The sequence below is a fragment of the Archocentrus centrarchus genome, chromosome 24 (assembly GCF_007364275.1).
Source record: "Archocentrus centrarchus isolate MPI-CPG fArcCen1 chromosome 24, fArcCen1, whole genome shotgun sequence".
Taxonomy (NCBI): domain Eukaryota; kingdom Metazoa; phylum Chordata; class Actinopteri; order Cichliformes; family Cichlidae; genus Archocentrus; species Archocentrus centrarchus.
In genome coordinates, this window is record NC_044369.1 from 3,837,387 (window position 1) to 3,909,019 (window position 71,633).

General features: G+C 41.4%; 4 protein-coding genes and 1 long non-coding RNA gene across 5 annotated transcripts; 2 read left to right on the plus strand and 3 right to left on the minus strand.

The window, feature by feature from the left end:
* Positions 1-1,363: 1,363 nt before the first annotated feature.
* On the minus strand, positions 1,364-4,471 carry LOC115774662 (uncharacterized). Its single transcript, XM_030722020.1, has 9 exons — positions 4,333-4,471; positions 3,858-4,199; positions 3,468-3,722; positions 3,264-3,368; positions 3,053-3,148; positions 2,259-2,345; positions 2,149-2,174; positions 1,762-1,879; positions 1,364-1,618 (listed from the first exon to the last, which is right to left on the minus strand). Exons 1-8 carry the CDS (start codon positions 4,388-4,390, stop codon positions 1,802-1,804), a joined length of 1,047 nt encoding a protein of 348 aa, XP_030577880.1. The 5' UTR covers positions 4,391-4,471; the 3' UTR covers positions 1,364-1,618; positions 1,762-1,801.
* A 7,126-nt stretch (positions 4,472-11,597) lies between these two features.
* LOC115774709 (proline-rich nuclear receptor coactivator 1-like) lies at positions 11,598-15,505 on the minus strand. Its single transcript, XM_030722094.1, has 2 exons — positions 14,870-15,505; positions 11,598-12,885 (listed from the first exon to the last, which is right to left on the minus strand). Exons 1-2 carry the CDS (start codon positions 15,197-15,199, stop codon positions 12,415-12,417), a joined length of 801 nt encoding a protein of 266 aa, XP_030577954.1. The 5' UTR covers positions 15,200-15,505; the 3' UTR covers positions 11,598-12,414.
* A 2,346-nt stretch (positions 15,506-17,851) lies between these two features.
* On the minus strand, positions 17,852-27,497 carry LOC115774933 (cysteine-rich protein 2-like). The gene is made up of 8 exons (XM_030722409.1): positions 27,323-27,497; positions 22,765-22,859; positions 21,010-21,067; positions 20,774-20,905; positions 20,096-20,164; positions 19,858-19,952; positions 19,062-19,119; positions 17,852-18,505 (listed from the first exon to the last, which is right to left on the minus strand). Exons 1-8 carry the CDS (start codon positions 27,363-27,365, stop codon positions 18,441-18,443), a joined length of 615 nt encoding a protein of 204 aa, XP_030578269.1. The 5' UTR covers positions 27,366-27,497; the 3' UTR covers positions 17,852-18,440.
* A 3,854-nt stretch (positions 27,498-31,351) lies between these two features.
* On the plus strand, positions 31,352-35,217 carry LOC115774593 (uncharacterized). The gene is made up of 9 exons (XM_030721947.1): positions 31,352-31,376; positions 31,418-31,679; positions 33,383-33,588; positions 33,721-34,002; positions 34,115-34,219; positions 34,400-34,489; positions 34,586-34,614; positions 34,924-34,992; positions 35,089-35,217. Exons 1-9 carry the CDS (start codon positions 31,352-31,354, stop codon positions 35,215-35,217), a joined length of 1,197 nt encoding a protein of 398 aa, XP_030577807.1.
* Positions 35,218-42,801: 7,584 nt separating this feature from the next.
* On the plus strand, positions 42,802-43,377 carry LOC115774019 (uncharacterized). The gene is made up of 3 exons (XR_004019158.1): positions 42,802-42,840; positions 42,930-42,958; positions 43,231-43,377. It is a non-coding gene; the product is annotated as an uncharacterized LOC115774019 (long non-coding RNA).
* Positions 43,378-71,633: the final 28,256 nt, after the last annotated feature.

Here is a 71,633-nt window from a genome sequence, read left to right on the forward strand (position 1 = left end):
CCAAAATGGACCCCTGAGGCACACCACAACAAATATTGGCTGAGGAAGAGGAATATCCCCCCGGGCTACAGAAAAAGAGGTTAGTTTGTTTGCTGTGAGCTCTCGTTCCCTTTGTTCATTCATTTCCTGTTTTAGTTTTGGTTGGGGATTTTTCTTTTGAAGATTTTTGCTCCATGTGGACTTTGGCTTCCCGCCATAAAAGGTCAGCTTTATATTTCCCTGGTTTACCTTTGAACCTCTCTCACACTTAGACAGTACAGAGAAACAGTGTATGGTTCTAATGCAAATACTCTTGAGAAGGAAGAAGGCAAATGTTAAAAATAATCATGGTCATATAATACAATTTTACTCACTTTAATTAATCACACAGAAATGAGAGAAGCTTTGGGAGAAACTTCAGTTATTTCAGGTCATCTGTGTCTCCCTCTTGTGTTGACGTTCCTTTTATATTAAATTTGGAAAAAATAAATGATCTGCTTTTGAGTTCAGAGCAGTTCTTGCACTGCCTTATTAGTTTATTGATGCATCATTGATTATTGGTATGTTTGGTTTTGTGTCACCTGGTGGAGAGACAGAGAGAGAAAAGTTCAAAGCAAAAGTTTATGTTTTCTTATCTTCTGTCGTCTTCTTTGAGCTGCTCCCTTTAGGGGGTGATACTGTGGATCATCTGTCTCCATCTCACTCGATCATCTGTCACACTAACCCTCTCCCTGTCTTCCTTCAGTACTTGAACCAACTCTGTGGTCTTCCTCATTTCCTCCTGCCTGGCCGCTTCATATTGAACATCCTTTGTCCAATATATCCACTCTTCCTGCTCTGCAAATCTTCAGACCATCTCAGCCTTCCCTGTGTCTCCAATCCACTCAACCTCAGCTGTCCTGATGCACTCATTTCTATCTTGTCCATCCTGGTCACTCCCACTGAAGAGCTCTGCCACCTCCACCTCCTGTCTTTTTGTCAGTACCACCATCTCCAAACCACACATCACAGCTGGTCACAAAATAGGTGTCCCTATATTGTTTCAGGAAGTTGGAGCTTCCCTGGTCATTGATTTGATTCTGTTCATGTAGTGGGACGTCATGCCTGCTCCAAGGCGCCGACTTATTCACCACTCTGAGTGGATGTCTACACAGTCTGAACCAGAGCTTCTGTCTTCTCACTGGAAGCAATTTATATATTCATAATTACATGATAATTTGAACAACCCATGAATTACTGCATCTTTAAGCCTTCTTTGATGCTTTGACAGTGTCTAAAATGCTGTGACTTCAGGTGAAATCTAAAGAAGAGAGAAGCTGCAGTGGACATTTCAACCTTTAATCATATTTTTTTTTTAAAAAGGTACAATAAGGTTTTCTTTTACCATAAAATGATTCATTTAATCATCAGCTCGAACACGAGCTGCTACCAATAAAAAACATGCAAGTACTTAACAAACCGAATAACATTAAGTCTCTTATAATCATTTACAGAGAAATAAAATATAAATGTCAGAGATATTGAAAGGTTGGTTGGTAGACTTAAAAAAAAAAAAAAGAGAAGTTGCACTAAACAACCAGGCAGAGGACGGAAGTGGAGACCCGACGGCTGACTCACACAGACCGACTCATCGGGGAGTCTGAGGGAACAAAACAAAATATGAAAAACTGCTCAGATACACTTATACACAGATTCAAGTGTTAATCATAAAATGATGTGATGTTCATAATTTGTTTTATATGTCAAGGATTATAAATGAACTCCTGATGGGATCATACTGACAATACAACTGACGACTTGTCTGGTGAGTTGATGTTATTTATCAGCTGAGTCTGATAGAAAATAAGCCTCTGGGATTTTCATAATTCACTGCATCATCTTCGTTTTCATCATGGTGGATCTGTGAAGAAAAGACACACAGTACTCATGAAAATCTGAGTTACATAAATAAAAATAAATGAATGCACCTTCAGTGACGATATCGAAGAGTGCATCATTGATCTGCTTTTTCAATATTTTAATCTCTGCTGAATCAGATTCAGCACAAGAAATCCTAAATATTCTCAGACTGTACATATCACCCACAGATAATAACAATAATAAAAAAACAAAAAAAACAAAACCAAATGACAGAAATACAACTTTAACTTTATTCGGTTTTGTACTCACTACATAATTCATCTGGTGCGTGTTCCCTTAAAACAGAGAAGAAAGTCAGTTTCAGTTTAAATTAACAGTAAAAATGTAAAATCATTAAAAACAAAAACAAATATTAGAACCTTTAGTTCGAATCCATATCACAACTGTGACAACGGTTATTAGAAGAGCTGCACAGACAACACAGACGACAGTGAGCCTCCCCGATCCTGCAAAGAGAACAAATAATTAAAACCAGTCAAATAACCTGATGCTTTAAAATTATATTCACTACTACTTGTTTGCTTTCTGTGCAATTTGATTTAAATTTCCATGTCTCTAAATCTCAATCCAGTCTATAAACAACCATCTCAAACTCAAGTTAGAGGCAAAATTCATAATTAAAACTCATCACACTGCCTCAGAACAAACTCTGTTTTCATGTCTTCGTTTCTATCAGCAGATTTACTGCCCGACACCTGACGGCTATTTTACTTGTTTCCCGCTAATGATCAGTTACAGGAACAGCATGAAAAATATGTCAGAACATAAAAGCATGATGAACAATTTTGTTTATGGCAAATTTAAACAAATCACAAAACTGAAAATTAGAGCTTTAATTTATGATTTTATGGTAAATCACTCCTCACAGCTCACCAGGTCTGCATGAAGTATGATTTTATTTATTTGTATTTACTTTTTGATACTGTATATAGTGTAAAATTGATGCAAATAGGTAGCAGTGTTTGGAAACAAATCAATAGTTATCATATAGATCACTTTCATGTTTGGTTTCCTACAAAGATATGCAGTCAGTTTTGTCTCAGCACAAAGTAATTACCTATTAAAACAAATCCCATAAAAAAAACAAGGCAAAAATGAAAGCTAAAAACATATTACAGACACATAAAATACAGACCCAGTGTTGAGTAACTACCTCTTAAGTCAACATCAGTCAGTGGGTTTGACCTGGCTGATGCTGTGCTGGTTTCCGTGTATCCGGTTGGGTTGTGTGTTGTTGATTTTGTCTCACCTGGAAAAATCAGTTGAACCAAAAGTGCTCGAATTCACGTTTTTCATCAGCAGTGAATATAAAGATGAAGTACATCAGCTGCACCATCTTAAACAGGATCTCATCGTGATCTCACCTGTTTTATCACCTGAAGCTTCAGCGGCTGCTGTCGAGGCTGAGACTGATTCTGTGGGGCCTTCAGCCGTGCTCGTTGATCTAGTCGTTTCAATTTTTGTGTCATCTGAATAAATGAAAAAAGCCCAAAAATACCTCATGATTTTTTAGGATATATTTCCTTTTGGGTCACCTTGAACAGCTCATCATGATCACAGTGTCTCACCTGAAAGGTGGGGGCTGAAGGTGAACCGATGCTCTTCACCTGTGTTGGTATTGTTTGCTTTACACGTCACTGAGTGATCCCTTGATGAGAAAGCAGACGCCAGAAAATTCACAGAAGCAAAACAACGGCCGATTCTTAGCATAAATGCTGGAGTCACAGTATGATTCCACTCCCACATCACTGAGTAATGACACATTCCCAGTGACACCACAGAGCATATCAGCTTCACCCCATCAGCCCTCTTCAGTTCAGTAACTGAAGAAAGAGAAAATGTAAGACGACACAAATTAGACTCATCATCTTCATCGCTTTTCTCATCATTATTGTCATGTTTCCATGTTTAGTGTTAAAAACAGTTTGAGCTGAGATTGTTTTGACAGGAATACTCACTGTTAACAACAGACAGATCAAACACAGTCCGATGAACCAAATCAATGTGACCTTGCTTTCCTGATTTGTATTGTTTACAGTCATAATAACCGGCATCCTCAGCTGTGACCTGCTTAATAACCAGAGAACAGTTGGCTGTCATGCTCAGTCTGTCTGAATACTTTTGGCCGATTTCACCTGTTGCCCCAGGTGTGATCGTTACTACTTCCCTACCAAAGATCATCCACTCAACACCGCTACAGTTCTCCGGAATGTTTTCCATGTTTGGAAAAGGCAAAGTGACGTCTTCTCCGGCTCTGTTTAAAATGTATTTTTCAGGTGTCGGTGCGATGTAACATAAATCTGAAAAATAAATAACAGCACAGACAAATTTTACAGTCAGAGTGAAGATCCACTAAAGCAGTCACAGTTATCGTGTTTGCTCTAAAAGAGGGTTAATGAGCAGAAAACGATGTTTTCTTGTCTGTATCTTCACCTGCAGAAGGAATCATCAGCATCAGGCAGGATATTTGAATCCATCTGCGTTCGGCCATCGTGCTTCTCGGTCTCGGTCTCCTTCTGAAGCTCAAATGTCAAAGTGTCAGAGCTCGTCTGTTTTTGAGACGATTTCTAGTCTGCAGCATTTAACAGATCAGAGTTTTTTAGGAATCAGTCTATTTATATTTGTACTTCCTTGTCTGAGTGATGTCATTTCATCATCTTAACTTTTCACTTCTTCATTGTAACTTCACTTATTTAGTTTTATTCACTCTAACTTTATGTACATGGAAAGTAAATTCATGAAGCTCTTTTAAACAAGTAAAAAACAAAAGTTATATCGAGACTCAAGAGCTGCACATTTTCTTCCAGCTGCGCGGTGCCTTTGTGATGTTTGTGGGGCTCTAAACAGAAGCAGATGTGTGTCTGTAAGATGATTGTGATCTTGCAATAATGCAGCTTGTTTTTTATAAGAACAGAGAGGTGGACGGTCAAACTCCCTGCCCAGGACAGTGGGACTCTCTGAAGTAACAGATACAGCTGCCGACATTGTTACAGTCTTTTTCATCATTTTTACACTTGATTAAATGAAGGGGAAACATTTTGATGAGAGTGTAATGAGAGCAACAGAGACAAACATCAGAGGAATGAAGATTTAACTCACTGATGAGCTGATTTAAATCTAATTGTTTCAGTCGTTATTATTAATAACATGCTGTTTAATGATCAAATGAAATGTTTTCTGACCTTGTGTTGCATTTCTTATTATAGCTTTTATTCAGCGGAGTATTGAGTTCTTTTGTATTCAATAACATCTGTGCTTACAGATTTTTTTGAGTTGTGCTGCCTAAAAGAGTGAAAGTTTCCAGCCTGAGTAGAGAGGACATGGAGTAGTGAGGACAGAGAGGCTGTTGTTCAATTTAATTCAATCAGTTCAATTTTATTTATATAGCGCCAAATCACAACAATCAGTCACTTCAAGGTGCTTGTAGAGGTTTTATTTAGAAACAGTGTGCATCACTGAATCACTCAGACAAACATAAATCATCATGAGCGTTGCATACTTGAGACCTGAAGTTATGTAAACCACCCAAAAGGAGCACATTCTGTCTCGGTGAGTTTGTAAAATGTTTGGCACCCTAAAGAAGAGAAGATGAGACAGGAAGCTGAACAGGTGATGGTTTATTAGAGCAGAAACAGCACTGAAACTCTTTGCCCATGACAGCTCGACTGTCTGTGGCTGATCAGTGACAAATGCATTTGCAGAAGTGAGACCTAGTTTAGTCTTATTCCCCATTTTAAGGACTTCTGAGAAAGGAAGAGGAAGCATTTTAATGAAAATGGCAGCAGAGACAAACATCACATGAACCTGAGATAAACTTAAAAACACAAATATTTAAGAGGAAGTGATTGGATAACATCTGTTTCAACGATTAACAGCAAGTATCCTCAGATTTGTTTAGAACATGGGGTGCCATGTTGCCCTCCTTTAAGAGGAAAGGTTTTTAAATCAATTCTTTTTCACTAAAATAAATTAATACATTTCTGTGATATAACTAGAAACTTTTATTGAGCCGGATCAGCAGCTGTTGTATCACCACTCCTGCTGTGTAGTAGGAAGTCACATCACTGCTTTTGCTGTGTTAGGGGGGGGGGGTTTGTCCTGCTGATGGTTATTTGATGTTGTCTAACATGCATTTGAATTTATACTTGAGTTTTGATTGTATTAAAGCTGTGCTTCAGTGTTCATTTCTGACTGCAGCGTTCATTCATTGAATTTTCAGTTCTTTTCCTTCATTAAAGTCTGTGTTCACTGTTGTGAGGAGAGAGAGGCTGCAGTGGAGGATTTAATCAGCAGTATTGTTTTAAAATCAATAAAGAAAACATTAAAGGTTACAAATATCACAAAAATATTGTTACTTAATGTCAGTTCATTAAAATAACTGGCTGGTTGAACACAGTCTGTCAGTCATAGGCCTGTTGTTTACGTCACTCATGAACATCATTAGAGATTCATGTGATAAGAATAACAGAAAATGTACCAAAAAATAAGGAACACTGTATGTTTCAAACCTGAATATGTGCAGCTGCAGAACCACTGAGCAGGTACACACAGTCCCATCCTAAAGTCCGTCTGTGATGGATGCTGGGACGAGACTCAGAGGAGAAGACGAGTGATGAAGGTGAATATACAAACACCGTAAAGTTAACATAAATGTTTACATTAATCAGTGCAATAACAGGCGAACACTTAAACTCTTTTCCTGCTACAGTTTGACCCTGTGGCCCAGATTCCCATAAAGGGATTATGTCAAATCCTGGACTAAATACTTTTTCCTATTGTGGTCTTCATTGACTTTTTTCCTTTTAGTCTAGGACCATGCTTAATCCATGACTGGGAAACTGGCTGTGTACGTCTAACATGGTTACAGCTGCAGAAGGAAGCTAAGATCATTTTAAGATGTTTGTTCCTCATTTTTGGCTTATTCCAGAGAACTGATGAGGAAGTGTTTTGATGAAGAGAAGACAGAAAACAGGAAGTCATGGAGAGAGAAACCACTCTTGGTGAAAACATCACAATTCTTAGAAACTCACAATCTAGTTACAAAAACAATATACAAAACTTCCAAGTAATGCAGAAAATGCAAATGTCATTAGTGTGCTTTCTATTTCATACAATCACATGCTCATACGTCTTATAATTAATAATAATTTAGGAGCTACATTATAATGACCTAAGTGAATTTCAGGTGCATCATAACTCAGTTTGCATTAGTTATCAGTTTAAATGTTGCTGTTGGCAGCCTTTAGAGGAAAATATGACAGAATCAGCAACTAATTTCAGTATAACAAGAAATTACTCTGTTTATATTAATTTAGAAAAATCCAACTTTGATCATTAATTTATATTTTCCACATGTAGTTTTAATTATGTGTGTAACATCTCATTTTTCTAATATTTGTGATACTGTAGTTTAATAATATTTATGAAAAAAATGCAGCATCACTGCCAGTGCTCCCTCGTGAGCACGTTCAAAGCCAGACTGGGAAACCCACGGTTAATTTATTGAGTTGAAATCAGCTTCATATGACCAGTTAACCCAGCGAATCATCCTAGAGTAAGCGAAGCCATAAAAAGGAGCGTTTTAAAAAAAGCCATGACCTCAGTGTGTTTTACTTTCTTTGCAGTGCGTGACACATACAAAAAAATTAGGAACTGGGTGCATGCTTACAGACTGAGGACCTCTAGTGGCTGGAAGAGGATATGCAAGGAAAAAAATTAAAAAAAAAAAAAAACAGGTTTGTTCTCCACGCTTTCAGCTTAAAAAGACAAGAAAACACACAGAAAAGTAAAACTGAATGTACATTTTAATTGCAGATTACTTACAATAAAAACTGATAAAGGATTTTGATTTTACTTAAAGCTCAATAAAGACATTTTATAAAAGCCAAAGTGGTCTGTCTTCTATGACGGAGTATTAGTGACACATTAAAAACATTTTAATTGTGCATTTTGAGAATAAAGTCAAAATTTTGAGAACATAGTCAAAATACTACCTTCAACAAAATACCTTGTATAGATGAATAAGTGACATCATACTTCAGAATCGGTTTTAGTAACAAGGAAATTATTTCTCTTTCAGCACATAAACATAATGTGCTGATAAATATGAGGATTTTAAAGAGATGGTGCAGAAAGCTTCATCTGCTCACACACACACACACAAAAACACACAAACTTGGAAGAGCTGGCTGGATTGGTGCAAAATTAAATAGCTGGCAAAGGACAGATGAAAGGATGCTGATGGTTACACCTCTGTGCAGTACAGAGGGGACATGTTGACAGCTGATCAAGTTGTTTCACTAACTCATCAACCCAAAGCATTTTGTAGAGGGTAAAGCAGCCACAACTTGAACTGACAACTTCAACCTTATTTTGGACTTTTTTCTCAAAATTAAATTTAAAAAATTAAAAGAAAATCTTAATGTGACCGTAATGTGCCTTTGTATTCTTTAAATGAGATGCGATTAAGATTATAAAACAAATATTCACTCAGACTAAAAGGAAAATATCTTGAAACACAAAAACAGAATTCATCCTAAAGTTATCTCAATCTCAATGTGTATTGCAACTTCTTTCATTAACCTATAATGAAGAAATAGCAAGAGGCAAGAGATGCAGTACCAAGACATGGAGTGAAAAAAATCTGGAGGTGCAAACAATACATGGTAGATAAGATATGATATGATAATGCATGGTGAAGTCCTGCAAGAAGAGAAGGCACAACAGCAGAAACTACACCAAGAGCTGCAGTGCAAACTCCACAAACTGGAGAGAAAGAAATATGGAGAAAGATGCAGAATATCCTCCAAGATTTTGAGAAGAAATATACAGAATTGCAAATACTTTATAGATGTAAAAGAGAAAAAAAATACAACAGAGGACAAGAAGAAAGAACTGAAGAAATTATGCATAGAGATGCAGTAAAGGAATCAAAAAATGGTGAACACATGTGCAAGGATTGTATAATGAAGTACAGAAATGCAGGAGAAGTGATGCCTGGATAAACACAGATAAATGTACGTTTCAAGAAATGCAGAGGAGAAATCAGGACTTATAACCCATGCATGACAAAGTACAACAAAGGAAAACAGTCTTTCTGTTGCTTCAGCACGGCTGAATCTGCTGTGGGCCGGTGAAAGTTTGTAGCATAAGCTTAGAGAAATGTGCCTGTTCCCAGGCCCTCTGACTGCAGGTGCTGTCCATGGTGCTGATCAAAAGCTGGAATGATGCTATTGAAATTACTGATTATTGCTATACGCAATTATTTTTGCACTTACACTGTGTGTGTGTGTGTGTGTGTGTGAGAGAGAGAGAGTTGTGAGGCCCCCCCCCACCATCAAAATTTCACCTGTATCCTCATATATTAAAAAACTATGAAAACCAAAATGTGTATGTGCAGAATTTGCACAGTAAAGAAGCTCAGTGGCTTTTTTGTCCATAAATTCTTCTTTAATTATAAATTCTTTAATTCTCCATGAGTGAATAAAACATTAAATCCAATCTGAATTTAATTTAAATCTTTTCTAAGTGCTTTATGATTTCTAAATAGGCCAGGTCAAATTAGAATAAGACTCAGCAGGCGGTCACTGTGTCCAGTCCCAGAGCACATTTATGGCAATGATGTAGCTGCCAGAAACTCTGCTCCTTTCAATTTTTCAGGGTTTTTCTCACAATATAAATTTGTACACTGTGACTAATCAGTGGATTTAATTCCGTGTCAGACTCAATATTCCCAACACCTTCAGTTAGTCACAGGATCGAGAGGGATTTGCAACATTTTACCGCGGGTAGGACGTGGTCCATCTTAGAAATGGATTGAGGAATATTTGGAAGAATTCTTTACTATTGGTAAAACTAGACGTTTTGCATCACATCTTCAACAACACATCAACCTGAATCTTGAGGTTTTAATCCAGATCCAGGTGAATTAATAAGAGGTGTGAACAGCGGTCCGCAGTTTTTCACGGCTCTGCATATAATACGATATATACTGAAATAACACAGCCTATTTCTTTCAGTCAAAGCAATTTGCTAGAACGAGATAAGCACTGTAGTTAAACGAGCTATTTTTTAAATGATGGCGTGACGCTGTAATAGAAAACTGCAAGTTCCTTATTCTGGTAAAAGTATTTCCTTATGTGATTTTCACAGAAATAACTGCAGCTGTAATGAACACTCAAACACCACCACTGTAGGGGTAATCAATATTTTAATAGAGTTTTAAATTTAGATATGAAAGACTTCATAAAATAAAATGTCTTTGATTCTCAAATTGTGGCATGGACATGTATTTTAAGCTTATTCTTATAAATGGAATGGAATGATTTTAAAAACACTGCAATAAAATGGGCAGTTTTTTTTTTTTTGCTACATTAATACAATTTTCCATTCAAGTGGCGTCACAGAGGTCAAGGAAAAAAAAAAAAAAAAAAAGATCCAGCAGCTGCCTGCATCCATGAAAAACAAGTAAAAAGAAAAAAAAGAAAACCTGTGGTACATAATCACAAAATGATCTGTCAAATCAACACATACTGCACTCCTGGTAAACATTCATGTAAGTAAGAAATGAGAGTATAGGTAAGAGGTACGTGGCATGAGCAGGTGAGTCAAAATTAAGTCCCCTTTAAAGAGGGGGGAAAAAAAAACAAAAAAACAAAAAAAAAAACTGTACGTCCACACGAAGCTGACACGATTTCTAACAAGTTGACATGTGGGAACGATGCGGGTCTACAACAGTGTTTTTGTCCTTTTGTTTACTCGCCATCATCACTGAAAAAGCTAAACTTTAAAAATTAATCTCTTTACAACTTACTTTAATCTTTTTTTCATTCAGCAAATAAACAGCTCACAAACGCTCTCCCGAGACTCTGTTCTTTCCTCGTTTAGACATCCTCCCTTTACTGCATGTTCACTCACTTTTACTGCCACACAACAGCACAAATCAGCACGAGGCTGCTGGACTGCCTGATTCATATCTACATAAAATGTCTGAGATCAGCTCAAAATTTAGACGATTTCCAGATTCAAAAGCAACACAATGAAATGTTTTTAGAAGATTTGAGAAGCTGGAAGCAGCAAATGTTCGGGGCTCTTTTTTTTTTTTTTTTCTGTTTAATCAACTCACTCCAATCCTGATATTTCATAGAAAAATGAGGACAGCTGAGTTACTCATTCACTAACACTTAAAGTGCCTAATCATCAAAAAATTAAGAAAACTGTCTTCTTACTGTTACTGCCATGAGGTCCGCAGACATTATTGTGTAGACATACTTGAGATACCATTTTGTAAACATTAGCTTTCTGGTGTGGAGACCAAAAAAGCAAAACAAAATAAAAAAATAAAATAAAATAAAATGGGGCTTCGCGCTCAATAGAAACGGGAAAAAAAACAAAAAACAAAAAGCTAGCTTAATGTGGACGTACTTCTTTTACATCAGTGCAATGAAGTTAAAAAAGAAAAAAGCACTTTGTGTGGATGCAGGACACTGGCTTTCTGCAGCAGCTGGTTTGTGCGACTTTTCAAATTGTCGTCTTCTTGCGTCCACTAAGGCTTCAGCGGCCCCTTCAGCTTCACAGTCCCTGATTTGCCTCTAGACTCTCCACTGGCTGGACCCGTGTTCAGGGAAGGGAAACAACTTCAGCTAGCAGCTGTAACTTAAGGGCATGCCTTTGTTTTGTTTCTTTTTTTTGGGGGGTGGGGGTGGGGGGTGGGGGGGTGGTCCGCTTTCCACGCCATTTTGAAAGGTACCCAGCCAGAATCCTGGAAGTCCTCCTCTCCTGTGCTCTGAGCTGGCTGGTGAATTCATCAAAGTGGCTGGTCAAGCTTTGGAACATCAACGTATCCTGCCCTTCCCGATGGTTCTCAGTGTAAATCAGTAAGAACAGTCTTTCTTACATCCACTGTGCCTCACACTGATGAAGCTGTAACAAAGTGCCTCAGTTTGCAGGGGACTATTTTTTTTTTTTCCTGGAAAAACCTCAGTAACAAAACTAGAATCTCAGTTAAAATAACAAGAAAAATATACACAAATATATGCTTACAATATATTATGTACATTTACACAAGTGTTTAAAAAGTCAAACACGTGGCTGCCATTTCATAAGTGTTCACAAAGAAAGTGCCATCATCACTTTGCATGACGTAAACATGAGACACTGATTGTTTTGCTGCTGGAGGCGACTTCAGCTCACGTCTGCACAATCTCACTATCAAAAACAACAACAACAAAAATAATCTATCTGCTGACCAGAAGTCAGGAAGTATCTGATAAACATCTGACATACACAGCATGTCAGTCAGATTTCCAGCAACAACACAACGTGTACATAATGTTCACAAATGCAGGCAGCATGTTGGCTAATGGGAAATTGTACTACAGTGACTAAAACTCCCTACATTATATTGCAGTGTGTTAAAAGGCCAAACTACATTTAACTTTCCATTCTAAGTTTCCAATTGTGTTACAGGTGATCACATATCATAGGTCATCTCTGATTTGAAACTCCAAATTGTGGTCATGATGCATCCTGAACCTTCAGCAGCGACTTCAAACGAACAGTCATTTCCTCTTGGCTTTGGTTGCTCTTCAGAGGCTCGTCTTCTCCGACCCAGTGGCTGGGTGGCTTCGGTAAGACACTGGGTGAGGGTGGCTCACTGAACTTAGCTCCAGCATATACCTTCTCACCATCTTTGAGGTATTCAGATGCAGCTTCATCAAGTGGTGCGTTCACAATCTTCACGTTGTTGGAGGCGTGGAGAGGTTTTTTCTGCTCTCGAGCCTGGTGGACAGAGGCGGGTTTATTCGGAGTGCTGCTGTCTTTCTTCTTTGTGGAGTGAGCAGCACCAGGCGTTTGGATCTGCTTGGGCTTATGGCTCCTGGCGTTCACATTATGGCAGGTCTGATCGTGTTTAGGGAGGTTACGGCTAGCCTGACCTCCTGGTTGTGTGGCCCCTCGCTCCAATCTGACACCTTTGGATTTCAGCAGCTACAAAAACAAACATTTTTTTGACAATTACTTAAAAAAATAATTTTATTACTTGACTATAGTCAATGAAATTTAATCATCAGGTATGGCTGCAAACTTTAAAAAATATCCTGGGTTAATATATCCCAGGCTGAAAAACAATGTGTGATGTGTGTGAACAAACACACTCATGTCATGGTGGTGATCTCTTATATATAATGTAGGGACCACTATAGGGGGTATTTTGACCTTAAAACCATTTCCACAAGGTAAACTGTGCCAGGCCCAATCTGCTGCAGCCTCCACTACAGGTGGTCTGTGGGTAAAACACATATGTGGAAACTGAGGGTTTCTGCAGCTTCACCAGCAGGAATGATTACTCTAACTTCCTTCAGACAAATCTCACTCCTTTTCTTTCTGTTGAAACTACAGTGCTGTCAAGATATGATTTGTGCTTGATTTAAATGACAAAAGGAAATCAAGGCAGCCCAACAACAGTTTAATCACTTTTATCTTCTTTATATAATCCTTAGAGGCCAAATTGGTAATTAAAACTAAGTTATAATCATAAAAATGAGTAGATGTTTACATTTGGCTTTGAAACCAAAAATAATACACTAACAGTACAATATCATGACCTTTTAGGCTTATGTGGTGAAGCTGCTGTCAAAGAGTTGCTTATTTCTACAGCCAGTATTTACATAAACATAATGAGTCATCTGGAGTCAATTTAAGTCCAATATTAACTTCCCTCTGAGATCAGTTTGTCAGCTACCGAGACAAACACACAGCCTCAAGTTTAGGTTTCACTTTTGGAGAAACTGAAGTACTCTGTCTATACGTCATTCCTTACTCACTTTATTTCCTTCTGTGATCGCATATCCAAACTCACATCTGTTTACATGTTCACACAGGCATCGCGATGCATAAAGGTAAGATTTGACTAAACCAATGTCACTAAGTTTATTGACCCTTATTGACTCCTAATCAGTTTTGGGGAAGGGGAAAAAAAAAAAAAAAAAAAAAAAAAAAAAAAAACATTATCTGAATATAAATCAGTGTAAAAAATGAGTAGGAAGAGGCTTGTATGTGACTTGGATGTGAAAAAGCCCCGCTCCCAATCAGCTGATGTCATTATTTCGCAATGAACTGAGCTTGGAGGCATACCACTGCAGTAGACTGAACAAGTTCATAGTTGTTCTCCACCCCCCCCAAAAAAACAGTCCACATAACCACACTGCTCTGCTTGTGTGAGTCTATATTACTTTACTTAACAGAAGTAAACACAAATAGTTAGGCTTAAGTAAATTAAACCCCAGTTAAAGAAAGAAAATGTTTAAATGTTAATCCAGTCCTGGTGATTTTCCTTTGGTGGAGGGCCAACTAAAGCTTCTTAAGCAGGAGCCAAACACTTTTAATAAGTAGTAACAAACCTGCACATGTATACTAAATTTAACAAGTCAGGTTTAAGAGAAATATACTTCCTAGATCAAACACATTTTCATTGTCTTTTTTTTGGTGGCCATTATAAATAAAGCCTGAACGTCATCTCCTTTCTGCATTTATCTGACAGACAAGTCTGCCTCCAAATGCGGAATTTGGGACATTTTTTTCTTGATGAATCAGCAGGTGGAAAGAGGAACAGACTTGTTTCAGCAATTATCCTCAACACACAGACTGGTAACTGCGTCACTGGAAAACGCCTCAGGCACAACAACAGAGTTTCAACCTAATTAATTTTGTTTCACTTCCCTGTACTTTTACATTTATTATCAAACACTTCGATGTACACATGGCTGCAAATATCAATTCTTCATAAAATGCTTAGCTTATAAATAACCCCTTACTCGAAGTTCTGATACGTTCAGAAGGTAACAGCTATGATTATACACTTAATTATAAATTTATTTGTCATTATGGTTTTAACGGCCTTTATTTAACATGCTACGCCCTGTTTGTCAGTTAAATACCGAGGCCGGGCAGCGCAGCAGGTGGTAATCTGTACCTCTTTCCTGGCTCCATGTTTGAGGAAATGGAGGGTGAGCACGGTCTCTCCGGACTCGGTACCGCTCTGAGCTGCGGGTCTGTGCCCAGCCGAAGCCGTCAGGGTGTTGTTGTGATTGTTGTGATCGGACAGGCGGCTGCTCGGGCAGTTTCTCGGGGGTTTGTGGTGATGCAGCGCCGCGGTGTTCCGCAGCTTCCTTCCTCCTTTCTTCATCAACACCTGCTTCGTTTTGTTCGTCACATCGCTGCCGGAAATCAGCGATTTTGGGTTGTTGTTTTCGACGTTGCCGATGTTGGCTTCATCGCCGTGAGCGGTAGATCCGTCCAACATATCTGTGAAGTGGCGAAAACATAAACAGGCTGTCCAGTTCGTGCGCGGGTCTGCTGTTTTAGCTAACAACGTCACAAGCTAACAGTTAGCTACCAATTAGCTAAGTGGATAATTCGCTTTTTTTTTCTTTTTTCGAGTTGCCCACACGCAGAAATCAAATACTTAACGGATATAACGTTAAAGTATCTCCCCAGAAGCTCCTATGTGTAAACTTGAAAATTTTTTCAGGTACTGCTGCTAAACAGCAGATAAACGCCTTTTATCTAGATGGCGCGTCGCATAAAGTGAGCCAGTCAAAGCAGAAGTGGCAGCGGGGCGAGCCAAAATAAAACACGTCACTTCCAGCAAAACTTTTCAAAATAAGTCGGCTCGCTTTCCACTTGCCAAAAGTGTAAACGGGCTGAAGACGAAAATGATCCTAAGCAGATGCATATTTAAAAACATATGCATAGTTACATTCATCTCCTTAGGGTATGTTACGTGTTATAGTTGCTTTTTGTTTATTTGTTTGTTTTTAAATGTAAATATAAATATCTCAATACTTTAACAAACACTGGCACAAATGCAAACTAATAAAATAAAGAACTTAAAAAGAAGAGAAAACTAAACTGGAACAAAGTTACTCAACAAAGTGGAATCAGAACAATAAAGAACCATGAAAAAGAATAATTAATGACAAATATAAATCCGCAACTATTCTGGTTTATTTATTTATTCTACTTACTGTTTTTGTTGTTGTTTGTTTTAAGGTTTGCAAAAACTATAATTATATCCACATGGTCAGGTTGTTGAAACGATATTTTTCATATGTTATATATATTTAAGTCTCGCATCTGTTTGTCTTCTCCACATTACTAGCAAAATATTAAAATACACAATTTTAATGTTTCTGGAAGTATTGTGATTACCTCATATATTATCTGGAGTATCTGAGTCTTTATTTGGACAGTGTAAACTTACTAAAAAATGCTAAACCCTCAGACTTACAAAGAAAAGAATACTTAAAATATTAATTACTTTAAGTTTAGTATTTTATTTTTAATTTATTATCATTCAAAAACAGCCTGGTGTGTTTATGCTTTTATAGTCTCCGTAGTCTGTTCATTTAAACAGTGTTGTAGGTTTTATAGATTAAACTAACTCCTACAAGTCGTAAATTAAATAATTTTAAAGTAAAATAATGCACTCAGACACAAAATATACATATCATGTCAGCATCAAATATTAATTTGATGACATAAATAAGTATATGCACTTGATAACACAAGGGACAAACAGGTGGAGATAATAGCTTAACATAAGCTAACATGCACTGCAGAGACTGGTATATATTTATTGTGACTTTCAACGCGAATATTTAGTAGAAAATCTTCTTAGCTTCCGGTAATATTTTCTTTAATTTGATGTTTCGCCTCTTCCGGGCCGTGTTTCCAGTAAGGGGCGTGTCAGACCGCATCCTGTCAGTGACGTTTTATTTATTTATTTTATCACTATTTGGTTTCATCCTTAGAAGGCGGAGCATAAATGTAACACAAGACTCATCTGAGCTGCAGTGGGCAGAGCTTCTGCTGCTGGTAGGCTGTGTGTTGTTGTCACGTGACAGACCAAAAGCACTGCAGAAACGTGCATCCTGTTCTGGTGTTACTGACGGACGCTGCAGCTCTGACTTGAAATTTCGTAATAATTATTATATTCTTCCTGGAATATAGATCTGGAGTATAATTTCTATGACACTGGAATCTAAGTCTTTTCTGTGTTTCTGTGTTTGTAATACTGTGGATAACCCTCGTTTATTTATTTATTTTTTTATATAACTTCTGTTACTAACATATAAGCCTTTAGATATTTTATTTAAAATTATTTAAAACAAATAAGCCTCTAAAATATGTATCACAGTTGGCTGGTCCGGCAGTGACGCCTTGTGGCGAAGAAGTGAACTGCAGTCGCATGAACAGCTGCAGCCAATAAACCTCATGGAGCATCATGCGGCATGCACGTTTGACTAACTGTCCCAATGTTACCTGAACTGGAACAATTTACTTTCACTGTTATTTCATTCCTGTTTAACATCCATAATAAAATGGGGATTTCCCCAACCTTTAAAATTTAAGTGTAATGAAGATGACATATTCTAATCATTCTGATTGCTGCTTCATTTAACTTGTGTTTTTGTGCATGTTCTTGCATCCACATACACATCACTGCTGCCTCCATTGTCACCCAGTAAATAAAATGAATGATTTAAGTAGATCCCTTGCCCAGAGCCTGATTCTCTTCCAGGAATCTGAGCCCATAGTCCCACCATCTCAACCAGAAGGAGAGAGCAAGAGAGAAAAAAGACTCCAAAGTAACCATAGCATGTTTACATTTCATTAAATAACTCTTACATTAAAAAAGAAGCTTGTTTCAATAGACGGTGTCGCCAATATTTATATATTTTTTTCTTTATAAAGGAACATTTTGGTCCACACTCTATACCATTTGGTGGCAGCAGTGTATTGTGGAGCACAGGTGGTCAGTCAGCCCACACTATGGGCTGCCCCTCTGGTGCCCATCTGCCCACAGTGAGCAGTACTGTTGGTTTCCACAAAACTGAACCTCATATGGGACTCATGAGAACTCACTGGGAATAAAAACACAGTGACACCAAACTCAGGTTTTACTATCACACACTTTTACTGTATAAAATGTGAAGAACAGCAAATTGTTTCTTGTTTGCAGCGACCCCCAAACTCACCTTCATGACAATCATTAAAATGCACGCCTCTGTAAAATGTGTATCTTCACTATACTGTCATCTGCAAGTTTAGAACAAAAAAAACCTTGTTCAAAAAACACTGACTATAAATTGGAGGGCTGGTATGTTTTTTTTTTTTTTTGTTTGTTTTGTTTTCATACAGTACATGTTATAAGTGCACAAAAGTCAGAAAAGCTACTAATCCAAAGTGAGAAGAACACAGTTTTCATCCACTACAGTAACAGGCTAATAATTATTTGGCAAAGAGAACCAAGAAACTCAAAGGCAAATCTGAAACTCACACGGGAGGACATATTAAAGGCTTGTTTCAGTACAAAAAATAGATATATAAACAATATACAAATACAACATAAACATCTAAGTTTCCATCCCTGTGAGTGCAGTACATATCATTTGTCACAATTACCACTAAAGGCAAATCATAGAGATACTGAGGGTCCTGGAGGCGTTTCTCTGTCCGCGTGCTGGAGGCCGCTTCGGGGCTCAAGACTGCTCTTCAGCCTCAGGATCGTCGTAGATGTAGCTGCCGACGCCGCCGGTGTTCACACCTGAGAGAGGTGGAGCACAGATTCAAATGTAACATTTCTGTTCACTTAAAAAAAACATACACCGTTTATGGTTTTCTAACCATGTGGGTAGTTATGGGTTTCTTTGCAAAGCTTTTGGGGCTGGTTCCTCAAAATCATCACCTGTATACAACTGTATCCATCTTTGCTGTGATAACATAGTTAAGTATGATTACAGACACATTTTAAAGTTTTCCAGTTTTCTAGACTAAATAATGAAGGATAACGAGCCGTCCACTTCAATTATGGCATCTACTGGACTTTTTGAGTTTCAGCGTTTTTCTCTCTTCTCATGGAAATTTCATACTGACGCACTCACTGTTACTGAATCTCACACTGAGTCGGACCATTGTAGGTCATAAAACAGCAAGTATTTAATTCTGGCCAAAAGTCGACTAATGTGGCTGTTTCTGATCTGTTTGAGGTTCTAAGTTAACATTTTACAGATTTTTGTGGGAGCATGTTGGTTTGAACCATTGTTTTAGGAACAGTCTCTGCCCCCCCCCCCCCCCCCCCCCCCCCCTCCCAGATTACATACCTTTGGGCCCAAACAGCACAGCATAGCACGGTTTGTGGCAGTAAGGCTGTCCATCATGCTGCAACACAAAGAAAATAATACCTCTCAGTGTTTGATGGAAATAAAAAAAGAACTGCCCAACTTCTGTTTTCCCTTTCTTTTTTCTGCCGTCTAAATAATCCAAAACACAACAGCTTCTACTAGCTGACATCATGATGTCAGACCTCAGCAGCCTCTCACCATGTGATGGTCGGGGTGAATTTTAACACTGGGAACAACCAGTCTGGTCATGCTAACTGGATGGAGGTTAAACTTCAACTTTCTTTAGCCTGATAGACTAAACCATTTGTTTGAACTACAGCTACACAAAGTAAAGTGGCTTTTGCCTCGACATGACTAAAATAAACCAGAACTTCAATGAACAGGGGCTCATCCAGCTCATAAACCATCATAATTCACAGATTATTGCCCATAAAAGGATAAAGGTGACCTTGACCTTTAGCACGATTTAGGTGTAAACCCATTAGGAGAGCACTAAAAGAGTTTTGGTATATTAAAGGGCAACAAACTGAAGAAAAGAGATTAAAGATTTATCATAATGTGCAGCTGGAGCTTGTGATAATGTTGACTTTTCTAGCTCATCACATGATCTAAATCATTAAAGAAAATGCAAATATATGAGAGTATTTGACAGAAATCAAATCTGAGTTTCACTCTGAGATCTTTCTTGAATAAACCGGTATTTCTGAATCTGAATATTGTCCAGAGAGTGTCTGTGTAATCAAAAGTGTTCTGATTTCCAGGACTCATCTCTCACCTCTGCATGGCTGCCCGGTGCCAGAGTCTTACTGCATCTCTCACAGCGCAGACAAGGCCGGTGCCAGTTCTTCCCGAGAGATGACACCTTCTCAGCTGCACAGACACACACAGGCCATGGTAGAAAGATTACACCAAGCACAGGACTTAGACTCATTCCAGTGCTTATGAAGAAATGCAGGACAGCTCCTTTTTTTTTTTTTCGGAGAATCTTAATACGAAGACAGAAATCTGCTCACCAAAATAAACCGTCTTGTTGCATCTGGGGCAGATGTTGGGCCCTCCAGAGAAAGACGAGAAGCTGGCCGCTGCAAAAGTTGCATTGAATTAAAAAAATTCTGAATTGTAACAAAGTCAGATCTTCACCAGGACTAAACCTTATTAGTTAGAAATGCTAGTTTACATGCTTCTAGTGATACTGAAGAGCTGGAAGCCAAAAATAAAATCATAAACAAACTACTGAATTAAAATGCTATTAAATGCAACATCAGGCATGAAGTAATTTAAAAGTAGTCCTGCCAACTTTTTCCTGCAGCATTAGCTGCTGCCTCAGATCGCTAGTGTGAGATGTGGTGATCTTGCACCTTTGCACCATAACTCTGAATAACAACAAAAAAAAAACCTTATTCAGATAATTAAAGAGAAACACATGTAGAAAGGAAAACTGTGGGAATAAACACATCCAATATAAAATGCACAGGGAAAATAAACCATTTAAAAATGAATAACATAAGAATGAAACTAAAAATCATACATAATAATATAAACAGATAATAAGAAGATGAAAAGTGTGTTTTCTTTGGTTTGATGTTAAAAACCTAACTGAATCTGCATCCTGCCTCAGAGGCACCGAGGACGCTGAGTTTCTCCTCCCTGCACATGACAGTTTTTCTATTTTTGCTCCACATATTTCTCACCCTTCACTGGTCCCCGTGCGGGGGCTTTTTTCTCCTCCTCTGGTTTGGCATTTGTTTCCAAGGAAACGGCTGCAGGGGCTTCATTGACAGGAGCGTCGTACACGTAGGATCCAGCTCCTCCGATGTTTACACCTAAAAGGAGGAAAAAAACAAGAAATGGTGGAACTCAGAAATCTGATGGGGGTCAAACAGAGCGGGAAATGTTCTCTGTACATGTGCACGAGAGGAAATCCCACCTTTTGGTCCAAAGAGGGTGGCGTAGCACGGCTTGTGGCAATAAGGCTTCCCATCATGCTGCACAGTGTAAAGGGGAGAGACAGAAGAAGCATCCGCTACTTAGCAAATCTGAGTGAATTGAAGCGATACGTGAAACTGATAATATCTTGAATAAGAAGGGAAAAAACCCCCAAAATAAACAAATAAACAAACAGGCAAACCTCAGTTATATTAAGGTTAGTTTTCAGTCTATGTGGATTCACATGATTCAAATAACAAATGAACTTGGGCTGAATTTGAAGGAGTTTGACTTCTTCTAACTATGTTAAGTATGTGCCATGTTGTTTATAGACATAGAGATGAATGTGCCTTTTCCAAGAATATTTCTCTTCCCTCTTCTTTCCATGCACGACTGCTTTTAGAGATGAATACGCAGCTCTGCTTCAGCTAAAGTAACAGCCTTTGTTACCCAGACACTGCTGTCATTTATGTAAATATTCTGTGGAGGCTTTATTCAGTCATCCCAGGAATGTATATTCATACAGGAAGTGCTTTCACTCAACTAAATTTCTGTCACAGGGCGAGAGCCGGGGCACAACCTGTGCAGGTCGCCAGCCTGTCGCAGGGCCAGCACAGAGAGATGGACAACCATTCACACTCACATTCACACCTATGGGCAGTTTAGAATCACCAGTTAACCTAACCCCAGTAACTGCATGTCTTTGGACTGTGGGAGTACCCGGAGGAAAGCGACGCAGATACGGGGAGAACATGCAAACTCCACACAGAGAGGCCCGGGGAAGATGGTGGAATCGAACTCAAACCTTCTACAGAGAAGGTCTGACCGAATCTGACCAGATCAGCACCTTTCAGCAGAGGATGACGAACATCATTTTCACCCCATCTGTGATTCTCAGAACATCACATCCTTCTTAAATCTGATTAAAATGCAGCAGAGGCCACAAACAATTTAATCACATTAGTCTGATGAGTTTTAAATAACAGGCTGCTGAGCCGTTAATTTCATGTGCAGCTAATTTTGTACTGAGCTGTTCTGAACAGACTGGAGAACATCATGCATTGTGAATGATGATGCACTGTCACATGCACCGAAGTGCCTTATAAAAACGATTAAATCTCTGAGCTTATATGAACATGATTAGACTAAGCATACTGATTTTTCTGATTTGTACTATATGCCCATAACCATGACTCTGGAGATTTGTGAAAGCCTGTTTTCTCTGAGATTTATGCCTCATGGTTTATCATCACTTTCTCTAAGACCACAGACATTTCCAGGTTTCTCAGAGGAGCGATGTCCTAAAGACGCAGGGACAGCTCCAGATACAGTCGATGTGAACAGATCCTCGCATTAAAGATGCGAAAACCCATAATTGACTTTCGGCAACAGAGAATGAAGCTGTCAACAGAAAGTACACACAGTTTTTTTGTGGTTAAACTTGTACAGTCACTGCACCGACTTTCCTGCACAGTTGATGTGTGGTTTCAGAGACAGCAGAGTAACTGAGCAAGATTCACCACAAAGAATCCGACTGCTTCCTGCTGAGGTCGTGTTTTCTTTCTTTGAGGGGGAAAAAAAAAAGTCTGTAAGTTCATTGAAACCGCTCACAGCCTCGTGTCGTGATTATTCAGTCACAGTTAATTATGTTGACACAACGTAACCTTTACACATAAAGTATTTACACTTCATAAAACTAAAAATAAATCATAATTGCACAAAGAAAATGAAGCTGATACTCTTCACATCCTGTTACCTCAGCATGGCCTCCCGGATTCAGAGTTTTGCTGCAGCGCTCACATTTCAGACAGAACTTGTGCCAATCTTTCCCCAAAGAGGACACCTTCTCCGCTGTGGGACATAAAAAGACAAAGATCATTTAATTTCATGCTTATTGTGTTTATGGAACATAAAATGAATGGCCTCAATTTTGGACAATCGTATGATGAAGATGTCAACTAATAAGCAGGTCATACCTCTGCCACGGCATGCATGTATAAGTCTGGATCCAAAATGATTTATAGGATGGTTTGCAATAGTTCACTGAGAACAATTTTTCTTATCCATTCTTTTATTTTCTGAACCCCTCACTCAGGGTCATGACGGGCGGGAGCACCTATCCCAGCTCCCAGTGAGAGGGGGGAGCACGCCCAGAACAGGCTGCTAGTAGATCACAGAGCTAACACAGAGAGACGCTAAAATTCACACCCGCAGCAAATTTTGACTCTTCGGACTTTAGGAAGAAGCCGGTGCACACAGAAAACCCACACAGGAAACAGAATGTGCAAACTCCAGTCAGAAGAGTGGATTCGAACCCGGTGTTAACCACTGTACCACAACTGCAAATGAGCCTTCAAAAACCCAGCCACATTACCTTTATGACAGAGGCAACAGGTCAGTAAAATCAGAGTATAAAAGCACCAAATGAAATCTGAGTCATATTTCACGTTTACAGAATAAACACAGCAACAGTTGAAGAACAGCTGACCTACACGGGTCAGTGTTCTCCACGAGAACAGAGAACTGCCACTGAATGGAAAGAAAGGGAGAAATGGTTTTTATTTGTGCACCAGTGCAGGCGCTCCTCCGCAGGCAGGACCCTTTTGCCTTTTCTTTGAACAGCTTCCATCATTTCTGCGTGCAAACAAAACTACATTCTGTCCTCAAAAAGAGTTATTTTGATACCAAATGTAACTACTTATTGCACACAAATCAACCTCCACATACGGGTCCAGCAGCGATTAGAAGAAACGATATGCACTGTTATTAAGGTTTTTGTGGGGGCGTGTGTCAACATGTGAAGTACAGTAGCAATTATATATTTCTGACACGACCTGAAAACACATGCGAGGCACTAATGTATTCTGAATTATAGCAGCTGACTGTCAAAGTGACAGACGGCTTTTAATGGGCACTTATGAGTTCATATCAGCCCAAAGCACATTCTTTCCACTGCCTTCTAAAGGGCAGCGTGGTGACTCAGAGATTTCATTTTCTTATTTATTACATTTTTTCTTTAAAGGAGCTACTGTCTGTTCCTCCATCCCTTCAAACACTCAGCTACCTCAATCCAAAGAAAAATCTAAATTTGAAGTCGGATCTGAGGACTGATCTCTTTCCTGTCTGTAGGTGGATTTTGTTACCTTAGCACCACAGAGGGGTGGGGCATACCCCACAAAAATTCACAAAATAATGACCAACTAGTCCTTTAACTTTAAAGCTGTGTTTAAAGAAGAAACTTGTGAAACTCACACACACACACACACACAAAAGCTGCACTCACTCTCACACATATCTATGAAGCATATTTAACAGCTCATATTTAGCAGCCAGTATTTCAAACAATGGGGTTCGTTTGTATAAAAGTTAAACTTGAGCCTGCTCTTGAGTTTTTAAAATTAATTTCTTGCCCTACGCTTGGCTCAATATATGTCAGTAAGAGCAAATATCCCTAATATGGTCATTCCAGCCTCACAGGTCTGGCTGTGAGCACAGAAACATGTTTGCTGGAGGCAGCCAATCAGAAGGGAAAGTGGGCTTAAAGAGAGAAAACAAGCAAAGCAGTTTGTTTCAGACGAAGGACGGACTGAAGGACTCCACCAAGGCCAAAAGTGAGATAATCTTCATTTTTAACCCCGCACAGCCACTCTGCTAGAGCCCTTGAATAAAAATGCTGAGTTGGAAGTGAGTGTAACAGGTCCCTTTTACCATAATGTTTGTAGATACAAGCTGGAAATTATGGAAGAATAAAGTGCAGCTTTATGACATCTGCTGCAAACACTGAGCATAGAGTTAAGACAGGCCACAAAGTCAGGCTGATCTGGAATCAGCAACACCACCTACTGTTCAGCTGGTCCCCGTGTACGCCTCGCATTTGTTAATCTTATACATATTTCTCTGTTGTGCAAGCCACTTTGCAACCCACGTCTGCTGTTCGTTTTCATGGTGTTCCCATTAAGTATGATCTGCTGTCATTGATACCTGCTCTGCTCTGTGTGGGGGTCTTCCTGCTGCTTTTCCCACCATCAGTTTTTCACTTATGCACATTATGGGAGGACAGCGCTGTACAACACCGTACCGCCAAATTACCTTAGTTGGTCATAACTGTTTCTTTGGACTACAGGAGTCATGTTTTTATTTTACTTTTTTTTTAGCATCCAGTTATTTATGTGACTATCTAATATGCTGCCAGTGAAGGCTGTAAGTACACACAGTATAAATCCAGAGGAAAAACAAATATTACTCTGTTCAGCCAAGTGAAAAACAACATAACCCCCTTTTTTAAGCCCAGCAGTTTCAGTCACAGAGACTTTTTTTGTATAGAAGACAGAAGGATGGACAGAGGGAGCAAGAAACTCACTAACAGTTGCTTATCTGTTTGTCCTCCTCCCAAAATATCCCAGCTGATACACTGAGACTGATACAACATGACACTTCCTGTTTAGACTCAGTTCCTGCTCTGCTTGTCAGTGTGATATCTGACAGTAAGTCACACCGAGGCACAGAGCTATGCCTGGATGGTGAAGGACACGAATCTGTGCAGGATAACATTCGTTTTCTTTTTCTTAATAATGGAGTGATGTAGTGAAGAAATCACATCAACTCAGCTTTACTTTAAAAATAAAACATCACAGTTTCTGTGACAAGAGCAACATCATCTTTATGGCGACTCAGAACTTTGCATCCAGAAAACATAAAGGAAAAAACTATTAGTTCCACTTTGAATTTCCACTGCAATAAATTCCCCAGTAAAACAATAACTTCCACTTTTTTTTTTCAGATAATCATTTTTAAAGCTTCCAATTTACTGCAGAAAGAAAGCAAGAACAGCCTGTTTGACTGAGGCTGCAGGGTGTGGTTTCACTGTTGTTCTCCAGAGAAACGGGAAAGAACAAAAGGAATATTGATCCATACAACAAACTGGCAATCAATTAATTATTTACCATGCCACATGGTGTTGCACAAAAAAATGGTGAAAAAGCTAAAAATTGGTATTAAATTCATTAGTATAATAGCCCAACTTATTTGACAGTCTTGTGTAGAATCCAGTAAAAACAGTCTCCAGAAAGCAAACTCATCCTACCTGCTGCTGAAAGCCCACATAAAGAGGATTTTTCACAAGCTGTCAGATAGCACAGTGACAGCTGATGACTGCAGGTCTGTTAATGGCTCCCTGTAATCTTATCCAAAGATAGTGAACACATTACTGCCTGATCTGGGTTGTGTCGATACACACCAGTTGTCTGTTGGAGTATGAGATTCACCATCTGGGGCATTTTTGGATCCGTTTTTGGAGAGAAACTGTCACTTTGATTTCACATCCAATCTGGCAACGTGTCCGCGGCACTCAGCTGTGAATTCCTCTGAGATTCTGCTGAACTGCTACAGCAGTACTTTTAGGACCTGGAGTTTAGCATTGTAAGGTACTTTTACAGCATCTGTGTCAGATTTATGAAGTTAAAATAAATAAATACAATTATATTTGTCTATGTTAGTGAAATCCTACAAAGCTGAATGCCTCATGCAGTGACAGAGTGTGTCAGAAATCATATATTTTACAGTACTTTGACTCAGTGATACAAATGAATCATTTTGACACTGTGAATATAAATATCACTGGTGTTGGGATTACATTGTGACAGTTGTATATAATTAGTTTGACTAATCCTGCAGACTGGCTTAACTGATTGGCTGTAACACAGATACACAACATGGTGAACATGTGGGCGAATAAAAAGGATGCAGGGATGCTTCTGATGCATTTAGAAACGCACTTCATTCGATAGTTTGTCCACAAGATAACAGCACAGAAATAAACTTAAAGGATTCTTATCTAAAAGCTGTCACAGGTGCAAATGGCAAAGGAAATAATGAGGGATTTATTGTAATTACATATATTAACAAGAAAATGTGTATGTGCCTCACAAATCCAACATTCATTGGTTCTAATCACCGTTTCAGCCTGCCTACAATAAAAACTGTCCAACAAGAGGACTGTGTGGGGGGGACTCGACAGGCCTATTAATAACATAAAAATCCCATTTTGATCAATGGGTGCGCGTCACCCAGCTGCTCTGAACTCTGTGGTGTATCCGCTGGTTCTAACACAGAGCTGCCTAATGAAAAAACGCATTATCGATCATAAGTAAAAGAAGATTTAAATATTAATGAACTGTCTGTCTTGCATATTTAAAAAAAAAATAAAAAAAAACCCCAGCCTGATTATAACCCTCCCACCCAGCGGTCATCGCATCTGTTAAGGCTCTCGATGCCGGTTGGCATCTACAGCAGCGGCTCAGGAATCAAGCACTCACCGAAATACACCGTTTTGTCGCATTTTGGACATTTTGACGCCATAGTCGGTGTAAACGGAGGAAAGGGTCGTTTTCTGCCCGGCCTTTCTGTCTGTCTGCAGCTCCGGCGGCGCAGACACACCTCAGAGGATGCTGGCGGTGGCGGTGACTGCGATGACGGGAGAGACTGCGCCTCACATCCGCCCTCTGCTTCTTCTCTTTCAATTGTATAACTCCGCCCTCAGGGTGACATCAGCTCTCATCCCACCAGATAGAAAATGCACATTTATGTCTGTGCTTGTCCTGATTTGCAACCGATTTTCAAAAGTCTTTACAAAGTTATTCTGGTCAAATTATTATTACTTTTTTTTTTTATTGTTTGCTATATGGATAATTCCCAGAAGCTCTGCATGCACTGCTGCCATTCCAACTTCTTAATATAGTCTCAATATCAGGTCAAAGGCTCTAGTTACAGTTATAATTAAGTTTAGTTAGGAAGGGCATTGATTGTACACTTGCTCCACAAATTCATCAGATGATGATCATCAGAAAACCCGCATGCATATTTATGCATTGGTGCCTCTGATTTGGAAATCTGGTTAATCCGAAATCCCAGGAAAGTTAGCTCTGCTGCATAAATCAGTGCCGCTCTGTTTGTTTCCTCTGTGCGGTTGTTAGGTTACACAGCGCAGCTCTGCACAGGGAATGTTAAGTGATGCTCCGCAGCTCCCAAGAATATTACTCCGCATTCTTGGCTCAGAGATACGAGGGGCACTGACAGATAAGCGACTTTTATGTCGACTTAAGTATAAAATATTAACCTTGAACTGTTTGACTATATTAGGCAGAAATAGAGGAAAAAGTGAATTTAAAGAAATAAACTGAAGGATATAAAAAGTTTCTTTACAAAGTGGCAAAGTTAGAATATTAAATGTGTCAAAAATGGCAAAACCTATTATTATGAATATTTGGCATGATATACAATAGAAATGACAATATAAAGAGACGTAAACAAGTCTTAGCTTTGGGAAGCTGACCAGCTGCTGGCAGGAGCTTGATATCTTCCATGTACACTTGAGAACAGTCTCAATATTCTTATTTAACTTAGCTCAACATTAAGTAATAACACAGGTATAGCATGTGGACGTTACTTTTTTTATATCAAGCATAGTTACAAATATTTTGCAGCAGCACAAAATATAAATAAGAAATTAATTTGCATGTCTGACAGTGTTATTTTCATTATACTCTGCAGAGTAACACTAGGAAGCTATGAACTGAAAATTGTGTGGATGCACGTGCGCAACATTATACACATTCCTGTCACATGATTTATTGCTACTCTGCAGGCTGCCAGCTGGTGGCAGTAAAGAATCAAAGGTAGGCAAAGATTCATTCATTTTTTTCAGCCTTGTGTCCAATTCAGGATTTCAGGAGGGGCTGGAGACCCAGTCTGTCAGGGGACGAATCCGAAAAAGATTTAATATTACAAATATTTTTTTTCCTTTAAAAACGAGGAAGGAAATGCAAAAAAAACAACTTTTTTTAGATGAGGTGAAATTGTGAGGTACTGGGAATTTTTCTGGGTCCCTGCCATTTACCACCTGGACCCACAGTCACCTGGCTCCCACAGTTCTCACCTGTTCCTTATTCTCCCCCCAGTTACCTGCCACATCATCAGTCTCATTTTGTGCTCTTCCTTTCCAGCCTGGACCTTCCTGCTCTGCTCCTCTCAGCTTTAGAATGACTCCTGAACTTTATTCAGTTATTGTGCAGTTGTGCAACAGTGTGAAAGTCATTCTTTACATAAATACATCACTGCCAGTGAGGAAAGTCTGGGTTCTGTTTGGGGTCTGTTTTTAAAGTTTTTTTATTCTAAGACTCACATAAAATGCATGAAGTGTGAAGATGCAGTGAGTTCATCCTGTATAATGACAATAAAGGCATTCTATTCTATTCTATTCTATATTCGGTCAGAAAACTGTAACAGTAAAACTTTTTTTAATTAATTCTCCCAGGCAGATTAATGAATACTGGATTTTCATTTAGATAAACACACATCAGCTTCAGCAAAGATGGAAACAGTAGCAGCTCTTTTTTATTTCCACAGTTAGTGCATTTGGCCTTGAGTCATCCAGGGCCTGAGAATGGACTCGTCTTAAAATAAACACCTCCAGACTGTGTCTGAAGTCTTTGGCACAGATATCCACAGTGACTAGGCTCAGCTCACAAGCAGCTTCTGTCTCAGATCAACCTAAAAACCTCCCATATTAGTCTAAATTCATCTGAAAAATGACACCATATTTCATGTGTAAGAAAGCTGCACAAAGCAAACACAGTGGCATTCTGTATATTAATTATTTTAAATGTTCTGGGCTCTGCTTGAACCCTTGCTCATGTTGTTCAGCATGTACAAGTGCAGCAGGGGCCAGCTCTGCATCATTCGGACTTCATTTAGCTCTTGGTGTGTGAGGTTTTTGCTTAATGTTTGAACATTAACATCAGGTTTCAGTTCAGGTTGTTTTATTTGTGCCTTTCAGTTTGGTTATTTGGGGTTTTTTATACAGGGATCAGCTGGTCATTTTTAGAAAAGTAACTTGAGGTAAAGTTTCATGTAATATTTTAATTTATTTGATTGTGGGTTTTTTGCAGTGTACAAATGTCGTCTTTCTTCATACATGAATGAACATCATACATGACCCTGCCCAAACATCCATATGTGACAATTAAGGAGTGAGAACGTGTTGGTTCTAGTAGTAGTTTGGTGTGTAGTACTAGTAGTACCCACAGGTGTGACATTCCTCAGGATTGCATGAATTACATCACCTTCCAGGACAGATGGATGACAGAAAATGATAGCAAACTATGACCATATTTTTTTTCTTAATTTTGACAGTATCTCAATAATTTGATTATTTCCAGTTTCCCCACTTTAATGCATGCAGCTGCAGACGCCTGACAGTGAGCAAAGAAGGACTTTAATTTGGAAAAAATCTTTTTGATTTGAGTGAGACACTGGAACATTTGGATGGATAATGCTTTCACTCTCGCTCCCTCGAGCAAGGCATTGAAGTCCAGCTGTTCCTCTGGAGCTGCCCTGTGTTTGAACTCCCACTTGTTTTGCTCTTATTTAGATTTTGTGATTATAAAGATGACAGCTTGAATGCCTGAACTGTCTGTGACTGTGGAGTGTTGTATAAGTGAATGATCGAGTCAGGTTTCATTGACTATAATTATGTATTATTATAAATCAAACAAGGCTCTAGTTGTTCATCTGCAGTTATAGAAATCTTCAGTAATTTAACATTTTAACTTTCGCTCATGTTTTTGTTTTAAACTTTGACTCTGATTTTATTATCTGAAGTATTTTTTGCAGTTTCACAGGGATGAGGACTCAAATGCAGGACGGGGAAGACTGGGAACAAGTGCAAAATATATATTTGTATTCAAAAACATTCAGCGGTCATGCACAGACAGAAAGCAGTATGGAGAACTAAATAGATAAGGTGCAAGCAAAAGCCCACGAAGGTCCATGAAACATTTGAGCCTACATTTGAGTTCTGTTTTTAACATTTCTTTACTTTCAGACCTTTAAACTGGCTCCTTTCAATGCGGAGGAGCAGCGGCTCTACTCTGAGCCCCTCCCTAATGGCTGCTCTCCTCACCCTCTCTCTCAGAGAGAGACCAGCCACCCTTCAGAGGAATTCTGCCACTTTTACTCACAATCTCATCTGTCCAGCATCCTCCCCCACCAACTGATCCAACTCCCCACCAGGTGGTGATCAGCTGACAGCTCAGCTTCTCTCTTCACCTGAGTGCCCAGAACACACAGCCGCAGATCTGATGACATGATTACAAAAATCGATCATTGACCTGTGACCTAGGGTGTCCTGGAGCTATGTGCACTTATTCTTATGTTCGATCTTGTTTGAACCAGTTTTAATTTTGACAGCAAATTTTGATTTAGTTTTAGTCCAGTTTTAGTCGACAAAATTATCATAAGAAAATAGTCATGTCAGGGTGTGTGGAAGGTGTTGCTTGTGGACCCAAATGCAGGATAGAGGAGCAGGTGGAGGTATTTATTGTGGCTAAACAAACCATTACATAAACCAATAGAAGATAACAAAACTAAAGGAAACCTGAACTGGGAGGAAACTAAGAAATACAAACGCAGGGAGAAACACAGGAACAAAACAGGAGCAAAAACAGTTCAGGAGGCCTGCCAGGAAAGCCACACGGGAGGCGGCACTGTTCAGGGGGTCGTCCTGGCCACGGAGCAAGACGAGAGGATAGAGACCAAAGATGGGAGCAAGGCACTGCAGGTGGATGACTGGCTGGCCATTGACACAGATGGAGGAGCCCAAGGCAATGATCAGGGGTGGGTGCTATGAAGGATCATTTGTTCCTTCAGTTCTCAACACATACAGACCCCAACTATTTTCTTGGGAGTGCTATGGGCGTGCCATGACTTTTCCAGGGGGAGCTATAGCACCCCCTAACGCCGCCACTGGTTTTGTTTGTCACAACGTCAAAGTTCAAATGTGTCCATACATCAGCGCTTCTCTTTCTCCCTGCTGACATTGTCTACATAACTTAGTTCTATCGGAAGTAACGACAAATCACAGGCAGGTCGTTCCTCCCAGTCACGCCCCTCCAGGTCTCACTGTCATTGCCCAGCAAGACAATAAAGTCACTGGATGGAGCACCCCACCCAGCGACTCCAAAACGAGTGGGTACTCTAAACTGTCGCTTGTAGCATAATCCCCGGCATGAAGGCGCAGAGAAGCAACCCCAACCATGTGACATTAAGAAACAAAATGTCTTAAAAATCTGCATAACTCATGCATCAGATCTTAGGCAATGTACAGAGGAGCTGATTTGACAAAATGTCATATTAACAACACACACACACACACACACACACACACACACACACACACACACACACACACACACACACACACACACACACACACACACAGAAACACAGACACACACACACACACACACACACACACTTTAAAAAACAGCCACTGTTAACCACACTGTTAACCAACATTTTCTTTCCCTGCGTTGTGCCTCCGCCCCTGTTTCTCTCTGTATAAACCTCCTGTTTGTTCAGTCAGGAAGCAGCTTGAAGTTGTTTATAGTTACTGATGATCTGTACTTACATTTAATTTTATCTGTAACAACTTGTTTTTGTCATGTCATCTCCACTGAAATTACTTCAGTACTTCCCTCTCTCAGACTCCTCCCACAGACCATAACATTCAGTGCAGGCTGAATGTTATGGTCTGAAGTGTCTTGTTACAAATCATTACATAACAACAGAATCACATTTTGAAAATGGGGAATATATGTTAACTATTTCTGTAGATGTTTAACATCATCACAGTGCAACACTGTCATGATGACGCATTATAGATTTGCTTTTTATAGATCTTGTCTTTTGACTAACAATCTTCCTGCCTCCAACTTCCTCTTTTATCATTAACCACACAAGTGTAGATGTTAGCCCCACAATAACACAATCCTTTACACAATATGAGAGCAAACAAACTGATCAAAAATAAAGTGTTTATGTTTATCTCTAAATTTTGACAGATTAAAGAGATGATCTCAACTAATTCAATAAATGATTGCGATGGGAGAATAAAGACTGAAAACACTACAAGGAAGTGACGCCTCATTACTCACAGGAAACAGACATATATTTAGATATCTTTGAGGAGAAACTTTACAAATGTGTCATTGGACCAAGAGACTTAGAGGACACCAAGAAGCACAATGTTTACATTCAGCTGGATTCAAACGTATTCTCTCCTTATACTGTTTTTTCTCTTTAAAGGTAAGGATAAATATGACACATCATGTTATAGCTATATTTAAAATGATCCTCACACTAAGTGAGAATAAAACAGTATGTTGGTCACATTTTTCTTACTTTCTCTGAGCAGCAGCAGGTGGACAACAATCATTCCTGACTGTCAGAGCTGGTGATGAAGCCACTTTACCCTGTGAAAGTCTGACACACGCTCAGCATAACTGTGACAGCACTACCTGGATCTTTGCTGGCCTCAGAAGCGCAACAGCAGTAACGCTATTTGATCACGGTCAGATTCACAAAGAAGCCGAAGCTAAATCACTCAGACTGAGTGTGACAGCAGACTGTGGTCTGCATATAAAGAAGGTCACAGATCAGCATGTTGGTCAGTACAGCTGCAGACAGGTCATATCAGGAGTACAACAAAGCCCAGACTCCCACGTTCATCTGTATGTTATTCAAAGTGAGTATTTATGTCTTAATGTTTTTTAATGTTTTTAATGTTTTTAAACTGAAATATTACCTTAATATTGATTACAGTGATGAGGCTAATTTTCTTGTTGTCTTTATCTCTTGATATTTCCATCATCACCAGTAATCGAACAAAAGAGCAATGATGGGGTCAGCTTGTTCTGCAATGTGCAGACACGTGAACATTGCAGGTACACAGTGGAGTGGCTGTATGAGGGTAAAGAGAACATAACCTCAGAGATGGAGATGTCACCGGGTTCCTGCTCTGCCACTGTGACATTATCAGTAACTCTCTTTAATCAGAAGTCAAAGATTTTTGAGTCACTGAAGTGTAAAGTGACAAATGATCACACTAAAGAAGTTGAGCTGTTTCCCTTCAGTCATCAGTCCTCAGGTGACAAAACAGGTGAGAGCTGTAATGAGCTCAAACTGATGTTCATCTTAAGGATTCAAGTGTAAAATAACAGCAGTTTTAAATAAATACTACTGATGTAACATGATATCTTCTCATTGTACAGGCGGAGACGCAACAACAACAACAACAACAACAATAAAATCAACAGCAACAAAATTAACAACTAAACCAACATCAACTATAAGAAGTGACGGGACATCCTCAGATGGTAGTTACATCATCTACAACTACGTAAATTAAAAACAAGGAAGTGACTGAAAGCTGTCATATTTTAGCCAAAAATATACATGTCAGACGTACAGAAGAGTGTGGGTGAAAATGATTCTGAGTCAAAGTGGCATCCAGCTGATTTCACAGTAGCAGTGACTGTGGATTTCTCTGTTTCCAGGTTGGTCGTGGTGGTATATTGCTGCTCCTGTGGGTCTGGCGGCACTTACAGTGATTGCTGCGGTCATAATCAGACAGACGGCAATAAAAGGTGAGACCGCTGACTGACTGAAAGGTAAAGTTATAAAGTTAACTGAAGTTCTGGATTTTCAGTGTAAAACTAAACATGGCTGTTGTGTCATTTCAGGAAATAAAAGGCAGAAGGAAGAAAACACAGTGAGTTTTAACACTAATAATTAAGGACTCTGTACAGCTGTGACTGTAACAATCACTGTAGTGCTAAGTAGCTGTAGCAACAAATGATTCATGGGGATTATATAAACAGCTGAGCCCACAAAACAAACAAGAAAACTGCAAGATTTTTACTGTATTTGTGCTGGAACTGAGCTTAAACGCTGCAGAGGTCACACACTACTACCAGTGCAAAGTTACACTCACAGCTGTATTTGTCATCTGAAAGAAAGATATTTGAAATCAGTTTTCAGTTCATGTGTCCGTAGCCATAATGTTGTCTCCCCTGTGTAGGCTAAAGCTGAAGCTGGTGATTACTACACCTCCATCAGCTTCTCCAAGAAGACCAAAAATGAAGCCCAGGTATGGGAGCTCTCCATCCAAATCCTGACTTTAACAACTTTGCCATGTTTGAAATTATAAATCACATGGAATTTATTATTTTATGTTTCCTTCTAGGTTCAGAGTGACACTGCTGATGAAGGTGGCGCTGTGACTTACAGCACTGTGAACGCTTCGTCCTCTTCTGCTGGAGTTTTCTGTGATCCCAGCAGCTTCTACTCCACTGTCAACATACCAAAGAAATAAGATTTTACTTATTACATGTAGCATATTGTCATAGTTTCATGTTAATTGATTGATCATAGAATAAGATGCAGGTTAGAATAAACTAGTTATACACAAGTTCTAAAATAGTAAAACTAACCGCCTGACCCTGAAGTGCCCAAGTATGAAGGAGCTTATCATATCTTACTGCTAACTTATGTAAAATGTATTTGATATAAACCTTGTATAATAATTATGTTGTAACAGATTAGCTTCAGAGGTGAAACAAAGATCTGCCAGGCATGAAGCCACTGAGCGACGTCAGGCTCCCTCTAGTGGCGGAGAGCATGAAAAGCGTGTGTCCTAAAAATGAAGGTTTTGTAGAATCAAGTGCTTTCTTATTAAAAATTTTCTGTTATCAATCCTTTGTTACCTTTGTCCTTCTGCTGCTCAAATAAGTTTGGCTGATTCATTAATTTTATCAATCCTCTCATTTTTATTCTTTATTGTTAATTATTAGTTCCACAACACTGCAAGTTAATATTGTTGCAAAGCTTAACGCAATTAAAGTGAAACTGATCTTTTGTGAATTAGCGTTTCTCTGTGCACTTTTTAAAAACTGACAATAATTAAAAGACAGAAACTTGGGCTCATACATCAGCACAGACCCAATCTGCTGGTAAATCTGATGGAAATCATGTTTTGACTCAGACTGACTGATTTCACAGTTGTTCACAAGTTGTAATCATAAAAATAAACCAGCAGGCCTCTCTTTCTGCATTTCTCACACTGAGACACACAGCTTACAACCAGCTGGTCAGTGGTCAGGCTCACTCCAGATTAGGGTCAAGCTGCTGCTCCAAGTGGAGAAGTTTAAGTATCTCGGGGTCTTGTGCACAGGTGAGGGAACAGAGAGCAGGAGATGGACAGACAGACTGGGGCTGTGGCTGCAGTGATGTGGACACTGGACTAGTCCGTCATGGTGAAGAGAGAGCTGATGAGTTGTTGAGTTATCGTTTGATCTACGTCCCTGCCTTCACCTATGGTCATAAGCTTTGGGTAAGAACAAGAAAGTGTGAGATAGCGGATACAAGCGGTGGAAATGAAGGTGGCTGGCCTCTCCCTTAGAGATAGGGTGAAGAGTGAGTCATTTATGGCTCACGAATGACTCTTAAAGCTGCTGCTCCTCCACACTGAAAGCAGCTGGTTGAGGTGGTTTGGGCATCTGACTAGGAAGGGTGACTCCCAGATACACTGGAGGAGAGGCGGCTCAGGAGGGGGAGGTCTGGGTTTCTCTGCTTGGGCTTCTGCCCCCCCATGCAACCCTGTTCCAGAGGGGGAAAATGGATCAACGAATGAACTGAACTGTGGGCTGAGAAACAAGCGGTCTCCCTTCTCTATTCATCAAGAAGAGAAGTACCAAGCACAATTACATAACCTCATATTCATGAAGGAATACGAGACATTACTTTACAGCACATTTACAATGTTTTTGACTAATTTAAAAATAAAAATAATACATTAAATCAAATCTGACAGTCAATTAACCTACAACAGACTTAACGGACTATCAGGCTGCACTGAAAAGCCATTGGTAAAAAAAATGAAACAAAGACACAAAAGGTGAAGCATAATGATGGGTACACATGGCGTGATTAAATACTAAGTCTACATATTAAGGCTGAACTGTTGAAAATGTGTATTTGTATAAAGTTAAAATATATTGATTTTGATGAGAAATGCAGTGAGAAAGCACGAGTTGGGATTCTCCTCATGCCACTGAGGAAGGATGAAAAACAAGGACCAGCAGTGACAACATCTGAGAGCAGCTGGAGTTTATGGTCAGCTTCACTGTTACATAGGCAGAGGGGAAAAAGAGCAGTGTCCCTGTCTTGGAATAAAAAGCTTTAATTTTCATCTTTTTAAGCATTCATTTAATTTAGTTCATATAGTTATTATATACATAATGAATTCATTCACTTTTTATATTAGTATACATCTGCTAAATAAGGTTCGTAAAGCTCAAAATTCAGAGATCCCAGAAAACTAAGGCCCCATTTACATGAGAGCGTTTCCTGTGGAAACTATGTTGTTTTGCCGATTTTGCTTGATTAAGTGGCAGTGGTGCAGTGGGTAGGTGTTCGCCTTGCAGCCGGAGGGTTACTGTTTCGAGCCCCTGTCCCTGTGCTGACCTTGGGCGAGACACTTAAACCACATTGCCTAATGGTAGCGCTGGTCTCTGGCTGCATGACTGCAGATGCTCGTCTCTGGATGAGTGATCTGGAACGATCATTTCATTGTGTGCCTTGCGCGAACAATGACAATGAGTTGGAAATGATGGAAATGATACTCTGATTTCCAGAGCTTTCCTCAGAGCAAACTCATGAATATGTGCCAGTGGGGAAATAGGGGAAAGGAGTTGCTGGGCAGAATTCAAAGTACCAGTGGGAAAGACATAAAAAACAAGCAGAGCTAGCTAATTTCATCTTCATACCTTCACTTTTATATAAAAAAGAGCCCAATAACATATATGGCCAATATACAGCTCAGTAAGAAAACACATTTTTCATAAAGTAAACATCACTTCCCAAAAATGGTTGTCCAAACTTTTCTTTGTGTATCTTGAATCATGGCAGTGAAGGCTGATAAGACCAGGTCAGAGCAGCAAGGGGAGGGGATTGATGCTGTTGGCAGGAAAAGTGCAAAGGTCAAACATAGCGGGAAGATAACTTGTCTAAATCATTTAAAATGACTGTAATTACAGTTTTTATTCCTACATCTGTCTCATTTTCATAAAAAATTCAGTTTCATTTGATTTGTAGTTATTTATTTCTATATAGCATTTATACAATTGTCTGTACTGCTTTACTCCAGAGTGCACCAAAATTCCATTGTATATACAATATCCAGTGACAATACAGATGCTCCTAAGCATTAGGACCTATTACTTGGAAGGTAGAAGAGTGGCTCCATCAGATTCTAAGGACAACATCAGTGGTCTCCATTCAAAAGAGTGCAGTCATATAAACAGCTAAAATATTGCATGCAACCCTCAAACTCCCAGGCCTCTGGTAGAGGACTTAATCTTGAGTAAGACACACCTATCAGCTCTCATACATTTTACTCTACATCCTGTTAAACATCTCTAATAATAAACACAATTTAACAGAAAAAAAAGGGTTGAGATAACTGTGAAATTTATCTCAACTGACAATCGCTGCATTATTAATAGATTATGTCTTCTAATCTGTTGCTGTCCAGTAAAATAACATATTTGAGAAGACAGAGTAAAGTCATTATAAGGAAGTGACACCTCACAAACCACAAAAGCACACGTATTTTTTTGTTTTTTTGTTTTTTAACAAAAAAAAATGTCCGGCATTTTTCACAATCGGAATCATGATCCGAACGCACTGATGTACCAAACATATTTGCTTTTACAAGAACAGCTCTATAAGTTTTTTATAGGCTATTCTTGTTAATGTTTGTATTTTTATTTATTTACCTTTTTTTATTTAGTTATTTATGCCAAGTCTGACAGGCAACAAGGAAGGGGCAAGAACAAGAGAGAGGGGGGGGGGGGGGGGGGGGGGGGGGGGGGGGCAAAAGGAAGAAAGGAAAAAAAAAAGAAAAAAAATCGAAGAAAAGTAGATATACACACACACACACACACACATCCATACACACACACGCACACGCACGCACACACATACACACACACACACACACACAATTTTATTGTTTGCAGTAATGTGTGTGTATGCGTCTCTGTCATGCAATGTACTCAATAATGGGGGCAAGAAACTGCAACCATGCCCCCCACGATCCAGAGGCGAATAGGGAAGGACTCAGGGGACCCAGGCCATCCACAGCCCAGGAGCTCAGAAGACCTGAGGCCACACATCCTGATGGCAACCGCGTGCACACCCCAGAGGAGGGCAAGAGTCCAGAGAGCCAGAGGCGACGAGCAGCCCACCCCCCGGCAGGCTGGCACCCCCAAACGCCAAAGAGGCCCAAGCCACCCCCAGGCCACAGCCGCCAAACCACGCCCAGACATCCGCACCCCGAGACCCACGGGTACTCACACCCCAGGGGCGGCAGTGATGACCAGTGGGGAGCAGCGTGGAGTGGTAGGAGGGTTAACTCCCGCCCTCCGCAGCCGCGTCCCACAGGTGCCAAGGCTCAGCAAGCCACAGACCCTATCCCAACTGTCCACACATGCACACACACACACACACACGCACACACACACACACACACACACACACACACACACACACACACACACACACACACACACACACACACATCCACATGCACCAGTCACACACATAGACACACACGTAACATACATGGACACCTAGTGTGGGAGAGCAGATACCAGTACAGGGCCAGCGGCAACCCAGGGAAGCAGCCAACCCAGCCCCGAACAACGAGCCAGTCCCCATCCCTGGCAGGGTGCATGAAACTGGGGTGTGAGAAGACCGGCCCGCCCCCTCCTCCCACTCAACGTATGGGGGGGTGATGTGAGTGTATGTATTGAAAAGAATGTGTATGGCTGTGTAAAAACTATAGTGCTATTAAAATTGGAGGGACAGATGTAATATGAGCACTGAATAACAGCGCCCATCCACACTGCCCCCCCAAGGTCCCCAATGTCTAAAATGTAAATAAAACTGAGGAGCAGGCAGCAGTGAATGGACAAGTGGGGCCACCTCAGCAGTGCCACCCACTAACCACTGTGTGACACACCTGTCCCCCAAGGCCCTATATGTACTATGATGTGTTGTGAACTGTATGATGCAATTAAAAAAGGAGGAGTGGGACATCACGCAGCGAGCAGAGCCATGGAGGTGGCCCTACTCACTGCAGCACGAGCCCCCCTCCCCCAGGAACCTACGTGTGCATAATGTGATGTGTAACTGAGTGGGAGGAGGGGAGGGGAAGGGTTGTATCACTGTTGAGCATGACCACAAACAGAGAGGCACCGTGGCTCCATTCAGTTTACAGATAGGGACACATTATATTACAAACATTAAAATGTTACATCATTAAATACTATACCTGAATCCTGAACTTTAAGGCTGAGACATCAATTTGTGTTCTGTCTCATATGACCTTTAAACTATCAGCTATTATGTATTGTAATGCATTATGCATTAAGCATGTTTGTCCACTTAGTGTGTTTGATTGGTTGCGTGTTGGCGGGCACTGAAATTGTACCTGGCCAGCAGCCGAGACTGGGGAGCAACTGGGTGTTATATTGCCCACTAAAAACTGGTTGATTAATTGATGTGAAATTACTTTTTTAAATTAATTAATTTATTTTTAATGATTTTAAACAGTAAACCAAATATGAGACAGAAATGTGCTCTTTTTAAAATAAGCTAAGTATATAGAAAACAGTAAATTTATTGGCTTGTTGGTCACATTTATTTTTTTTTGTCAGTGGCAGCAACTTGGCAGCATTCATTCTTCACTGTGAGAGTTGGTGATGAAGCTGCTTTGCCATGTAAAAATGTGATGGATGGTCAGTGTAACAGTGTCAGTATTATCATCGCCATCTTGTCTTCCTGCCTTTAACTTCCTCTTTTATCATTAACCACACAAGTGTAGATGTTAGCCCCACAATAACACAATAATGTACACAATATGAGAGCACACAAACTGATCAAAAATAAAGTTCTTATGTTTATCTCTAAATTTTGACAGATTAAACAGATGATCTCAACTAATTCAATAAATGCTGGCAATGGGAGGATAAAGACTGAAGACACTACAAGGAAGTGACGCCTCATTACTCACAGGAAACAGACATATATTTAGATTTTTTTGAGGAGAAACTTACAGATGTGTCATTAGACTAAGAAGAGACCGAGAAACACAATGTTTACAGTCAGCTGGATTCAAACGTATTCTCTCCTTATACTGTTTTTTCTCTTTAAAGGTAAGGATAAATATGACACATCATGTTATAATTATATTTAAAATGATCCTCACACTAAGTGAGAATAAAACAGTATGTTGGTCACATTTTTCTTACTTTCTCTGAGCAGCAGCAGGTGGACAACAATCATTCCTGACTGTCAGAGCTGGTGATGAAGCCACTTTACCCTGTGAAAGTCTGACACACGCTCAGCATAACTGTGACAGCACTACCTGGATCTTTGCTGGCCTCAGAAGCGCAACAGCAGTAACGCTATTTGATCACAGTCAGATTCACAAAGAAGCCGAAGCTAAATCACTCAGACTGAGTGTGACAGCAGACTGTGGTCTGCATATAAAGAAGGTCACAGAACAGCATGTTGGTCAGTACAGCTGCAGACAGGTCATATCAGGAGTACAACAAAGACCAGACTCCCACGTTCATCTGTGTGTTATTCAAAGTGAGTATTTCTGTCTTAATGTTTTTAAACAACCACTAAAATATTACCTTAATATTGATTACAGTGATGAGGCTAATTTTCTTCTTCTTGTCTTTATCTCTCAATATCTCCATCCAGTAATCAAACAAAAGAGCAATGATAAAGTCACCTTGTTCTGCAATGTGCAGACACGTGAACATTGCAGGTACACAGTGGAGTGGCTGTATGAGGGTAAAGAGAACATAACCTCAGAGATGGAGATGTCACCGGGTCCCTGCTCTGCCGCTGTGAGATTATCAATAACTCTCTTTAATCAGAAATCAAAGATTTTTGAGTTACTGAAGTGTAAAGTGACAAATGATCACACTAAAGAAGTTCAGCTGTTTCCCTTCAGTCATCAGTCCTCAGGTGACAAAACAGGTGAGAGCTGTAATGAGCTCAAACTGATGTTCATCTTAAGGATTCAAGTGTAAAATAACAGCAGTTTTAAATAAATACTACTGATGTAACATGATATCTTCTCATTGTACAGGCGGAGACGCAACAACAACAACAGCAACAATAAAATCAACAGCAACAAAATTAACAACTAAACCAACATCAACTATAAGAAGTGATGGGACATCCTCAGATGGTAGTTACATCATCTACAACTACGTAAATTAAAAACAAGGAAGTGACTGAAATGCTGCAATCATTTATTTATTTTTATCTTTTAGATGGTAGATGTTGGCTGAGATACATCATCGTGTCTTTGGGTTTAGCGGTACTATTAATATCTGCTGTAACGGTCAACATGCTGACTAAAACTAAAGGTGAGACGTTTTTTGCTTTGTGCGTTCTTTTTTCTTTACTTTCTGTTTGTTTTTTCTTGATTTTATTTTCAGCTCAGATCGTGTATTCATGCATAATTAGTGCAGTAATTACTGAGTTTGTTTTCCTGCCCTTCTTCTCTGTTTTCCATGTCAAGTCTGTGTTTGTTGTTCCATATTTAGTTATTTCCTGTTTTATTTTGATAGTTCTTTGGTTCTTGTGTATTTAGTTTTCGTTCCCTTTCTTCATTACCCTGAATTAGATTCAGTTGTGTTTGTTTCCCAGCAGCGCTCTGTGTGTATTTAAGGCCTCAGTTTATCTTCGTTCTCTGTTGCATTGTGCTGTTTCTACCTTGTTTTAAACCCTCATGGTTGCATTTTTTTTGTACGGACTTTGTTTCTTTGGTTCGACTCCACCTGCAATAAAAGGCGTGTGTCCAGTATGAACAGGCCTGTTTCTCCTGAGTCTGCAACTCAATCTTCACAGCGTGAGAAGAAGAGTCATAGTGAAACTTTTATACTTGTAGACAAATGATAAAAGTTTGTATGAACTCCACTTACTGTTTTGTCCTTTTAGGAAAGAAATTTGACATTGAAGAAAAAATGGTAAATATAAAATATGAATATTAATAATAATACGTCATAAGTTTACTGATGGGAAAACTGTTATGCTATACACGTTATAACTTATGATAAACAAAATAAACTGAAATGATGAAAATATGAGACAAATCTGATAAGAATAGATTACAAACACTGGCATAAAGCATAAAGATCCAAGAAAACTGATAATTCCATATCAGCAAATGATACAGTGAAGAGGAAAAAACTCTTTTTGCACAGCAGCACACTATGACACGCTGTGTTGTTTCGCACAGGCGTCTAATGATGAAGATGAAGATGCAGTGATGTATGACGATATTGGAGCCGTCGGACTGCACTGATCAACAACCACAGAAACGAGTCCACTGCTGTTAGAGAGCAACACATTTTACACAAATACACATTTTCTCTTTGATTTATTTTTCTACCTGTCCTAATCTACTGTTTACATTACTGCTGTTTTTTATGAAAGTATTCACATTATGATTTGAGCCTCTTATATTAAGAAGGAAAATGTTTCTTTTACTGATTATTCCTTTTTTTTTTTGTCATTGTCATATTCTTATTCATTGACCGCTAATCACCAGTATGTAAGAGATTTTTTTTTTCAATTATATACAACTTTGGCCATTTTATTCACAAAATAAAAAAGGTTTTATCTGCAAAATCAAGCTTTAACTTGGTATTAGACAGTTCTATTATTTAATATCTCAAAACTGGTCAGAATGCAGATAGAACCTCATAATTCTAAGGGGAACATCATATATTATTGTGACAATTTGTTTTGTGGTTGTTATATAATAAACTCAGAATAAATAAATTTATTTCTCCCTCATCTTAAACTCTCAGTACAGCCCACCTCTGTTAATCCCTCCAATCCCACCAATTCAAACTGTATTAAAAGTCTTAAAGTACCACAAACCTCTGGTTGTGTCTTGTGTGAAGTTTCTACACAAACCTCAGAAATCAGCTTTTTTAAACTGTAAAGAAAACACAAATAGTCAAAAAGCCTCTTTTGTTGCAAAGCACTTCATAAAAGAAACACATGCAGTGTGTTCAAACTGAATCCAGATAAGTTTTCAGTATTTTACCCATTTGTGTTTCAGTTTTTTTTTAAGTAGTCACCATCATAGGTGACAGCGTCACCATGTTGTTTCATACATTTGTTTCTGACCATAAATGCAGTCTAAAAATGGATCACTGCCATCTGGTACGCTGACTAACGATCTCCACACCTTCAGCTTCCTTTTCAGGGACTACAGAAGGACAGAAGAAGGACATTTCATCTGATAGTGCCTGGGGCTTAAGTCACTTGACAACTTCTGTACATACTGCAAGCTAAAAAAAAAAGGACTGGCTAAACAAATGCTCCGATCATGGCAGGACAATAACAGGTCCTGAGCACCAGATACATCAAATACATACTGAGGGGAAGGCTTAGACTGTCAGTGCTCTGATAGGGGACTCAAGCTTGAGACACACACACACACACACACACACACACACCCACCCCCCTCCAGGAAGTGAGGAAGACAGAGTGTGACAGCAGACTGTGCTCTGCTTATAAAGATGCTCACAGATCAGGATGTTGGTCAGTTCAGCTGCAGACAGCTCAAATCAGGAATCAAAGACTCTCCTGATCACCTCTCTGTTATTCACAGTGAGTATTTTTATTCTTTTAAATATCAATGTGAGAGCGGGTTGGAATGATTCAGTCTCCTGTCACAGCAGCAGTGACTGTTGGTCATGGTGCTATATTATTGTTATTGTGGGTTTAACAGCACTCTTCATCACTGCTGTAGTGATCATCAGATGGACACACATGAAAGCTGAGACCATCCACACATTAAACATGCAAACAGGTAAATAGTTAATCTTTTATCTGCCCCATTGTGTAGATTTTTAATGTGTGTTGAAAAAGTGTTTAATATTTCAGCTTTTATGTTTGATGTGTTTTGTTTACTTTATTCTACTCTATTGTTCTCAGTGTAGAAGCTGAATGTGTGACTGTGTTGTCATTTCAGGAAATAAAAAGCAAATGGAAGAAATGAGTTTAAACACTAATAATGTAAGAGCCATTTTTTGTCCTTTATTTTGATTTACATTATTTGACTGTTGTTTGAGTGTCTGCACACTAGAGGGCGGTAAGATGTGACAGTTTAAATAGGTTAGGGGATAATGACAGTCAGGTGTGCTGCTGAGCACAGAGTTTTTTTGACCGTCACCGTAGTGTTAGGAGTGGGGTGGCCAGCAAATGAGCCTTTCATGCAAGTTGTTTGTGTAGAGCTATTAAGTGCTTATTTGTTATGGACACCAATATGAAATAAATGATGATGCACTGCATGGATGACACTCATTTTTTAACCCACGTGTCAATCAAGTAATCACCCCGGCATAACAGCCCCTCGGTAGTGGCCTGTAAAGTGGTGGATCAAGTCACTATAAATAATAATGAGTTTTGAAATCATGTGTTAGCGCTCATTCTGCTGTCTTCAACGTGTAGGCTGAACTTCTAATTCACCCCATTCTTTCCTTTGGTGGGGACTTTATGAAGGAGGCCGGTTCAAGTGCAGCAGGAAGGGAGGAGTCAGAGCAAAACTGACAGTGAGTGGGTTAATTTCACAGAGTCTGCTCCCTTGGTAACTGACTCAGAGCTGAAGTTAACTCTCTAGTACAGAAAGCCCGGAGTTTCCCTCTGATGATTGTCAAATCCAGAGAAATTACCTGAACTTGCTTCTTAAAAAGGCCCAGAGCTGCTGCTGCTGTACCCACACTCTTAATAAAACACTTCCCCTTCACTTCTGAGGAAAAATGACTTCACACAATGAGAAAACAGCAGGTCTCAGACCACAAACACGTCATATCTGTGTCTCACCACCTAGTGACGAAGCGGTGGTGAAGCAGCAGAGAAGGCTCTGTGTACACAGCAGGTGCTGACGGTGGAGGGGTTCGCTAGTTGCTAGCTGTTCTGTGTGACTTTTCTCTCAGGTCGGTCTCGCCCCACCTGTCATGATCCTGCACCCCCCCAGTGGGGCGCGCCCCACAGTTTGAGAAACACTGCCCTCCTTCCTGCTGTCCTCTTTACTGTGAAGACCTGTGTCAGGAAAATGCAGGAATCATAAAAGTAAGAGCAAAACAAAAATACAAATTAAAAACTCTCTCTACTCATAGCTGTACTAAATTTTGAAAGGTTAAAAGTGAATATTTCAGGGGTTAAAGACACAGACTGAAGTCACTATGACAGAGCAACACCTCAAAAACCACATGAAGCAGAAGTCGTATTTATCTTTAAGAAAAGACGAGACTGTGTGATCTGTGAGCACGAGAACAGCAAAGAGAAGCACAATGGTTCAATTCAGCTGGATTAAAATGTCTCTATCTCTGATTCTGATGCTTCAGTTTACAGGTGAGGTTGTTGGCAACTTGTTTCACTTTTGGAATCTAAATTTGGCACAAATTTGAGTTGTATCAATAATGATCCTCAAACTAAATTTGGACATAGTCATATTCATGTGTCACATTTCTCTCTCTTTTTATTCAGCACTGGCTACTGATGCACATCAGTCTGTCTTCACTGTCAGAGTCGGTGATGACGTCGCTCTGCCGTGTGAAAATGTGACAGGTGGTCAGGATGTCTGTGACAGCGCTGTCTGGACCTTCAGAGGTTCAGCAGACGCAGCAGCAGCAGAGTTGGTCACTCACGAGCAGAAACCCGTTAAAGCGCCGTCTGACAGGCTGAGTGTTCCAGCTGACTGCTCTCTTCTTATAAACAAGGTCACACTTGGAGATGCTGGTCGTTACACCTGCAGACAGATCAGTTCAGAAAAAGGCTCAGAGTTTTATGTTTACCTGTCTGTAATTGACAGTGAGTATTCCCATCAAAATGTTTTTCAAACTGTCACTGATGATTACTGAAATGAAATTAATTTATATCTTCTCTTTCATAACAGTGACTCAACATGACAGCAGTGATAAAGTCATCTTGAACTGCTCCGTGCTGGAATATAAACCGTGTACATACACAGTGGAGTGGCTGTACGAAGGTGAAGAGGACATATCCTCAGACATGGAGACATCAGCGGGTTCCTGCTCTTCATCTCTGACATTCACAACATCTCATCTAAATCAGAGGTTTTATGAGTCTCTGAAGTGTAATGTGACAAATAATGCCAGTAACAAAGTACAGCTGTTAACCTTCAGCCCGCCATCCTCAGGTGAGAACACAAGAGAGCTATCATTACCTCAAACCTGACAGTGGCAATACATATATGTAAAAAAATTCATGTATAAAACATTTTACATTTAAATTTTACACTTTGATTGTTGTAAAGGAACATGAAGGATGTATAGATTTGTTTTTTTGCTGCTATGCTGGTTTTTACCACACTTTGTTACCAAAAGCATTCGCTCGTCTGCCTTCGCACGCTTATGAATTTGAATCACAACATGATGTCGGCGCACACTTTGCAGCTATAATAGCTTCAACTTATCTGTGAAGGATTTCCACAAGGTTTAGGAGTGTTTATGGGAATTTTTGATCACTCTGCTTCTGGCATTTGTGAGGTCAGACACTGATGTTGGATGATTTTAGAACCCAGGACCCACATGGTATAAATTCTCTTTCCAGGTTGGTCATGGGAGCATATTACATTTCCTGCTTTAGCAGCACTCTTAGTAATTGCTGTGGTGATCATCACAAAGAGGAAAACTCAAGGTGAGAAAATGTAAAACTTCAACTTTTAAATTTAATGGTTTTTGTTGACTCATGAAGTCATGAAGTTGAAGTCATTTTAACAGCTCTTAGATTGTTAGACAACCAGTTGCATTAATACAGTTAGTATTTTATAACCATCAACGTAATTATAAGAACACAGATGGAAAACCTGGAAGCACAACTCAATTTTTTTCCTTTTTTGTAGGCATCACTGTGGGAATAGATGGACAAAACACTGTGAGTGCGCATGCACACACACACACACATACATGCACACACACACACACACACACACACACACACACACACACACACACACACACACACACACAACACACACACACACACACACATACACACGTGCATGCACACACGCGCGCGCATGCACTCACACACGCATGCACACACATGCACGCATGCACACACACATACACACACACGTGCATGCACACACACACACACACACACATGCGTGCATGCACACACACGCACACACAGACACACACACAAAGTTTTGGGTATTATTTATTAAGCTTTCTACACCTGTATGAGCCTTAGAAAAGAACTACCAATAGCATTTTTTACTTTAATATGATGAAAGTTAAAGTTTGCATACAAATCAAAGGATTCCATGTAGAGAGTATATAAATATGAGGCAAACAAAACAAGAAGACGGGAGGTCACACAGGCCTAAAGTGACTAAGAGAAGAATATGTGTTTGTTGTGTGGTTGCTGGTGTTGTAGCGTGAAACTGGTTGCAAAAAGGGTCCTGCACCAAAAATCTTCACATGATCGCTTTGGTTGCTAACAGATTGCTACCCTTTCCTGTACTCTCTGACATGTTATGTAACTTGAAAAAGTGTGATGCAAACAGGAAATATAGAATGTTCACCTTCAAAGTAAAAGTTGTGCTCTATCAGTACAAACTACACTCTTCAAAAGGTGCAACTTTTACACTGATGGGTAACATACTTCCTTTGTGGTTTGTGTTGCACTTTTCATATTTTTACTACCATCTGCAAAATTAGTTTGGGGGTCCTTGCAAGTTGGTGTTTTCTTTGTAACACCATATACCACGTTATGACAACTCTCACACTAGCAATCTCCAACAACCACCCTCCAACGGGTCACAACCAGGGTCATAATAGTTTTGGATTTTACATTATCGTTTAGTTTTAGTTAGTTTTCCCTTTTTTTTCTTTAATTCAGTTAGTTTTAATTAGTTTTCAGAGTGGTTTTGCTCGTTTTTATTAGTTTTTATTTTTGATTTATTGCTTAGTTTTAGTTTAGTTTCATTAGTTTCAGTATTAGTTTTAGTTTTTCATACTTTGTCAGGTGCAAGATTCAAGGTACAAGAGTAACTCCTGTGTAATAAAAACTCAACAAAAGATACCGTAAAGAAATATATTCAACAACCAACTGTTCACAGACAGCAGCACTACATGCTGAATGTGTGTAATATTAAGGACACACATGAACATCAACAGGGAGAAACAAAGAAAAACATGAACTCCCCAAACTCAATAACTTCTACAATAAACTACAATAAAGTTCAGCGTCAGTGCAGCAGATTAACAACAGCTTCTGTTTTGGAGCTAGCTTGGTTAGATGCTCGATATGTGGCCTCATGTCGCATTTCTGCTTGTGTAGCTGGATTGCGTGTTCATTACCTTACGGTCATGTGCTGGTGTTTTATATGCGGTGCCGGCTGGGACTTCTTTTGTTCTGCGCTCTTTGTGCTCAGTTTTTTGGCTGCAAACATATGTGTCCCTGTTTTTTCACTTTCTTCATTCCCTCGCGTCCATTCCGACAGTTTTAGCAGCTCCCTCCAGGAATTTGCTGACATTTGTGAGTCCTTGTATTGATTGTTCCTGATTGTTATTCTCTCACTGATAAAGTGGCCGAAAACGCACAAGGACGGAACAGGTTCATCACAATGTTGCGGCTGTGTGGCAGCAACGAGTAGTCACATTTCTCCGGAGGTGAACGCCAGATTGTCAGTTCAGAGCGGTTTCCGTAGCTGCCTTGTGTGCGCTACTCAGGTGGACTTTGATGTTGGTGTTTTTTCCTCACTGAGACGTGTTCCATACATTTTTCATCCTTCACAACAAGACGCTCTTCTATCTGTATTATCAGACTCAAAGGAACTCCATACGGGACTCTGCCGCTGTCTTGGTAGACCGCTGCCATTACTTTTTGGACCAGCACGGTGAACGCGCACACGCACGCACACAGCTGCCCGACGGCGCTCCCAGCTTAAACTCTGAGAGCGGAAAATGATCAATCCGCAAGGCTTTTAAATAAAATGACAAACAAGAAAAGGAAGGTTATTTTATCTGTAATTTTAGTTAGTTTTAGTTAGTTTTTTAAACTCACAATACAGTTTTAGTTAGTTATCGTTTTTTCCTTTTAATTTTAGTTTTTATTTATTTCAGTTAACGACAATGTTTTTTCAATTTCAGTTTTCGTTATTTCGTTCATTTTCGTTAACTATAATAACCCTGGTCACAACACATGACTTCAAGCTCCTTGCAGAATGGCCACATTTAATGTTGTCACTTGTGTTTGACCAGCTTAAACCCTGCACACTCGGTCTGGACCTCTCACTCCTGCATTAGTTCTCTAAAGTTTGTCTGTGTGTAACACACAGTGACATTTAAATCAAGGTTTGCATTAATGTGTTAGCAGTCATTGTGTGATTTTCACTGTGCAGGCTGAAGATGCTGTTTCCTTGGCTTCCCTCAGATTCACCAATAACACCGGGAATGAATACCTGGTAAGCTTTTAATGGGTTACAGTGAGAATGTTAGTATCCAGACAGTGTGGGTGTGTGTTTATTATAAGGTGTATAGAATTTATTATTTATGTTTTCTTCTAAGTTGTAGGTGATAATGATGATGAAGGTAACACTGTGACCTTCAGCTGTGAAAGCTTCCTCCTCTTCCGAGGTGGCTGTGGCTCAGGAGGTAGAGCGGGTCACCCACAACTGGAAGGTTGGCGGTTTGATTCCAGGCCACGTGCCAAAGTGTCCTTGGGCAAGATACTGAAGTGTTGGAGTGTGAATGTTAGACAATAAAAGCACTTAGCTGGGTTATATATGGAAGTGCCTGTGTAAATGTGTTGTATGAGCGCTTTGAGTGCTCAGAGTAGAAAAGTGCTAAATAAGAACTAGTCCATTTACCATTCTTCTGAAGTTTGATTCCAACAACCTCTCCTCCACAAATCAAAGAAATGTACTTGTAAAAAAAAATAATATATTTTTAATGTCACATGACTTCTGTGGTCCTGTCTGCAGGACTATTATTAAGCAAGCTCTAAAATACTAAAACACTGATTTGTAACTACGTAACAATAGCTGTCTATAGTTATCTTAGTTTTATGTTCCCTCCACTGAATTCAATGATGTATTTATTATCTTTTAATGTTGTGTTTTGTGCTAATGTTCTGGATGTAAGTGTAGTTCTTGGGGCTGTAAACTTTAATGAGCAGCACTTTGGTCAACTTTGATGTTTTAAATGTGCTATATGAATAAACTTGACCTTGAATAATGAAAACATCCAGCTTTAGTGATGATAAAGTAAAACAGCTCCATATCAGGGGTCACTGTCTCAGCTCTGAGACATGAAGCCTCTGAGAGAGCTGAGACTCCCTCTAGTGGTGGAGAATGTGAATCTATTGTGTGAATAAAATAAAGATATAAAATTATATACTTCATATTCATTTTCTTATTATATATTACTTATTAACTAAACTTTTATTATGATTTAGTAATTTTTATTATTTGTTATTTATTAGTTATTAAGTTTCACATGCTAAAGGCCTTGCTCAAGGGCCCACAGTGGTGCTAATGAGAGTGGAGACAGGTGGTGGCACTTCACCTTCACCACCTCAATTTTCCATGCCAGTTTTTCCTCAGATGGTTTCAGATTCCAAATGGTCATTCAAGGACTCCAGTTGAGTTTTTTTCTGAGGAGTTGAACCAGCATCCTCTCAGTGATAAACTCTCTTCTTCTCTTCTAGTCCAAATAGCCCAGGAAGTACTTTTTTTGGGTCAAACAATAGATTTTCACAAATTTAGATTTTTTTTGTGTGTCCGTGCTTTACTAAATGATATATGTGAATGTATTGTTGGCTATATTTCACTTAAAGGTAGTCTGCATGTTCCATTAGGAACACAGAAAACACCAAACCTGAAAGCAGGAGATGTGATGAGTTGTGAAAGTGTTTGTTATTTAAAGTTCTGCCTGTAGGTGTCGCTGTATCTAGTTTAGATGACAGGCTAGAGGTGCCAGCAGCAGAGTACTGATACCTGTACAGATAAAGGATTCCTCCGTGCAGTTCCCGTAGCTTTTCATGCCAAAGACGCTTCAGTCTGCAGTGTGCTCAGTGTGAGAAACCCGGAAGTGGCTTTTTGAATCTGAGACGTCATCTTTATTTTTGGTGAGAGAAAAAAGTCCCATTTTAAAAAAACAGACCTGCTCTATGTTCAACATAGTGGGAAACCAAAAGGCAATCGCGTCATCGCGTGTTCCTATATTCTGGTCAAACCTGCAGACCTCAACCCCTGCTACACTCACATTCTCACCAAATCTTCTCTAATTTTGGACATCGAGGGCACAGTGAGGAAGCAGCAGGTCTCCAACCATGTGTGTGTTTTTCCCAAGTTACTACCACATCACTCTGCATCATCAACAATAAGAGTCAAATTTACATGGCTCAGTAATTTAACTCTTTGTCAAAAAAAATGCAGTGGATCCTTTTTGTCTAATAATTACAGTCTAAAAAATTATACTGCCAACATTTATCTCATCTGAGAATCTTGACTTCATCTGTTCTGTTGGTCAGTAAAGTGGCTGAAGTGTCATTATGAGGAAGTGACACCTTGCAAACCCACAGCATTAAGAAGAAACCAAGAAGAAACCGAAACAAACCAAACCCGGGAGACAAAACAGAAATCAAAAACAGTACAGGGGGTCTGCCAGGGAAGGTATAAAGTCCAAAACAAAACAAAAACACAGAGCGAGAACAGGCGGCAGCCCAAGGCCGGATAAAGCAGTCCAAAACAAAGTCCAGGCGATGAAGGTGGAGACAGATGAAGCAGTTCAGGAGGGTCAAGGAAGCAAAACAAAAAACACAAAAAGCCAAAAACAAAAAAAACAGGGCCCAAACAAAAAACAGCACAAGGCCAGAAAACAGTCCATAATGTTCAGGGGACTGCCCCGGCCAAGGGGCAGAACTCACAGGCCAGGAAACAGAAGGGTCCTCAGGAGGCCGACCGCGCTCCCAGCGACGGCGACAGCAAATGATCTCAGGTGGGTGGCTGCGTGGCATGCGACGGAGACGGATAACCTCAGGCGGGCGGCGAAGAAACGAAACAGGAGGCCGACCGTGGCCCCAGCGGCGGCGGCAGCGACGAGACAGGACTGGAGGCTGGCTGCGATCCCAGCGGCGGCGGCAGCGACGAGACAGGACTGGAGGCCGGCCGCGGCTCCAGCGGCGGCGACGAGACAGGACAGGAGGCCGGCCGCGATCCCAGTGGCGGTGGCGGCGACGAGACAGGACAGGAGGCCGGCCGTGATCCCAGCGGCGGCGGCAGCGACGAGACAGGACAGGAGGCCGGCCGCGATCCCAGCGGCGGCGGCGAGAAAGGACTGGAGGCCGACCGCACTTCCAATGGCAGCGGCGACGAAGAGACGAGACAGGAGGCTCGGCCTGAGCGGGACCCTCCAGCGTGGGCTCTGGATGCGCAGGCTGGGGCTGCTTTGCAGGGCGCGCAGTCGTCTCCTCCGACAGCTGGGTCTGCTTAGGGCATTGTTTGGGTGAGTCCGATGGTGAGAATGATGGTGACAGGGGAGCTGACTGGGACTCTGACTGGGAGACTAGAGACTCTACAGCAGCCGACGGGAGAGACTGGGGCTGAGACAGGGAAGCTACTGAGACTGACACCAGAGGTGCTGGCAGAAGCTGAGGAGTAGCTGCAGCTGACCGAGACTGAGGGGAGACTGCTACAGCTAACATTGAAGACTGTGAGGTACCTGGTAGTGCTGACACTGGGGACTTTGACTGCATGGAAGCTAACTGAGATCTAGGGAGAGCTGACACTGGGGAAGCTGACGTGACCAGAGGTACAGAAGGAGCAGGAGCTGACTGAGTGCGAGGCAGAGCGACTGGAGCAGGAGCTGACTGAGTGCGAGGCAGAGCGACTGGAGCAGGAGCTGACTGAGTGCGAGGCAGAGCTACGGGAGCTGACAGCGAGCGAGGCAGAGCTACGGGAGCTGACAGCGAGCGAGGGAGTGCTACAGGAGCTGACAGCGAGCGAGGGAGTGCTACAGGACCAAGAGCTGACTGAGACTGGAGGGAGGCTGGAGCTACAGCTGACTGAGACTGGAGGGGAGCTGGAGCTACAGCTGACTGAGACTGGAGGGGAGCTGGAGCTACAGCTGACAGAGACAGAGGAAGAGCTGCAGCTGCTGCTGCAGGCGGCTTGGAGCGTGGCTGTGGCTTGGGGCCTGCTGCTGCTGCTGCAGGCGGCTTGGAGCGTGGCTGTGGCTTGGGGCCTGCTGCTGCTGCTGCAGGCGGCTTGGAACGTGGCTGTGGCTTGGGGCCTGCTGCTGCTGCTGCAGGCAGCTTGGAGCGTGGCTGTGGCTTGGGGCCTGCTGCTGCTGCTGCAGGCGGCTTAGAGCATGGCTGTGGCTTGGGGCCTGCTGCTGCTGCTGCAGGCGGCTTGGAGCGTGGCTGTGGCTTGGGGCCTGCTGCAGGTGACGGAGACTGAAGCTGGGGCGGATGCTCTGCTGCTGCAGGCGACGGAGACTGAAGCTGGGGCGGGTGCTCTGCTGCTGCAGGCGACGGAGACTGAAGCTGGGGCGGATGCTCTGCTGCTGCAGGTGACGGCTGGAGGTGAAGGGTGGTGATCAAAAAGTCTCTTACTAACCCTTGTAAGGAATCCAGCAACCATGGAGAGCCATCAACCAGCCCTTGAAGCTTGGTTGTAATAGCTTCCTGTTTCTCCTCACACGGGTTAGCCAACAGCTCAGACGGCAGGCAGGTAGTCTGTGGAGGCCGAATCCAGATGTTCAGTGAAAATAGCACTGCTGTTCCAGGTGCAGACGGCAGGGAAATCTGCGGCGGCGGTGATGAAATCCACGGCTTTATACCGCACAGCGCCAGAGGTGATCCTCTCCACCGCTGCTGGGAGTCTAGCTGCCTGCCCTCCGGAACAGGCTGAGGCGGCAGTGAAGAGAGTGAGCTGGGTGGCCAGGGACCTTTATATCCCAGGTACCGGGAAAATGATTCCTCTGGCATCATCCCACTCGGGTCAGGAGAAACCTCCCTCCGCTGCTGCCAGGAATTCCTCTTCCTCTGTCCCTGTTTAGACTTCTGAGGAGAAGAGGGGCTAGCACACGGAGAGGCAGGGGAGTGAGCGGCTGGAGCCAGAAAAAACCCACCCACTCGGAGTTCCTTTGACTCTGGCTGAGGAAGATAGCGGCTTCGCCGAGGACCTTTCCAGAACGCCGGTCCTCCGAGAGCCAGGCGAGAGCCGCTATACAATTCCATATCCGCGGGGTCCATTATGGTCGCGTCGTACTGTCATGAAACGTCTGTGTGGCAGGCAGGAAGGAGGACCATGGACATCCATGGACAGCAGATCCCTCCTCACTCCCCAACAATAAAAATGCAGTGGAGGCCACATTCCTGAGAACACAGAAACAGCTGGAAAAGGAACCAGAATTGTAAGCTGCATGCACAGCCCAGGTCCATGAGATGGTTCAACGAGGAGGCATTAACTGAAAACATCAAGTGTGTTTGTGTGGAAAGCTGCCAAGAAGTGGCTGAATTTAAAGAAAGGTGGGCGAGATCAAACTAAAAGCATCAGAGAACATGAAGACACCCTCAGAAAGCTCTTCCTTCCTGCCCAAGAAGGTGCCACTTTTCCAGAGACAACAGGCTGGTGGTATACTGAGATGTGGTTTCTGGACTCTTAGTCTGTGGAGGCCGAATCCAGATGTTCAGTGAAAATAGCACTGCTGTTCCACTTATACCTTATGATGCCTGGTTGTCCACACTGATAGCATGTGAGGCCCACAATGCAAACCATGAAAGAGTTGCAGGAATGCTCCTAAGGATGTGGAAAAGTGCTTGGGTAATAAATGGTCGGAGACTCACAAGAAAAGTAGTGGACAGGTTTGTGATCTGCAGAAAAGCAAGAGCCAAGCTCTGTCAGCAAGTGATGAGTGACCTTCCTCCTGAGAGAGCATGCCCAGATAACCCTTTTGAGTTTACAACTGTGGACCTGTTTGGACCTCACAAGGTGAAAGATGAAGTGAAAAAGAGAATCACACTTAAGGTCTGGGGTATTGTGTTCTGCTGCATGGCCTCACGAGCCATATACACTGATGTGGTCAGCGACCAGTCATCTGAAGGGTTTCTCCTGGCCTACCAGAGTTTCACCGCTCTTAGAGGACATCCCAGAAAGATATGTTCTGATGCTGGCACAAATTTTGTGGGGGCTAAACCTGCACTGGAAGAGCTTCACAGATTTGTCAGCAAGCTGAATAAGACTGAGCTTGAAGAAAAACCTTCCGAAAATAAAACAGAGTGGTCCTGGAAATTCAACCCACCAGACTCCCCCCATAGAAATGGAGCAGCAGAAGCAGCAGTCAAACTGGTAAAGCAAGCCCTAAACAATCTTGGTGGTGATGGTGTCTTTACATGGAATGAATTCCAGACATTTCTCTGAACCAGCCCAAGAGGAGACCTGGGAGACTTTGGATTTGAAGGCTGTCCTTAAAAGGGACTTCAAACCATCCAAAGAGAAGTGAACAAGTTCTGGAAGAGATGTTGCCAGTTAGCAGGTCCTAACCTCTGTATACAGAATAAATGGTACACAAAGGAGAGAAATGTAGCCTTGGGGGATATTGTGTGGCTGGCTGACTTTGAGAAGTCAATAGAAGCTGGGCAAAGTAGTCAGTGTCAACACTGACAAGAATGGAATAATGAGAGATGTAAATATGACGACCTTTCCCAGCTATCCCATCCCATTCAATAAGCCAAGAAAGGTATCAGATGTACAGAAAAGGAGTCTCACATCCATCCCTGATACGATCCTCCACAGGGATGTCAGACGCCTAGTGATAATACTTCCTGTTGAAGACCAGCAAGGAACTAGAAAGACTCCTGTGACCTCCTTGGTTAAAGTAACCAGGAGCTCAAGTGGGAGTTGTTAATTTGTGTAAAAATCATTCTGCATGTTATCATATTTTTATTAGTTTATTGTTTGAATTTTGAATGGCTTGGTATGAGCTTGCAGGCCTCAGGCCTAGGCAGATGAGGAAGTGATTTAACCCTCCTGAATCAGGTGTGCAAGTTTCTTTGTCTGGTCATGATGGCAGAATGCAGCAGCAGAGAGGAGAGAGCTGTGTTTCAATGTTCTAGGAGACCCAGAGATGCCACTGATAGGTGTGGATTTTCAGTGCTGAACTCTGGTAAATATGGTTTAAAGTGTGGCATGTTTAGTTTAATTTATAAAATTCCCTTGAATGAATAATTGCTCAACTTGAATCGATTGTGCTGACAGCTGTTTGGGCCAGTTAAGTAACTGACATACATGTTTGCTTTAATGTGAAATCCATTAGTTTAAAACTTTTGAATAAATAGATTTCTGATTTAGTTCTGAAAACTTTAAAAATTGTAAGGATAAAATCATGAATATTCTTGGGTAAAACACTGTATAAATATTAATTAAAAGTATAAAAATGTGTTTAATACATCCAGAGATACTGTTGATGATATTGCTTTGTGGTTTATCGGGAGGTACTTTAATGTGAATTTGTGTTTCACTTCTTTAGGTTTTCCACCTACTTCATTAACTTGCTTTAAATGTTGAGATGCACGTTTGGAAACAAATAATATATAATTGAGTGAGTTGACCAGCGTTCTCTGTGGAATCCAAGCAGGTTTGAGTTACGGCTGACACTGAAACTGGGAAATTAGTTAAAAAACTCGGCAAATATGTTACCACATCAAATATTATTTACGCAACTGAGACAGTTATCCTGGCAACTTGAGACTCTTGAAATCTAAAGTTGAGTCATGAACTTGTATGTATGAACATACAGTGGTGTGAAAAAGTGTTTGCCCCCTGCCTCATTTCCTGTTTTTTTGCATGTTTGTCACACTTAAGTGTTTCGGAACATCAAACCAATTTAAACAATAGTCAAGGACAACACAAGTAAACACAAAATGCAAGTTGTAAATGAAGGTGTTTATTAGTAAAGGTGAAAAAAAATCCAAACCATCATGGCCCTGTGTGAAAAAGTGATTGCCCCCTAAACCTAATAACTGGTTGGGCCACCCTTAGCAGCAACAACTGCAACCAAGCGTCTGCGATAACTTGCAATGAGGCTTTTACAGCGTTCTGGAGGAATTTTGGCCCACTCATCTTTGCAGAATTGTCCTAATTCAGTTACATTAGAGGGTTTTCGAGCATGAACGGCCTTTTTAAGGTCATACCACAACATCTCAATAGGATTCAGGTCAGGACTTTGGCTAGGCCACTCCAAAGTCTTCATTTTGTTTTTCTTCAGCCATTCAGTGGTGGACTTGCTGGTGTGTTTAGGATCATTGTCCTGCTGCAGAACCCAAGTACGTTTAAGCTTGAGTACACGAACAGATGGTCTGACACTCTCCCTCAGGATCTCTTGGTAGACAGCAGAATTCATAGTTCCATTTATCACAGCAAGTCTTCCAGGTCCTGACGCAGCAAAACAGCCCCAGACCATCACACTACCACCACCATATTTTACTGTTGGTATAATGTTCTTTTTCTGAAATGCAGTGTTCCTTTTACGCCAGATGTAATGGGACACACACCTTCCAAAGAGTTCCACTTTTGTCTCATCGGTCCACAGAATGTTGTCCCAAAAGTCTTGGGGATCATCAAGATGCGTTTTGGAAAAATTGAGACGAGCTTTAATGTTCTTTTTGCTCAGCAGTGGTTTTCTTCTTGGAACTCTGCCATGCAGGCCATTTTTGCTCAGTCTTTTTCTGATGGTGGAGGCATGAACGCTGACCTTAACTGAGGCAAGTGAGGCCTGCAGTTCTTTGTACGTTGTTGTGGGGTCTTTTGTGACCTCTTGGATGAGTCGTCGCTGCGCCCTTGGGGTAATTTTGGGCGGCCGGCCACTCCTGGGAAGGTTCACCACTGCTCCATGTCTTCGCCATTTGTGGATAATGGCTCTCACTGTGGTTCGCTGGATTCCCAAAGCTTTGGAAATGGCTTTATAACCCTTTCCAGACTGATAGATCTCAATTACTTTCTTTCTCAATTGCTCCTGAATTTCTTTGGATCTCGGCATGATGTGTAGCTTTCAAGGATCTTCTGGTGGACCTTACTGTGTCAGGCAGCTCCTATTTAAGTGATGTCTTGATTGGGAACAGGTGTGGCAATAATCAGGCCTAGGTGTGGCTAGGGAAATTGAACTCAGGTGTGAAAAACCACAGTTATAGTATGTTTTAACAAGGGGGGCAATCACTTTTTCACACAGGGCCATGATGGTTTGGATTTTTTTTCACCTTTACTAATAAACACCTTCATTTACAACTTGCATTTTGTGTTTACTTGTGTTGTCCTTGACTATTGTTTAAATTGGTTTGATGTTCCGAAACACTTAAGTGTGACAAACATGCAAAAAAACAGGAAATGAGGCAGGGGGCAAACACTTTTTCACACCACTGTAGATCAAAGGACGAAAAGTACACACTTTCCATCCTTTTATCTACGATATGAACTGATACAAAACAGCAAGTTCAACCATTGAGCCCAACCTAATTCACAGCTGTGAAAACCGCATCACTTTTATCATGTAATCCACGGCATGCAGTGAAAAAGAGGTAGAAAACTTCGTTGAGATGGCAGAGTCACGCCCTTCTGCTGCTTTCGTCACGCGTTCTTGGTTCGAGACCAGCTAGCTGGCCAGAGTTGAACCCGTTTTTCGGCCGAGCATCGAATGCGCTTGTGGTGGAAAACCTGCTGAATGGTTCAAATGCTGGCACCGGCACCCCGTCAGTGGAAAAGAGGCCTGTGTCAGCTGGGATAGGTTCCAGTCCCCCTGTGACCATGAACAGCATAAGAGGATGGATAGATGGATATTTCTTTTCCATCCATGAACAGAATCGGTGACAAAGGGCCGACAACGCAGACCAAGCTCTCGCTGCAGTTGTACAGAGACTGAAAGGCCCCCAACAACAGGCCAGACCCCACCATACTCCTGAGCATCCCCCACCTCACCCCCAGTGATGGGCGAGTTTTCCCCCCCTTGTCCCCATACTCCTGAACAGAATGTGTGTCAGTGGGACTAAAGAGGTCCTCGAAGTATTCCTTTCACTATACCCTCAGTTGAAGTCAGCAGTGCCCCAACCACACTACTCACCACGTGAGAAGAGCACGGCGTTCCCCTCCTGAGTTGCTTGATGTTTTGCCAGAATTGCTTCAAGGCTGTCTGAAAGTCTTTTTCCATGGCCTCACCGAACTCCTCCCACACCCAAGTTTTTGCTTTGGTCACCACACGGGTCACGTTGTGCTTAGCCTCTCAGCTGCTTCTGGAGTCCCTCAAGCTAAACACGCCTGATAGGACTCCTCCTTCAGCTTGATGGCTCCCTTCACCTCCAGTGTCCACTATCTGGTGCTGGGATTGGAGCGCTTGGCATCACTGGGACAAACAAACCCTAAAGCATATCACCAGAACATTTAACAATGACCATGTGACCACATCACTTTTTTTTTGATAAAATCTTTAAAAGAAATCACATAATGAAAATCTGCGCATAGAAATGATGGAATAATAAAGTAATCCTACCAACATTAACAGTTCAGAAAAACAATACCAGGGAAAATGACTTCAGTTTTAATACAGAATGTCTGTTGTGGTGCAGGTGCATAATGATGAAGATGAAGGTACAGTGATCTGTGAAAACACTGGTGACCCCTCTGCTTCTGTCAGACTCCACTGATTAACAAATTCAACACTATAAGAAAATAATCCTCTGCAGATCATCATGTTGTTTGTTAAGCCACTTAACAATGACCTATCAATAATGATAAGGCATGAACCAGCAAACATGCCTCCTGTGGGCACATGTGAGAGCACTGTGGGCAGACCCACACTTCCCACAGTAGGTCTCAGTAATGGACTGATATGTAGGGCACATCCTGGTCCCACAACGCGCTGCCTGAATGGCTACAGAGGGGCCTGCAGCGTACCCACTGTATTTCCACAATCTGTGGGTGGAGTGTTTTATTTTTTGCACTGTGGTTGTAACCATGAACATTTTATTGACTAGTATTGTGTTGTGTGTTGCTTGCTGTTCTCTTGTACATTGTGGGCAGTGTGTTTACTGGTTGCAGGTACAGTATTGGTCTAAGGTGTGGTTCCATCATATGGTCATGGTGATCACAAAAAATATGTTTTTCTCTGATATTTCTGAAATGTCAGATTTATTACTCACACAGGGGACTTCATCAATTCTATTGTTGGCCAATAAAGTGGCAGAGGTGATAGACACAGAGTGAAGTCACCGTGAGGCGACACCTTACAAACACGCATCATAGAGTATTCATCTTTTAGAAGAAGTCATCTTAGAGCCTGTGTCGCTTGTGAGCACGAGAGCAAGAGACGGAGAAGCACCGCGGTTCCATTCAGATGGATTAAAGTGTCTTTATTCTTGATACTGATGCTTCAGTTTACAGGTAAGGATGCACATTACAAACCTTCATTACTGTGTTGCTTCACATTGTTAGTATTCCTAATTTCACTGAGACAGCCCTGTTAGAGAGTAACATTATTATATAAATAAGTATGAACTTTGCTGTCATGTTCAAGTTAAAGTTAATTTTTCTCATTTCTCTCAACAGCAGCAAACTTCACTTAGCATCAGAGTTGGTAACGAAGCCACTTTGCCTTTTGGAAATAATGTAGATGATCAGCATAACTGTGACCCTACTAGCTGGACCTTCAGTAAAAGAAACACAGCAGTGGAGCTCATTAATTATGGGCAGATTGGGGAAAAAAATGCCCAAACTCAGTCAGACTGAGAATTACTGAGGACGGTTTTCTGGTTATAAAGGTCACAGCTGAGGATGCTGGTCATTAAACCTGCAAACAGTCCACATCAGGACAGCATGAACTATCGCAACAATAGATAATAAAAAATGGTGATAATAAAAGTAACAGAGCATTTTCTGATTTTGTGGGGAGTTGTATTTTCTTATTGTAATTTTTCTTCTCAAAGTAATGTATTAAAAACAAATGCTGCCAAGGAGCAATAAAATTTAAATTGCTGTTTACAAAATCATTAGCATCTTTATTATTTGTCTTTCGGTGATTAGCTTATGTGGCAAAATTAATGGTTAAGTGTGATATCAGAGCTGTGAGTCCTGCAACAGACTGTCAAGCTGTCCAGTATGTACCTGCGCCAGTACGTACCTTTTTGCATTTTTGTTGTTTCACATTTTGTGTATTTGTTGAGATGCATCATGGTGTATGTGTGTTTAGCAACAGTCTTAATATCTGCTGGTGCCGTCAACATGTGGGCAAAAGCTGAAGGTGAACCCAATCATTGAAAAATGTTTAATAAACAAAACGTTTTGATGAACCTGAAATTGTTGGAGATAATGAGACTGCACACACTGGTTATTGGAGCTGCGCTGAGACTGTTTGTTGTATTTTAAGTCTGAATATTCAATTTTACCTTTGCAGAGCAATACTATTTTAAAATAACTACATATTTTACCTGAGAGTTTGCAAAATAAAAAATATACCAAAGGAATTTAATAGCTACATTTCATTGTGTGCTTAGTGTGGTCCAGGGTTATTATAGTTAACGAAAACGAACGAAATAACGAAAACTGAAATTGAAAAAACATTGTCGTTAACTGAAATAAATAAAAACTATAATTAAAAGGAAAAAACGATAACTAATTAAAACTGAATTGTGAGTTTACAAAACTAACTAAAACTAACTGAAATTATCGATAAACTGACTTTCATTTACTTGTTTTTTTGGGGGTTTTTTTTAAGCCTTGTGGATTGATATGAAATCATTGTTTCCGCTCTCCGAGTTTAAGCTGGGAACGCCACAGGACAACTGTGTGAGTGCGCATGTGCGTGCGCTCACCGCGCTGGTCCGCAAAGTAATGGCTGCGGTCTGCCGAGTCCCGTATGGAGGTTCTTTGAGTACAAACACCTGCACACGACCACAAGGTAATTAACACACACAATCCAGCTACACAAGCATAAATGCGGACATGAGGTCGGCAACTTCTGTAGGTTGTGTACAGAGGCCGCAAAGACCCTGCAGGTTTAATTAGCAGCATCTAACCAAGCTAGCTCCAAAACAGAAGCAGCTTCAGGTGGTGAGAACATCAGGATGCAGCTGGATTTGAGCTTTGACTCCTTCAAAGAGTTTGTTTTTGTTTAACACCACATGTAGCTGTTGTTAATCTGCTGCACTGATGCTGAACTTTATTGTGGAGTTTATTGTAGAATTTATTGAGTTTGGGAGTTCATGTTTTTCTTTGTTTCTCCCTGATTATGCTCATGTGTGTCCTTAATATTACACAAATTTAGCATGTCTTGTGAACAGTTGGTTGTTGACTATATTTCTTTAAACTGTATCTTTTGTCAAGTTTTCATTACACAATAGTCACTTTTGCGCCTTGAATCTTGCACCTGATTAGGTATGAAAATACTAAAACTAATACTGAAACTAACTGAAACTAACTAAAACTAAGCATGAAACCAAAAATAAAAACTAATAAAAACGGGCAAAACCACTCTGAAAACTAATTAAAACTAACTGAATTAGAGAAAAAAAAGTAAAAACTAACTAAAACTAAACTATAATGTAAAATCCAAAACTATTATAACCCTGGTGTGGTCTCATGAAATGTGCTGCGTGTAGCCAATTAGGACCCCAAAATGCAGACTCCGTAGACAGGAAGTAAACTCCAAACCCTCAGCTTTATTCCTGGAAACCAGGAACTTAAATAGGGTGGATGTGGCCAGCAGAACAAATTACAAGTCCCCAGGTGGAACATGGAGGGAGAGCACACAGCAGAAGGACCAGATGACGACAATGTAACAAGATACCAAAGGAAAGGCAGACAATACACACACACACACTAGGTAACCAGGGAGATTGGACACAACCGGGAGCACAGCTGAAGAGAATTGCATTAACAAGACAGAGGAAGCAAAACCAGAAACAATGCACACAGGACAAAGGCTGGCAAAAATTTTGCCTTGATTTTGCCCCTGCTGCGTGTGCCCTCATACTCATGTTCATGTCAAGTCAAGTTAGATTTCAAGTGAGTGACACTATCCCAGATGTCATAGGGCAAGAGGCAGGGTACACCTTGGACAGGCCGCCAGTCTGTCACATGGATAGCACAGAGTGACAAACAACATTTCACAGTCATAATCGCACCATCCATCCATCTTCTTCCACTTATCTGGGGCTGGGTCACGGGTGCAGCAGTCCAAGCAGAGAAGCCCAGACTTCCCTCTCCCCAGCCACCTCCACCAGCTCATCCAGAGGGACCCCAAGGCCAGCCGAGAGATATCTCTCCAGCATGTCCTGGGTCTACCTTGGAACCTCCTCCTGGTAGGACATGCCCGGAACACCTCACCCAAGAGATGCCCAGGAGGCATCCTAATCAGATGCCCGAGCCACCTCAACTGGCTCCTCTCAATGTGGAGGAGAAGCAGCTCTTCTCTGGGCCCGTCCTGAATGGCCACACTCTTTACCCTATCTCTACGGGAGAGGCCATCCACCCTTCGGAGGAAGCCCATTTCTGCTGCTTGTATTCGCAATCTTATTCTTTCAGTCACTACCCAAAGCTCGTAGCCATACGTGAGGGTAGGAACGTAGATCGACCGGTAAATCGACACTTTGCTTTTAAGCTCAGCTCCCTGGTGCAGCATCCGCATCACTGCAGACACAGCCCCAATCCTTCTGTCGATCTCCCATTCTGCTCTCCCGACACTTGTGAACAAAACCCCGAGATACTTGAACTCCACCACCTGGGGCAGGAACCCAGCCCTGAGCTGGAGAGGGCACTCCCGCCTTTTCCGGCTGAGGACCATATGAAATTCTGTCCATAAAAATTATGAACAGAATCAGTGACAAATGGCAGCCCTGGCAGAGTCCAACACCCACAGGAAACGAGTCCGACTTATTGCCGGCTATATGGACCAAGCTCTCACTGCGGTTGTACAGGGACCCTGCCACCAAGGAGTTATTTAACCACCTCAGTGACCTCACCCCCTGTGATGGGCAAGTCATCCCCCTCATCCCCAGACTCTGCTTTCACTACAGAAAGTATGTCAGTGGGATTAAGGAGGTCCTTCTACCACCTGACAATACCCTCAGTTGAAGTCAGCAGCACTCCAATCGCACTATACACTGTGTGAGCAGAGCATTGCTTTGCCTTCCTGAGTCGCTTGATGGTTTGCCAGAATCACTTCAATGCCATCCAAAGGTCTTTTTCCATGGCCTCACCAAACTCCTCCCACAAGAATTTACAAGAATACCCACCCCAGCTTGCCGCCTCTCACCAGGGAGGAGTCCAGCACCTCTCCAGGAGACTAGTTGCAGAGCTCAGGCCATGTGTTATGGTGAGCCTGACTATATCTGGCTGTTATCTCTCAACCTCATGCACTAGCTCAGGCTCCTTCTACACCAGAGAGGTGACATTCCATGTCCCAATCTTGATAGCTGGGGATTGGTCCGCCAGGGGCACCACCCTTGGCCACCGCCCGACACACACTGCACCCGACCCCTACGACGCCTCCTGTGGGTGGTGGGCCTACAGGGGGACGGGCCTATGTCGTCTCTTCGGGCTGCACCTGGCTGGGTACCGTGGGCTAATGACCGGCCACCAGATGCTCTCCCTCCAGCTCCCTCCCCAGGCCTGGCTCCAGGGTGGGACCCCAGTAACCCTATCTCGGCCAGGGTAAACAGTTCCCTTGTTGCCATTTCCATAGGGGTCTTCTGAATAGCGCTTTGTCTGGACCATCACCCAGGACCAATTTGCCATGGGAGACCAGGGGGACAAGCCCACGGACAACATAGTTCCTGGGATCACTGGGACAAACAAACCCCTCCACCATGATAACATGGCGATTCAATAATCTCACTTATTTGTAGATTAGAATCACCAGTGCAATTCAGTTCAATTAAAGGAGCAGGAGCAGCAGTTCTACTCTGAGCCTATCCTCACCCTATCTCTAAGGGAGAGGCCAGCCACCATTCGGAGGAAGCTCATTTCTGCCGCTTGTATCTGCAGTGTTGTCTTTTGTTACGCAGGTGAGGGAAGGGATGTAGATTGACCGGTAAATTGACAGATTTGCTTTCATGGTCAGATCCCTCTTCACCACAATGGACTGCATCAGTGCAGCTGCAGCCCAAATCTGTCTGTCAAACTCCCGTTCCATTCTCTCCTCACTCATGAAGAAGACCCTGAGATAATTAAACTCCTCCACCTGGGGCAGCAATTCAACCCTGAGCCAGACTGAGCACTCCACCCCTTTTCTGGCTGAGGACAGTGGCCTCAGACTTAGGCCCGGAAATGGTGTTGTTTTGCCATTTTCATTTCCAAAAAGTATAGTTTTCATGCCGTTCTCATGTAAACGGGAGGCCGAAATGCATCAAAACTGTGCCGTTTTAATCTGAAAATGTTCTCGTGTAAAAGGGGCTACACCTGATGAATCACCTGATGAAGCCAACAGAGTTGGTGCTCTGCAAAATGCAACATGTTTTTTTTTTCCTTTACAAGTTATGACTGTATCACTCTGTTGCATTGTGGACATTTAGGTGGCCGAGTAGTTTGACGCTTATGTGCTCTCAAACATCGCAGTGAATACCAGACTTGTTTTTCTCTCTTTAGTTTGTGATCATAAAAAAGAGATAAGGGGTGAATTTCTCAGAATATTAATCTCAACTGACAATCTTCACACATCTGACTTCCTCTAATCTATTGTTGGCTAAGATGGAGGCAGAGGTGACAGAACAGACTGAAGTCACTATGAGGAAGTGACGCCTTACAAACCACACGAAACCCATGTGTTCATCTTTAATAAGTCACATTCTTAGGTGCAGCATCATTTGTATGTGTGAGAAGAAGCACCATGGTTCCATTCAGATGGATTAAAGTGTCTTTATTCTCTCTGCTGATGCTTCAGTGTGCAGGTAAGGACATACATTAAATTACAGTTATTATACATCTGCATTAATATGTTCATTATTGTTATTGTTACCTGTTGAAGTTCAGGGTCTGGCTGCTGGGCTGTGGCCAACTGTGGCCAACTTTAACATCCTTCTAGGCCAGGGGTGGGCAATTCCAGGCCTCGAGGGCCTGAGACACATCTAAAACCCTGCAGGTTTTAGATGTGTCTCTGGTTCAACACACCTGAGTTAAATATAGAAGTCATTAGCAGGACTCTGGAAAACTTGACTGTATACTGAGGAGGTCATTCAGGTGTGTTGGATCAGGGACACATCTAAAAGCTGCAGGACACCGGCCCTCGAGGCCTGGATTTGCCCACCCCTGTTCTAGGCTCTTGGCTAGCTTTGCATTAGCATGCTGTCTGTGCAGATGTTTGCAAGGAGCTGAAGTTTTGTTAGCAGCATAATGCAGTTGTTCTGGATGCAGTTTGCATTTCACCATTGAGCTCTTGTTATTTTGCAGAATAAAAATAACAGTAATGTCCATATTCTCCCCACTCTTCAAAGCTCGCGGCACACAAACTGAAATTGCTTGCTTGTAGGGAAAGTGTGCAGGAAGCCAAAACACTGACGATGACTGAACCATTATAACACATGAGTAACGACACAATTGTAACTGTTATGTAATTACTGAATGTAGTACAGTAATGCATTGAGATTACAGTGATAAACTCAATTTCTTTGAATTTCATCGTTGTCTTCACCAGTGACAAAACATGAGAACAATGATAAAGTCATCTTGAACTGCTCGATGTTGCTATAGGAAGCCTGCAGAGACACAGTGGAGTTTGTGTCTGAGGATAAAGACAAAATTGCCTCAATGATGCAGATAAACTCAGCTGTAATTTCACTGTGACGTTCTCAATAATCACATTAATCAGAAATCAAAGTATTATAAGTTACTGTCTAAGTGTAAAATTACTGATACTTATGCTAACAAAGGCAGTTTCTTCATCAACACCACAATTATGAATTGTTATTAATTGAAGCTAATGTGTATGAATTATGAATTCCCAGTTATTAAAAAGCTTTTTTTCATTTTAAAAATATAAAGTAATGGTGTGTAAGTTAAAATTTCTACCACTTTTTGGCATTTGTGGTTGTAAAGGTAACATTTAATGTGTTGTGTTGTACAGTTTGTTTCATGTATTTATTGATTTTCTATGCATTTCTTGCTGTTTTAGGTGGCAATGAAACAACAAACTCAATGACATCAGAATCAGCGGCTACAACTATATCAACAACAGCTTTATCAGCATCAACAATGACAAGTTCATCAGCAAAAATGGACACAAATACATCTGTGAATGCACAAGACGAAGGAAGAAACCTTCATTTAAAAGGTGGGGAGTGAGTCTTTCTCTCCTTTTTAAGGCTAAAGTTTGAATGATCTGTTCTTTGCTGTGGCTGGGAAATTATTTATGAGTTAATGTATGAGCTCATCATTACAATACCAGTGACTGCGGTTTGGATTTTTCTTCCCAGATTTGTTACAGTGGTTTTTAATTGTTCCTTTCGGATTAGGATTTGTGATAATTATTGTGGTGATCATCACCTGGAAACAAACTAAAGGTGAGAGCATTTTTTAAAAATATAATTTCTCTAATCATGCTTAATATTGAAAGTATGAGAGAAAAAACTGGTATGTTTGATACATGTTACCATCAACTGTGTGCACAGTGAAGCATAGAGTTGGTATAGTATAAGTACAGTAAGTCCAGTAATTCCTCAGTAATACAGTACGTATAACAATAATTTTAAATACTAAAATGAACTTTTTGTCTTTTCAGGAAACAACACACAGGTGGAAGACCAGACTGTGAGTTTAAACACTCGACAATTAAATGGCAGCATTTTGCTATTATCATCCTCAAACTGTGCAGGTTTATGCCTCGAAATCATAACTGCTAACTCGGAGCAATAGAAACTAAAGTCAGATGATTCACTGAGGAAATGAACAAAACCTAAAAAAAGAGAGTGAGAGGATTCAGAAACAACCTGCTGATAAACTGAGTCAGCTCCTCTAATACTTGATGTATTGGAACATGTAATACACTAATAATACTGTTTTTGGACTCTTTTGTTAGACACGTGTTTAAAAACCAGTGTGTCATATAATATTGTTTTGTCAGAAACTTCCTGCATCTCCCCATTACACACAGGGTGTATTTTGGTCTACTCCAATATTACAGCAATATTGCTGTAAATTGATAATAGTCACTATTTTTATGTGTATTGATGAAGGAAGAGGTGCAGAGCAATACATCTCAACATTATCAGCCTCTCATTTGTGGCTCCTTTAATGTTTTTCAGTTCTTGCTGCTGTTTCAAAAAAACCAAACAAACATTAAGTTACTCATGGTTTGGTTTTGGTTTGAGGAACAGTTTGTGGTTCAGGGTAAAATATGCTGCTTCAATAGGAACCATGCACCAGGCAAAATTATGGTGGGGGTACACGCTGCTGCTGAACAGCATCTGTGTACCTGAGACAGCTTTGCTTACAAAACTACGAGAACAGCTTCCACATGTTTGAGGGCCTGAGTGTAAACCCTGATATGACTCAGTCCAGGAACTTGCACACTTACTGCATTTGTTCTCTGAAATATAATTTTGTCCTTTAACCGAAAGGAGGATGGAGAAATGAAAACGATGAGGTAGACCAGAATTGAAACAAATTGTCATGTCCTGGGCTGTTTGCCCAGCGTTTTGTGTTAATAGTTTATTTCCTGAGTTTGTCCTCCCTGTATGTTTGTCATGTTCCCAGTGTTGTGACTCGTCTGCGTGTTCCTTGGTTTATCACTTCCTGTTTTATTTTGCCAATGTGATTTCCTTGTGCTTTGTGTTTAGCTTTGCTTCCCCTGTGTAATTAGTTTCATTTCCCTCACCTGTTGTTCCCTGCTGTTTCCTCTTCCCCTGATTACCCATTGTGTATTTAAGCCCTCAGTTTCCATGTGTTCTTTGTTGCGTCGTTGACGTTGTGTGCCCGTGTGTTCCTGTGCTCCCTGTGTCTGCCCGTTGTCTCCCTTCCAAGGTTTTTCTATTTGTTTTTCCCTACGTAAATAAATACCCTTTTAAGTGATGTTTACCTCTGGTGTCCTGCGTGGTTGCCCTTCCTCGCCTGTTTCCTCCCCGGCCATGACAGAACGACGCAACCAGACTATGGACCCCGCGGACACCAGGAGCCCCTCCGAGCAAGAGGAAGTGATTTTGGAGCTCATAGATCTCTCCAGGAAGATCATTAATGCCACTGATGAACCCCGTCAGATTATTCAGGCAATTTTCTGCTGCAGACTTTTTTCTTCCTCCTCTTGGCTCCTCACCCATCCTGACACTGCCTCACTTGCCCATTCCATAATCATGCTCCGGAAAAATTTACAAGCTAAACTGTATAATATTGGTCGCCCTGTCCAGGGCAAGGACACAACCTTTTTCCTCCAAGCCATCGCTAATTCACCTCTCCTGCAGCCGGTCATCTCACCTCCGTCGTCTCCTCCGTACCACTGCAGCTCAGCACCACAGGTGCTGCCTCGCTTTCCGGATCCGCCGTCATCCCTTCAACTCACCTCTCCCACCTCATCCTCGTCATTTTCATCCTTTCACGCACAGCCCACCGCCTCCCCGGACCTCTCTTGGCTGCCAGATGACGTGGAGATTATTGATTCACCTCTGCTGGTGGACATCCTGGATGCTGAGAATCGTGCTTCCCACTCAAACAGAACGCGAAGGAAGCAGCGCTCCCGGCGTCGCCGTGCTCCTCCCCAGTCACTCTCGCCTCAGTCAGCTGTAGCGCCTGCTCAGTCGCAATCTTCCCAGTCAGCTGTAGCTCCAGCTCCCCCTCAGTTGCAGTGTTCCAAGTCAGCTGTAGCTCCAGCTCCCCCTCAGTCGCAGTGTTCCAAGTCAGCTGTAGCTCCAGCTCCCCCTCAGTCGCAGTGTTCCAAGTCAGCTGTAGCTCCAGCTTCCCCTCAGTCGCAGTGTTCCAAGTCAGCTGTAGCCCCAGCTCCCCCTCAGTCGCAGTGTTCCAAGTCAGCTGTAGCCCCAGCTCCCCCTCAGTCGCAGTGTTCCAAGTCAGCTGTAGCCCCAGCTCCCCCTCAGTCGCAGTGTTCCATGTCAGCTGTAGCTCCAGCTCCTCCTCAGTCGCAGTCCCAGACCCCTCAGTTAGCTCCAGCTCCCTCTGTTCACCCTGCTCCAGCTCCCTTAGCTCCAGCTTCCCCTGCACTCGCACCTGTTCTGCGAGTGCGGGCAGCCACGGACGGGCTGACCTCTGCACTCGCACCTGTTCCGCAGGTGGGGGCAGCCACGGACGGGCTGACCTCGGCACTCGCACCTGTTCCGCGGGTGGGGGCAGCCACGGACGGGCTGACCTCGGCACTCGCACCTGTTCCGCGGGTGGGGGCAGCCACGGACGGGCTGACCTCGGCACTCGCACCTGTTCCGCGGGTGGGGGCAGCCACGGACGGGCTGACCTCGGCACTCGCACCTGTTCCGCGGGTGGGGGCAGCCACGGACGGGCTGACCTCTGCACTCGCACCTGTTCCGCGGGTGGGGGCAGCCAGGTCCAAGCCTTCGCATCAGTTTTCAGCGTTAGCGGCAGTAGCAGGGTCTCAGTCAGCCTCGGTGGCTCTCCCTCGCCCTCAGTCAGCCGTGACCCCAGCCTCAGCTCACTCCCAGCCTTCTCAGTCAGCT

Coding starts and splice junctions, on each gene's coding strand:
- LOC115774662 (XM_030722020.1), bottom strand. CDS start 4,390: ATGGCCGAACGCAGATGGATTCAAATATCCTGCCTGATGCTGATGATT. Junction 3,723..3,857: donor TGATCTGTCTGTTGTTAACA/GTGAGTATTCCT, acceptor CTCTTTCTTCAG/TTACTGAACTGAAGAGGGCT. Junction 1,880..2,148: donor CGCACCAGATGAATTATGTA/GTGAGTACAAAA, acceptor TTTTCTTCACAG/ATCCACCATGATGAAAACGA.
- LOC115774709 (XM_030722094.1), bottom strand. CDS start 15,199: ATGTTGGACGGATCTACCGCTCACGGCGATGAAGCCAACATCGGCAAC. Junction 12,886..14,869: donor AACATGGAGCCAGGAAAGAG/GTACAGATTACC, acceptor TTGTTTTTGTAG/CTGCTGAAATCCAAAGGTGT.
- LOC115774933 (XM_030722409.1), bottom strand. CDS start 27,365: ATGGCGTCAAAATGTCCAAAATGCGACAAAACGGTGTATTTCG. Junction 20,165..20,773: donor CGCACGGGGACCAGTGAAGG/GTGAGAAATATG, acceptor CAACTTTTGCAG/CGGCCAGCTTCTCGTCTTTC. Junction 18,506..19,061: donor TGTGCTGTTTGGGCCCAAAG/GTATGTAATCTG, acceptor CACCTCTCTCAG/GTGTGAACACCGGCGGCGTC.
- LOC115774593 (XM_030721947.1), top strand. CDS start 31,352: ATGCAGGATAGAGGAGCAGGTGGAG. Junction 31,377..31,417: donor GGATAGAGGAGCAGGTGGAG/GTATTTATTGTG, acceptor ATAAACCAATAG/AAGATAACAAAACTAAAGGA. Junction 34,993..35,088: donor AGACCAAAAATGAAGCCCAG/GTATGGGAGCTC, acceptor GTTTCCTTCTAG/GTTCAGAGTGACACTGCTGA.